General features: G+C 43.3%; 2 protein-coding genes across 4 annotated transcripts in view; both read right to left on the reverse strand.

The window, feature by feature from the left end:
• Nucleotides 1-579, reverse strand: part of ESD (esterase D) — a 13,937-nt gene extending 13,358 nt beyond the window's left edge. The window contains exon 1 of one of the 3 annotated variants that reach the window (XM_074565621.1): nt 323-579. The gene's annotated coding sequence lies outside the window, so the exon portion shown is untranslated. Of the gene's footprint in view, nt 55-169; nt 289-322 lie in introns of those variants that run through there. The other 2 variants (XM_074565637.1, XM_074565629.1) reach the window with 2 other exon arrangements.
• Nucleotides 580-12,104: 11,525 nt separating this feature from the next.
• On the reverse strand, nt 12,105-46,992 carry HTR2A (5-hydroxytryptamine receptor 2A). The gene is made up of 4 exons (XM_074565491.1): nt 46,807-46,992; nt 45,664-46,319; nt 40,235-40,435; nt 12,105-17,142 (listed from the first exon to the last, which is right to left on the reverse strand). The coding sequence occupies exons 2-4, from the start codon at nt 46,076-46,078 to the stop codon at nt 16,343-16,345; spliced, it is 1,416 nt and encodes a 471-aa protein (XP_074421592.1). The 5' UTR covers nt 46,079-46,319; nt 46,807-46,992; the 3' UTR covers nt 12,105-16,342.
• Nucleotides 46,993-72,089: the final 25,097 nt, after the last annotated feature.

Genomic DNA, 72,089 nt, shown 5'->3' on the forward strand with positions numbered 1-72,089 from the left:
GGGCCCGCGGAGCAGCAGGCAGGGCCCGCCGGCCGGCCGCCCACCCCCGGCCCCGGCCCCACCTCGGCTTCGCTCCCATTTCCGTCCCTGCACTAAATTTCCACGCAATCACTCCCGCCCGCCGCACCAAAGCGCTCTCCTGCACCTCCATTCCCGCCCTAGGGCATACCCGCAAGGCGGCCATCCCTCCCCCTCAGCCGCCGGCCGGCTGGGCCCGAGGACCCGCACCGGCCTGCCGCCACCCCGCTCTCCCCGCAGCGAGGCCCCGGCCCGGCCGCGCTCCCCGCCGGCTCGGCGTCACCCCTTCCCCCCGCTGCCTTACCGCGGAGGAGCGCCGGGGCCGAAGCGGCGGACGGCGCGGGCGAGGGGCGGCCCCTCTGCGGGCGCGGCCTCCCCCAGCCCCGCCCGCGGCGGGGCCCTCAGGCGGCGGCTTCCAGCCCGCCATGGCGCCTGCTAGGCCGCGGCTTCCGTCGGGCTCGAATGCATGTCCCCGGGGGTGGGATGGTGGGGATTGTTGTGTCTGTGGGGGCTGCTCTCTTCTTCCTCCACTTCCTCCACTTCCTCCACCTCAGGTGCTTCACCAGCTCTCCCACTCAGGGCCAGAGGGGAGCAGCTGCATGCGGCCTGGGCACCTTCGTGCCCTGGTGCCACAGGGGCCGGCTTCCCTCTTCTGAAGGAGAAAATCTTGAACTGTAAAGTGAAGAAAGACATAAAAGGTTAATTCAGAGAATCTGATAATAGCGAACTATTCAAAGCAGCAAGCATTTCTGTTAATTTTCCCTCCACCACCAAGCCCTCAAGGGGGAAAAAGGCTGAAGCAGCCCGAACTTGGACAGCCGCGTCATTAAATTTTAAATGTTTTACCTCGCCTCTGCATTTCAGCGTTCTTCATAGCAGCTGTCGCCTGATGGACTTCTGATTTTATAGTAAAACCAAATTCTAGTTCAGGTGTTTTTTATCATAACACTTGCGAGATCACAAAGGAAAGAAGATACTTGGCAGGGCTTTCATCTTATTCATAACCCAAGTTCTTCTCACTTCCTGCTGTTAAAGGGTTCTCTTTTTTTTTTTTTTTAATTTGCAATTTAACATGCACATCAGTTGCCAAAAAAGTGTCCTCAGCAAAGCTCTCTCCCTCTTTTTAGTCTCATAGCATGTACTGCATTAGTAGTAACTATTTTTGGCCATAACATTTTGCAGTCTGATCATTTGTTACTTTGCCGGTGTGACAATAATTTGTTTCTGTTTTTAATCCCTAATGCTACAAGGCGCAGTACCAACAACTTTGCCCTCTGGTACTTTCTACCCCTCACCAGCAGATCCATTTGGACTGCAGCTGCTGGACCCTGGACCTGGGCCACCCATCCTGCCTTCCAGAGCTGCTTTCCCTATCCTGTCTCTCTACTTGGATGTAGCTGGTACAAATAGTCTGTCTCTGAACGGTTTAAACTTTCTTCTCTCGGTTTTTCTTTTGGAAGGTTTAATTTGCCATTAAGCAAATGGATAGGCTGAGATTTGGAGTTCCACAGCCCGGAGAAGAGCAGGCTCCAGGGATAATTTACTGCAACCTTCCAGTAGCGAAAGGGGGCCTACAGGAGAGATGGGGAGGGACTCTTTATCAGGGAGTGTAGTGATAGGACAAGGGGTAACAGTTTTAAACTGAATAGAGGGTAGGTTTAGATTAGACATTGGGAAGAAATTCTTTACTGTGAGGGTGGTGAGGCACTGGAACAGGTTGCCCAGGGAAGCTGTGGATGCCCCATCCCTGGAAGTGTTCAAGGCCAGGCTGGATGGGGCTTTGAGCAGCCTGGTCTAGTGGGAGGTGTCCCTGCCCATGGCAGGGGGGTTGGAACTAGGTGATCTTTAAGGTCCCTTCCAAACCAAACCATTCTATGATTCTATGATTCTGTGATTCTGTGAAATTAAAGTGTGTTTCTACACTAGTGTTTTTCAAACACTCTTCAGGTTGTTCCTTCCATCTCTGTGTGCATTTTGTAGCGCTCTTAATGTCCTACCCTCCCTAGAAAGATATTGCCTGGTTAGTTTGTTATTTGATCTAAACTGTATCCAGTCTGTTTTCTTTCTTGTATATATGGTCAGCTGTCATTATGCACATCTCAGTTTTCATGGTATCTGCAATTGTTTTTAGCTATTTCTCTTGTCAGTACACAGGCTGGGCTTCCTTTCCAAGTCTCCTGGATAACCTCTGTCCAATTTGCTCCCATTTCAGAATGACGTATTCAGAAGGATCCAGCTGGCAGCCTGCTGATGAGTTTACCTGTCCTCCTCACATCTCCACGACATCAAGATAGAAGCATTATTTTGTATGTCTTTTCAGTCAAAAATGACTGAAGCAAATGCATAGGTAAATAATGTGGGAGCTGTGTTGCAGCTGTTCTCATGGCACAACACTTTGTGTGTTGTGTTTAAGAACGTGTGAAGAGGAAAACGTGCCAGGACAGTGTTGAGGACAGTGTAAGGTAGAGGGAGCCAAGCTGGTGCAGTCTTTTCTGTGCTGTGGTATAGATATTTTTAGTACCTTTGGTTATGCACATTTGTTTAGCCATACTGCCATTTCTGTATCCTTTGACACAGTGTCCGCAGCTGTCACCAGTGAATTCATTTTGGTATCATTCTCCATATCATTTCAGATTATCTGTAAAAAAACAGATGTGCAATGGGCTTCCTGTCCGTCGTCATTAAGTGGCTTCTCCTTATATGGTGCAGCATGGCAAACAGTAGAAATGAGGATATTAAAAAGAAAAGAATGGTAGGTACTGAATTCGGAAAATCTCAAGGCTTATGTACTGTTGCCTTACCTATTATTTTATCATTGTACTCCAAGTACCATACATACTTCTCCAACATATTTTCTGTACGTTCACCTTACACAGACACTACTTTCAACCACTTTACCACAGATCAAATCCAGTGGTGGGATACAATTTCAGATCATCTATCTAACATTTCTTCTGGCATTTATAAGGATGGCTCTGTATTCTGTCAGAAGGGTTTTTGCCTTTTCAGCACATTTTCAGCAGCCTTTCTCTACTTGGGGAAACATACCGTTAGCTTCAACCCACTGAAACACATTTGCTGTAAAGCTTCCAGCAAGAAACTTTCACGTTGTAGGCAAGCAACCTGTATGTCTTAAGCTTAGAGTACCAAATTCTTCCTTTCCCATTTTCTTTTCAGTAAGTACAGTCCTTCCCTCAGCTGTGTACCTGGGTACATGCTTTTCCAATGTTTTTATGGTGGTAATCTACGTTAAGGATGGTAGTTGCTAACCTCTTTTACCTAATAACTAGTGCTTTTCAGTAATTTTTTCTCAACTTTTTATATGTGATCTCATCTTCACTTTGGTTATTCAGAGCACTGAATTCACACTTCAGTGTCTACTTTGCCAGGAGATTATTTGTATGTCATTCTTTTCTGTAAACAACTTTTCCAGTGTTCTTTACAGTAATTGTTCATGATTTAGTCATTTATGATTCTAATGTCATATTTGTCTAAATTGTCTTAAATTGTCTTATACCATGCTATCGGTCATTTCCAAGCAACATATACGGCTGGTAACATTATTATCCCTCAGTATATTTCATGCTGACTGTATTGGCACAATCTGCTTCAAGTCTTTAGCTTTTCAAGGGCGAAGCTTTACACAGGAAGAAGGAGAATTTTCTGCCACTTCATTGTTATTGATTTATTTTTCTATTTCCCCTTCTTTACCACATCCATCTATCTTACCTTTTGTCTCAGATGGAAGTTAGATCTTCCAAAGTTTCTTTTCTTTCCTTTCCTTCCATACTGTCAAGATTTCACCTGGGTGCAACTTGTCATGTCATTAGCTGCTATCCCTTCAAGGCAGTTCTTTACTTTTTCTGCAACTTGCCCAAGGTGCTTCTTAGCCAACAAAACCAATGGCAGAGGCTGGAGACTACACACTTATTTTATCTGCCTGCATTGAGTTTTTTTCTTCTTTACTCCATTTTTTGCTTTCATTATTTCCTTTTTGTTTGTTAGAGACTTAGGGTGTCATTTGAGTGTGTAGGTCCTTTTGGGAAACAGTGTTGTCCTTTGGTCTTGGTTGCACTGGAATGCGAGTCGCAGTGTTGTCAATGCTAGCTGTCTCCTCTTTTTGTGTTCTTTACAGGTTTTTCTAATTCTATAGGAAAAAATATCCAGTCTGTAATAAGAACCTAATTTGATTAAACAGATTAGCAAATGGAAAAATTTCCCTGAGAAGCTTTGTGAATTTGTCTTTGGTCAAGTTACACAATCTCTTTTGCGCCCAGAGATGATTTCTAGATCACCAGTTGTCTTTCGTCATTCTGATTATCAGTATGGCTCCCCCGGCTTCTCTTTAATTTGGCCATCCATATCTTGTATTGGTGTTTCTGCAGCACTGCACTTATGATCTGGAACGGCCTCAATAGCTCTGAGCTGCTATGAGGTCGGGCACATTCATGAATCCTCTTTGCGGAGAGACTGCGGGAAGTTTATGCACAGAAGATTTGCAGTTGCCGAAATAAGGCATTTATGATAAGAGATTAGAAAAAGGTAGCGTTTTTTGAAAAAAAAATCTTTGTCTCCAGAGTAATTAAAGCACTGAAAACTTTTCCATGGGAAAAAAACAAACATGCTTTTTTATTACAGTATTGTGAATAAGAAATATTAGTAATATTTTCTTATCATTTCAGGAAAATGCAAAATTAAGCATGTGTTACAACTGATACCAAATCCAGTGAGGTACATGTGTCTGATAATTCTGATAGAAAGTAGTTTCCTCTTAATGCTTTACAATTAAATATGCTTTTTTATAGTAAATTGACTGCACTTATTTGTATTATGTATTTTGTTTTCTATTTCTTTCTAGTACAGATTAATTTTGAACTTACAAAGACACTGCTTGTTTGAGAAATTTTTCCACATACAGTTTTAAATTCCTCATGTTGGATTTACCAAGCCTTTGAAGCTGGTATTTTGAATTCAGATATCCAAGTAAAATTCAAGGTATAATTGCAGCCAAGATATTGGCTGACAGTAATGTAATAGTTAAGGTGTGACTTAAAGAACACCAAAGAACAAATTTAAATTCCATTTCAGCCAATAAATAATTTAGTAGAACATCAGGTCTTGCCTTATTTATGGGAGCCCCGAGGAGAGGTGGAGATATAAATGCTATTTGTTTAGGCTTATGGTTTTCTTTCCCTGGGAGCTAGGCTTTTCTGTAGGTCTGAGGGAATAAGTTATGATCAGCAACATCAGCTGGCATTCTTAGGATTTCTCAATCCCTATATGAGCCTTGAAGTAATACAAGTACAGTGGACTTTCCTTCTTGGTCTTGGGGTGCAATTCAGGCCACAGGCTTGAAGTCATTTGTCAAATTTAGGATCAAAATAGTAGAAAGAATCTTTAAGTTGTGTATCATAAACTATTCTTGTAAGGACTGTTTAAATCTGTTGTCTGTAATGATGCAAGATGAAGAGTCATGCAAAATTACAATACATGAGGTTGCCTCTGCTCTGTATTTAAAAGATTAACTTTATTTAAAAGATTAAACAGCGTGGCTTTTAAAAATGCTGAGGAAAAAGCAGTATTTTATTGCTGTCAAAGATTGGGTATGATAACATGCGTGGATGGCTTTTGGAAAAACTGATGAAATCCCCAGCAGGAAGAGCATTTACTTCGATAATATATATGGTTCCTAGAGGAAGTACAAGTAGTGAAAGAGCCAGAAGATTCCAAACATCATTTAAGATGAAAAAGTAAAAGTAGATGCTCACGTTGCCCAAAGAGAAATAGCAAGACACTTGATTGATCGGAATTTTAACAAAAGGTAGTGGTATTCTGAATGTCCTCATTTAATTTGATTCAGGCTGAGTAACTGAAATCACAGAAAAGAATAAACCTTGAAGGGAACACATTTTCACTCAATAATATGTAGGATTATTTACTTATAATTTTGTCTAAAAGTGAGCAAAAGAAATGATGTCGCAACCCTGGGCTTCAGGAGGGGATATTGAAGTTATTGGCAGGATCCAATGGGAGACTGCCCTGGCAGGCAAAGGAGAGCCCAGGAGAGCTGGTGGTTCTTCAAGGATGACCTCCTCAGAGCACAAGAAGAGTCCATTCATTTTGCAGAAAATTGAGCACAGGCCAGCATGGATGACGAAGACTCCTGACTGGGCCAAATGCAAAAAGGAAGCCTACAGAAAGTGGAAGTGGGGATGGGCTACCTCAGAAGAATATAGAAACATCTCTAAAGCATGCAAGGATGGAGGTAGGAAAGCCAAAGCTCAGCTGGGACTAAAACTAGACGTGTTGTGAAGAGCAACACAAAAGCTTTCTTTATGAACGTTGACAGCAAAAGGAAAGCTGATGAGAATGTGAGCCCACTGCGCAATGAGACAGGGCAGCTACTGACAAGGAACATGGAAAAGAACGAGGTACTCAGTGCCTTTATTTTGCCTCAATTTTCACTGATAAAGTTGGCCTGTCAGGTGAGTATTAGCCAGAAGAGAGGACAATGGTTGGGAGCGCTTAACTCATGCGGATATGTACAAGTCTATGGAACCAGATGGGATGCATTAAGTGGTGCTGAGAGAACAGGTCGATGTCATTGCAAGGCCATTTTCTATCATGTTTAGAAGGTCAGGACAAACCAGAAGGTCTTACTGATGTTTGGGAAAAGGTAGATGTGACACCCACATTCAAGAAGGGCATGAAGGAGGATCAAGCAAACTAAAGGCAGGTCAGCCTTACCACTACATCTGGTAATGGAACAAATCCTCCTGGAAGCCATTTCCAGGTACAGAAAGAACAAGAAGGTGATTTGAAATAGCCACCATGGATTTACCAAGAGCACAGCACACCTGGCCAGTCTGATTGCCTTCTGATGAGAAGTCTGCCTCAATGGACGAGACAAGAGCAGTGAAGTTGTATAGCTTGGCTTTAGCAAGGGCTTTGCAACAACTTCTCTCAGTCTCCTTGTCTCCTGTTAGTGAGATTGGTGAAACACGGGCTCGATTAATGGACAATAAGGTGGGTGGAAAATTGGCTGGATTATTGCTGGCCTAGGGGGTATGGATCAGCAGTACAGAGTCCAGCTGGCAGAGTGACACTCCTCAGGGATCGATACGAGGGACAAGACTGTTTAGTGTCTTTATTAATGACCTGGATGATGGGATGGAGTGCTATCCGAGATATATAGTTTAAGGAAAAAACAGATTATTATATTTCCTGCAGAGAGAAAGGATAATAGATCTTTGTGAAAAGAGCTTCAGTTCAGAAACATATTTTGGAGTTTAGAAAAAAATCTAAGTTGCAGTAAAGAAGGGAGATGCTATTCTGCACTATTGATAATATAGGTCGTTGAGAAAAAAGGAAAAAGCTTACTGCCATTGACAGTGACCAGATCCACAATGCAAAGCACTGTACAAAATCCTATTGAAGCAGACCTTCTGACTTGAAGGGTTCACTGTCTACAAGAGAAAAAGGAGAAAAAAAAGTATTTTCTACACTGCACATGTGGAGAATGGAGATACAGATTTCCTGAGTTCAGCCATGATGAGTATTGCTTAAGTGGAAACTTCATCCATGACTTTATGCATAGTTATATGCAGCAATTCAAAATACTTTGGTGGAGTATCTGTTGGACTAGTCTGCTTCTAAATCCTGACGTTTTCTACCTTCATTTGACCCTGAATTTTTCCATCTCTTTCACAAGCCGATTTCTGAAGCAGATATCCTGCCTTGGATTAATTTTCAGGGCCCTGTGTGCTGCTTCCCAGATGACTACCATTTCTTTCTCATGGGAGGTATCAAGAAGAAACTTGGGGATAATCTGCCTTTTTTTGGGTCAATCAGGGTCTGACGACTGCTGTAATTCAGCTCAGAAAGTGCGTTTATAAACTGCTTTTGCTTCCTAGTTTTTTCGTTCCTCAAACTTAAAGTAAGTAGACCTGACGCATTTCAAACATGCAAATCTCAGCTGCATTGCTAGAGATTTTTTCATGTGTCAGTAGGAAGTGCAGATTCCCAAATGTCCACTGGAAATCTCTGTTCCCTCAGTACTGGGAAGTGGAGGCTTAGAGGGATGGGACCCTCACCCACATGGGTTTAAGTTCTGGGTTCCGCTCCTGGCTCACTGAGTGGCTTCTTTTGCTGATTTTATCTCACTGTACTTCAGTTGCCCATCGGCAAATAGGTCCCAGCAGTAATTGCCTTTTTCTCAAAAGAATTGTAAAGATAAATAAATATGAATGTAGCCTGACAATGACTGCAGTGATCTGTTTAACATGTTTCTTTTTCCCCCTTTTTTTCCTTTAGATGTAAGTCTGTAAGGTGAAATGTCACTTCAAATGGCACCTCTTTCATCAGACACCCGCTTCTGGGGCAGATCAGAAGGTCGCACAGTTCAATCTTTTCACCTTCTCCCAGGTGATTTTTGCTTAAAAAACCCATTGAGCGAATAATCTGTGTTCTCCCTCAAGGACCCCAAATGTAACTGTTAATAGTTCTCTTACTGTGGGAAGTTTATCCCCTATACCACATCTCCAGGCTTAGAGTTAGCCCCATCAGCCCCAAGTATTTAGTTTTGAAAAGCAATGTTATGTGGCTACATTATAGCTGCTGTTCCTTGTGAATAAAGCTATTTTATACTCATGGGGTTTGAAGGCTGGGATTTTCTTCAGTAGGCAGTTCCAAAGGGTGATTCTTTCCACTTGCCTTAAATAGTCATTTGAGGCAGCCTCTCTTTCTTCATTGCCTCTAGGAAGTGGGTCAACTGGACCCTTAGACCTGGACACTTAACCAGCAGACCCCTAGCAGTTCCCAGACTAAATGACTCAATGAAAAATGAGTTTTTCAACCCATAGTCCTTTTGTTTTGCTTTTTTTCTGCGAAGAGACAGGGATCATTCAGACATCTTTGCCATTTCAAATTATTCGCTGCAGAGACTTTACAAAACAAGCATGTCATAAATTTGCTTGGAAACTCAGCAACCATCATTTGAACTATTGTTTTCTTCGCTTCCATTTCCTGTGGCAATTGTGTGGTTGCAAGATCATAATTTTTATTACTGGGTTCCTGAGAGCAGTGAAGAAGTGTTTAAGGATTTTCAGACTATCAATCTTTTATATTGCTACAGAACACTTATCCTATAACAGGAAGAATAACAGTGAACTCACAAAATACTAATATTTGTGTTGTCACTGAATTGTGACCTAAGAATTTACAAATTAACTCCTTGAGATTTTTTAGCTTAATTGCAAATGCACTTGCAGAAATATCTATGGAAGAGCAGGAACAGAAAAATGGGGAATTGCTTCATTAAATTCATATACAGATCACTTTTTCATTTGCAATCTAACAGAAGAGCAGCTGTACTTGTGCAGATCAAAGGTCCCAACACCTCATTTGGAAGATGAACTGTAGCAGAAACTGGTAGAAGGAAGAGCACAAGCATTTGGCAGCAGCTCCAGAGAGCACTCGCTAACATCTAGCAGCCCGAGATCCCTTCAGTTCTCTGGCTAGAAATGCCTATTAAGTCTATCTTAAAGAGCTCTCTTTGGCTTCATGAATTTGCCCACTCTTTTGAGAGTCCTAATCTATTTAGATATTTACCTGTATCGAAAACATCCTATAATTTTGATTGTCCTTGTTGCCTTTCTCTGCACAATTACCCTCAAATGCGTTCTTAACTACTGCTGACCATTTTTTTCACAGTACCATAACACAAAGATCTCATTCCCATGTAGTAATGGTCAGTTTAGAACATATTATTCTGTATGTAAAGCTAGGGTTGATTTTTTTCCCTCCAAAATGCATCACCTTACGTTTTCTACTTTGAATTTCATCTACCATTTCCAGAGCCATCACAGAGTATCATGTGGTCTTTGCAATCAGTTCTCCACTATGCACGCTGTCACTTTTGATACCTTTTTTTTTTTTCTTTCTAGAGGCCCCTGTAGGACTTGCTGGTGTCCTGCCTTGAAGGTGAAGACTGATTATTCTGTCTTGCCTGTTTCCTACCTCCAGGGGTTCTTTCACCATGCAAGAACCTTCCGCCTTAACTTGGGGTTAGTTTCTCTTGAGCCTTTGACGAGGGACCGTGGTGATGCACATACATGCTGACGCCCTTCGGAGAATACATCCACAGATTGGTTTATGTCGTTTACAGAAACTCTGTATGATTTTCTCTTTTGTTTCATTATCTTTTTACTGACAATTTGATTTGAGGCAAATCTTCTGACACTTCCTTATGACCATAAGGAAGCCTGCTGACAAAGGACCATCCCCAAGTGTCCTCAGTGTGAACACAGATTTAAAAAAAAAAAAAGTTTTTCGGCTAAATTTTTCCCAAGGAAAGGTCCCAGGTCTGATTCTCTGCACACTCTGTTCACACCCAGGGTGGCAAAGTAGTGATATTTAAAATATATTACCTTGCACATTTTAGCTAAAACCCAGACAAATCCAGCACTTGAAAAATTACAGTGCCTGGCCACAATGAACTCTAATTGTTTTCCAGAACAACCTGAAATTCTTTGTTTGCATTAGGTTTTGATTTTCCATTCTGATAGGAATTTGATAGTTAAAATGTTAACACAACTAGAACCATCACCTATTTTGCATGGCTTTGTAGTGGTTACACAGTGATATAACCCAAAGCAATTGAGATACAGTCACTCGCAACTGATGTTCTGCAAACACTAAGAATATGAGTAACTTTACACATGTAAACTAACACACTGAATTTGAATAAAAATATTAAGTTTGTCAGCCTTTCTTTATCCTACAATGAAGATTTCAATCCGACTGAAAAATGTTAAGCTTTTATATAGTCAAATAACTTTGGAAATAATTAATTACGGTTTGCAGAACCATTGTTAGAACTGTTTTCAGGGCCAGATAACGTGGTATGTCTGCGATTAAATTACATCAAACATAGTAAGATTCAGTCAAGGAATTTGAATTGCTGTGCCTATTTGCGAGGTCTCACATGTCAAAGCTGCAGTTATAGCAAAGAACTGAACTGCATTATATAAAATTTACGAAGACCCTTTTGCCATATTTCAAGGAGTATCCTCAGAAGATTATACTATCGATCTGAAGACCAAATACCTTCTTTTCCAAATATCTTCACTTTTATGGCTTGAAGTGCCAGATGGATAAGCTAAATGTATTCTCTTTCAATGGTCAGTGCAAAGTTATGTCAAAACAGGTTAATCTGGCAAGGAGTTTTCCAAAGAACATAAGAAATTATGATACCCTGGAGCCTATGTACAGTAGTCTAGTACTACTACAGAGGTAAAACTGAATGGATTTTCAATTCAGGGGTCTTACCTGGCACATTTCACCCTATGGTGCCTCACAGGTTTGTAGCTAAAACAAACCATTTCCCTTCGTTTGATAACTTCTGAAAAATATTCCTTTGTACGCTTTTCTCTACACATTATAAAGCCTGATGAAATCTTAAGATTAGAGCAAAGTTTTGAGGGGACTTCTTGTTAACAGCCGTGCTATAATATGCATTGCAATTGTAAACAAGAGCATGTATGCTGTAAGATCAGTTGGAGGAATAAATTTATTTTGATTTTAAGAGGGAGAAAGCAAAAAGGTAACAAAATCCATTTTGGTTTCTTATTCGAACACTCTTTGTGAAAGGAAACACTGCCCATAGATGGCACTGTGGTTCTGTGACTCGAGAGTTATTTATGTCAGTGCAACTGTGCAATGCTATTTATTTATGCTGCTTATTAATTTTAATCTTATAGTGCGACTTCTTAGTGAAATTAATGTAATTGGCTTATTACTATTGCAAGTATGTTGTTCCTGAGACTGAAATGTTTTAAGCTATATGTACTTATCCAAAGAGTTTACCTTTTCAATAGAAGAATGTCTGTCCTTAGAAAAAGAGAATGATTGCAACGGCTCATTTTGGACCAGTTTACTGTGATAGTTGAATTCTGCAATACGCTCTTTCTCTTTGGCCAGCAAGATATTTAAAATTACTTTAGCCTTCAGCAGACGTGGTACTGTGGGTACGTGTGGGAGAAATTAAACCAAACGAAAACAGGTACTTAAGACGAACCTCTGGTTTATAAAACAACGGATGGCATTTAAATATTTTAATCTGCTTTACTAGCAGTGGGATCTGACAAAACAATAAAGCGTTGGAACACCATTTTACATTAACATTTACAAAATACAGCAAACTTTTTTCTCTATGTACTTACATAAGCAGACATATAGGTATTCAAAATAGAATGCATCTCAGCGTTTGGCAATAATTACAGGAGTACAGTGCATGGTTGGCTGGATGGGATAGATACATAGGATTTTTTTTACCCTGAAGTGTATAAAGTATGCACACCAGCTTAGGAGATACATGGTGAGCTTCATGTCTTTGGACATTTCTCAGATGCAGTCTTAACAGTAATAAAACATTGGTCTGCTTGAAAAATTGTTGATTGAAACATTTTTTCAGACAAAGTGGGTTTTTTGGATGCGGATATGACAGACTGACTCAGCATGCTTTTCCTGTAAGGCAGGGGAAGGCCCTAACTTCTGAGCTAGTCTCTGTGAATGTCTTCTCTTTTTTTTTTTTTGCCTGGAAAATTACAAAAGTTTCCATTCCAGCCTGATGCATAATGAAAACACTCACATTTTTTTGCGAGATGAAAACACATTTTTTTGCGAGATGGAAGCTAGTCGTACTGAACTGTAGTGTTCGTCCCAAGCATAGGCCCAATGCTATAAATTCTGGTTTAAAATGGCTGAACTTTGTCATCTGACAGCAGTATAATGACTCTTTTAATTGCTATCTACTGACAAACGACCTCCTGCAGATCTGGCATGGTGGGTAGAACAAATTCAGGCGCTGACTCTGTCATCCTCACTAAGGCAAACCACACAAAAATCTACTGACGTTTTGGTGCAAGGTGGCAGAATCAGGCCCTGCTAAACTGTCAAGGATGTCCATAAAAAGCTGGAGATATTGGTCTTTATCTGCTGTGCATTCTTGGCTTTGAGAGGCTTCTTAGGCAAAAGCTGCTGATCGCTCAAAAAACCACCTATCTGAGTGCTCACAGAATTAAAATGTCAGGCATCAGATATCCCTGGTTCTAAGCAAAAAATAAGTGCTACGTTACCTCCAGCTGTCAATTAAAGAGACGCTGTCAAGTCTCTTAGGTCCAAAACATAGGTTTTATTTTAATAAGCTGGAGAAAAAAAAATCATTGTTCAGTCATCTTCTAATGAAACATCAAGCAAGTAATTGAAACCCTCTCTGTTTGTAGTGAAACATTCCCCGTCAGTATTTGCGACCTGAGCAATTTGACATTGTGAGAGAGGAACAGAAGGTGAAATGAAAGAGAAATGAGGCGGGGGGGGGGCTGATTTGCTCTGCCATGTGGGCGAAAAGCAGACAGTAGGCAGAGAGCACAAGCAGTGAACGTTAAATGCTCAGTACCAGTTTGTCAAGTGGGAGCTAGTGAAGGAGACCAGAAACTCAGGAGTTTTGGGAGGAATTGAGCTTTGGAGAATACGTCGTACATGCATACGTTGTATGGTATGCCCTGCTCCCTGGCACACATGGGCAATAGGACCCGAGCTGTCCACCCCGTCTGCTTCTTTCTCTTGCAAGGCTAGAGACGCTTGCATCAAGATGGGCACAAATTACACAAAACATGTCAATTCCCTCCACTTGTGGAAGCACCTGTGTTCCCTTTCCCCTTACACACAGGGTTAGAGATCTTCGATCCCGTGTCAGTATTCATCATATGAAGGCAATCTGGTTTGGTGGCAGATCCTGAGCCTCAGGCCTCTACTTATGAAAGACTTTTGCTTTTATTACTGCCTATTTCTTCCCTGGGGTGCCTGTTCCCAAGGGTGAATCCTGAAAACCACTCCAGTCATGAAGGGGAGACATCTGAAGACAGGGAGGTACCTGAATACCCTGTTTCATGGGATGCCCTGGACCACTTGTGCTCCATCAGTGCTCCATCCCTTGCCTGGCTGGCCTGTGTGATACAAGTTGGCTGTTGTCCTTAGCTCAAACCCCCTGATTCAGGGTCTATATCAAACACGTCAGGAAACAGTGGGAAGTCACTGCTCCCACCTACTATTATGGTGGTCCTCATGCTCAGCTGCATTTAGCAGGTTCCCCCTGAAATCCCTTCTGTATGGCACTCCTCACACAGTGCAGTGTGGGAGCAGGGTGTGCATAAGGAGGCAGGAGTAACGAGTTCATTTTTCCTTCTGCTGAAGCTGTTCAGTTTGGTTGTGGTGATCAGGTGTACCCAGAGACAGAGAGACCATATAAACCACCTCGGTCAGTACAGCATTTATACCGCTTGATCTATCAGGTGATCCTAAATTCCCAGTTTTGGGGAGAAAACCATTAATGGTCACAAGCCGATGGATGACAGCATGACACTTTGAGCCAAGTGTGGAGGCTGAGGGCTGTGGTGAGTCAATGTCACCATGTGGACGCAGAGCTCCTATGTGACCTGTGCACAGTGGCTCTGACCTACCCCATGTTGGAGGAAACGGCTCATAAAACTGCCAGATTTAGTTATCAGGCTGCCAAGAGAACAATAAAAGCAGTTTCTTGGAAATCAGCCAAATACTCAGCCAAGTTTTAAGTCTTCTTCTACCATAGATCTGTATTTTAAGCTAAAAGTCTTCCCCTTCCAAAAATCCTCAGCTGGTAGGCTTGAATCAGATTCAGGTTCTCTCTGTCTCTCTCCTTCTTTCTTTACCTTAGCCGAAATTTAATTGTTCTGTGAAAATCGAACAACTTCAAGAGAAGGACTGATGAAGACATTGGAGTTTGGCTTCTGGGTAGGCAGTGTTTATTTCAGAGCGGACAGGATCTGAAACTGGAATGCATCCTGCTTCTGATGATTATGGCTGCAAAATTCATGGAACGAGTCAAATGCTTGGATTTAGGTTTTGCAGGTGGATGCAACATTTGTATTTCTGCTCTCCAGCAGACACCCACTGGCTTCAGTGAAATTGTCTGTGGTGCCCGAAAGGAAATAGTTTCATGACGAGGCGTTTCTGTCAAGCAATATATTTGATGTTCTTTATGTAATGTATTCTGCCCTTGGAGCTATGCAGGTGAAATACAGTGCCGCTTATAAGTCCTGCTATTTTTCAAGTGGGCCCCGTTTGCCCATACATATTTCATTAAGGCTGAGTCCCAATAGTGCAAGCTACCTACCGTTCCTGAGCAATCTATCATAACAGCAAAACGGTGAAACCAGGGAAAACGATTATGAACAAGTAATAGTTTTCTAATAATTCTGGCTCTACCAGCCCTAAAACAAAACCAGAAGGACATCTTCATAATGGCCTTTTTAACCAAAGAGAAATGGTGAGAGAGGATCCGCTGCAACCTTTTACTGCAGGCTTTACTCATGCAAAATTTCCACAGTTTTGGCATGGATGTGGAATCGTTCCTGAAATTATTTAGCAATGTTGTGCCTGATTTTCCTCTCTTCTCTCTTCGCATTTCTGTCAACACCAGTGGGAAGGAGCAGGGAATCAAGCCCAATAATTACTTTTGAAAAAATTACTTTCAAGTTTTAAGCTGAACAGATGAAACTTTTTGAATGGAAATAAAGTACAAGACATGAAATAAAGATTATGGTAGAAACAAAGGATCATTCAAGTATAATTTACCTTTGAAGACTGCTAATTTGAACTATAGAACAAATGGCAGAAAAGCCCAGTAACATTTCAGAACGGTCACTCAGAAGAAAAAAATAGCCATAAAAACACTGTTACCAAAATGTCCGTATAATTCATCTATACAGGTTTAAATAGATTTTTCTTTAATACTTCAAAATTTATTTTAAATATATATTAGCAAATTAAGCATCATTTTATTTAAAATTCCATAAAGTGCTCATTCAGTTAATGATAAAATTCCATTGTTGCAAGACAAACTAGCTGGAGCCTATTCTGCGAGGACATCAAAGGACAGCTTAGCTTTCATTTGCAAAGAGAAAAGAAATGCGTAGGTTTCTTCACAGCCCATGTTATAATACCAGAAATTGCATTTTTTTTTCTTTAAGAAATATATCCTTTAGAAGATTAAAAAAATAAGTTTAATAAAGCCTGTGCTTAAAACAGCCAAAGTACTGTATGAAAAAAAATTGCACATTTGATATCATTTCCACCCTGCTTTTCCTCTACAGGATAATATGAGGAGTATGTGATGTTATTGGAGGGTCTCTTGAACAGGGCTGATTTTCCTAAGCTATCAGAGCTTCTCGCCGCCAGGTGAAATTTTCAGTGTGCACACGGTGGTTGTCATGGCAGCTGCCAACTGTCACACACCGCTAACCTTTTCGTTCGCTGGGCTGATACTTCCCTTAGAGGTACCATCCAAATGATGTATTCCTATCGTGACCATCGAATAATCCTTAGCCATCATTTTTGCCTCTTTTTTCAAACTCTTCATTTGTGCTAGCTGGAGCTGGCTGGAGTTATACGCAAGTGCTGGGATAGTGTTCACTAAAATCAGCTGGAAAGGTTTCTTCTCCTCCTTGTAGCGACACTGAATGTAACGAGAGAAAGCTGAGCGGTAGGTTTTGTTGAACAACGTATATACGAGTGGGTTGACAGCCGAAGAAAGGTAGCCAATCCAAACGAATACGTTAAGTAGTCCTCCAATGACTTCTTGATTGCATGACTCCTTGCAAATTACAGCCATCACATTGGTGATGAAAAACGGGCACCACATCACAACAAACAGAAAGAAGACAATGCCAAGAACCTTGGAAGCCTTCTGTTCGTTGCTGATGGATTGCATGGTTCTCCTCCCAGAAGTCCCCACCTCTCTGTTCAAAGAGCGCTGAAAGAGTTTCTCTGAGGACAGGGAACTCTGAGGGAGGAAGCTAAATGAAGCAAATTTGGTTTTTGGGCCAATGTCATTCACGCATAGCATAGCTTCCTTCTGCAGCGACTTGATAGTTAAAAAGTAGGTGACCACCATGATGGTTAGAGGGATGAAGAATGCCACAAAAGAGCCTACTAGGACAAAATTGTCATCCACAAGTAAGCAGCTGTCTTTCTTAAACACTTTGGAGTCATCTTGTAGTCCAAAGACAGGTATAGGCATGGAGATACCTGAAGGTGGATTAGAGAAAAAACAGGTTAAACACAGTAATAAACCCCACCATTTCCAATCTCCAAGAAAAAATAAACAAAATGCTCTTAGCTTTACAGAGATCATTTCTCAAAGAATAAATGGATGCCACTTCCCTGGAAGTGTTTAAGGCCAGGCTGGACGGGGCTTTGAGCAGCCTGGTCTAGTGGGAGGTGTCCCTGCCCATGGCAGGGGGGTTGGAACTGAATGATTTTTAAGGTCCCTTCCAACCCAAACCATTCTAGGACACAAATGAACACTAACAGATAGAGCCACAATTGATAGACATCCCAAAGCAAACTGAATTTACACAGAGGAAGGAAAAATATTGCATCTCATGTTTCAGCAGCAGCATGATGATAGTCCTGTTTTTGTGATATTTTACTGGGGCTACACTAAGAAAAGGTGCTGTGTGAAACATTGGTCTTGCAGATGTTAAATTTCAGGACCTGAGCTGTGGTCTGCCAGGCATTTGTGCTGCCACCACCTTTACAGGATCCCAGCAAAGAAGGGCAGGGGAAGAGCAGCACTGGTGTTACACAGCATTTTGCAGTTGCTCTAATCTGAATTCCCTCTCTCCTTCAAAGAAAACTCAGCCACAGGTAGAACACATTTGCTTCCATCCAACTGTCCCATGACACCCATGACACAAAAACATGACTCCTTACATTCTTGGATCTTGGACCCCCTGTAAAGATGTCCAGACCTGCCCCTTGGTTCCTGACACCTTGGCAAAGGCTTTTATTAATTATGATAAGGATGATACCATGTCTTTCTTTTCTGCGGTGGCTTAAGATTGGTCTCGGGCTAGTTTTCATAAGAGGATTAAAAGTTTAACTTTTAATCTAACTTAGAAACCTGGGTACTGGTTTCTAACTAGGCTGTGAAATACTGATTTGAGGAGGAAAGATAATTTTTTATCGTAGATCTGAGAGTAATCTTTCATTGGGTCTTTTTCTTTTCTTTCTGCAATCTCCATACGGTTGACACAGTCTAAATGCTAAAAAAACTTTCCATGGCAACGACCAGAGGAATGATGGGGACAAATTAAGCACTGAGAGACACCGGTATGAGGCAGACTGAGATGTGGTTCACCCTGAGGGACTGTAAAGGTCCCTTTCATGGTATTGCCAACTGCTACAGGTGCCCTCTCAATACACAGCCTTGAAGGCAATGTCAGACGTGCAATTTTTATCTTCCCCTGGAGCATGTGCTGCATCCTTGCCCTGTCATGAATGGTGAGGCCAGGTGATGAAGTCCTTTCTCCTTGGACTGCTCTGTCTGATTCAAGCCCACTCAGCCATTTCCTCAGGGACTTCTGCAAACGCTGCTAGTGTCTGGGGAAAATCAAACAGCTGCTGTTTCTTTGGTTGTTTGGGTTTTTTTCAGTATTTGTCCCCTCCCCCTAAATGCATGCTGTCTCTCCAAGAGAGGCAATGTGCAGCCAGCGAAAGGGATGATGTGCTGTGAAGACAGCAAAAGTGGTGTTGTGAAGCAGGGAGCGACAATGCAGCCCTGTTTGGATAAAAGCAGCTGGGAGTCTGACTCCTGTGGAAAGTTAACATAATCTGGGAGCTTCAGTCCCCTTTGCATCTTTGAACAGAAATCCCAGATGCTGTATTTGGCTTCTGAGGAAGAAAAGATTAATTACAGAAGAATTTCTTATGATGTGAGGATGATGCTGTGCACTACCTTGTCCCCTGCGTGCCCAAGAATCTCCTTAGTGCTTCACAGATGAGTCTTGAAACTCATCTTCTCAACATCAGCATTTCAATGGTACCTCCCTCTACCTCCCTTCCTTTCCCTTCTTCCCACTCTGGCACTTAGACTGGGAGCCCTCTGAAAGCACCGGCTGTCTCTTCATTTCACGCATTGCCTAGAGGGAGACTCTGGAGTCCAGGCACAGTACAAAACAGTAATGATAACAATAATAATAAAATTAGACCATTATTCTCTTCAAATGTTCCATTCTTTTCATGCTTCTGGAGCTTTTACGAAGCTCTTTATTTTTCTAACATTGTAGCTCATTTTATCTGCACAGCTTTGAACTGAGTCATGGCAATGCCTCAGGCCAATTTACAAAAGTGGTGTTCTTATCTGCCCAAGGCAGAAGCTGGTGGAGAGCCTGTGGTATTGTCCTTTCTGTTTCTGGCGCATGAACCCTAAATGCTTGAACTTGGGCTATGAGAAGTCAGTGGGTGAAGTGCGAACTCATGCAGTGTGTGGCGGCTCCTGGGTCCAGCTGATGGGAACCTCCAGTGACTCCAGGAAAGCTGCTGCCTAAAAAGGTCTGAGTCAGTCCGACTGACAGCGCGGAGGATGAGGATGCCTGCAGGAGCCACATTGCCTAGCCACAGCTGAGCAATCTGGGGTGCCGAACACCTCCAGGCAAATGGGGAATGCTTTGAAGTTCCTTTTCTTTATTTTTTTTTTTTTTGTGGATGAGTTTGGATGATACTGAGGGCACCCAGTACTTCCCAGCATTACACTTCAGCTGCAGGAAGACACAGCACTAGTCAGAGCAATACCACGTTTCCCGTCCGGTTGTGCCCTGTACCGATAACAGCAGGGCTGTTTTTTCGTTTAATTCAAAGACCTAGTGTGAGCTGCAGAGATAAAATAAACAATGCTGTTGACAGAGTAAAAAGATGCCTTTCATTACGACAGACCTTATGGCTCAGCTGCATCAGGAGGCATGGGAGGAGAGGCAGCAGCACTAGAAAGAGGAAAATTTTAGCGTAATTGCAAGCTTTTTCAAGTAAAAGGCCAAAGTCAGTTGCAACTCCTCAGCCGAAATACAAGGGCAGCAAATTCCCCACCTGCTTTGTTTTGTTGTTAGCAGCTTCTGTAGACTGGCAGCTAGATCCAGATTTCTGGCTTTAAAAAATGGAAGTGAGCTTCATAGCTGGAGTTTCCACATTTCCTTGTCATTCTTTTATCTAAGTGCTGTTCACAGCAGAACTGTAGCAGGCACTGCTGGTCGTGTAAGTTTTTCTGAACGACCGTTTAATACATCTTTCCCCTACAGCCGGGGGTAACTGGCCTGTATACAATTTGAAAATACCAGAGGTACCACGGTTTGGTAGTAGAGAATACGGACAGCTGTAACCTGATTTTGTGTACGCCCCAGTTCAGCTGACGCAGGGGATCCCACAAATGATATTGTGGTATTCCTGCATGGAATAAGTTAACTTCCAGGACAGTTCCCTCTTTTCATATCTCTGCAGGGACTAAACTTGTTGCTCCCCTCCCCAAAGGAACAGAGTTTGTCCCTCTTCAACAGGTAGCTTCTGTAGCATGAGGATAGCAAATCCCAGCAAGGGCACAGGGACTAAATTCAAAGGCAGTCATGCTTAAACTGTAAGTAAAGGAGCTTCCATGTGCAACCCACATCTGCTATTTTGATGGGATTTTTAGGAAGCATCACACATGGACAAGAATGTCACCCACAGGTCACTCGGGTTTGGTCAAGATCAAGCTTGTCCTGTAGACACATAACAAAAAGCCCTGGCCTAAGCTGTGTTAGCGTTATCGCAGCTGACTGAATTCACGGAATCACGGAATCTTCAGAGCCGGAAGGGACCTCTAGAGATCATCTAGTCCAACTCCCCTGCTAGAGCAGGATTGCCTAAAGCACATCCCTCAGGGCTGCATTCAGGCGGGTCTTGAAAATCTCCAGAGAAGGGGACTCCACAACCTCCCTGGGCAGCCTGTTCCAGTGCTCTGTCACCCTCACCGTAAAGAAGTTTTTCCGTGTATTTGAACGGAACTTCCTATGTTCTAGCTTGTGCCCGTTGCCCCTTGTCCTGTCGCTGAGAAGCATTGAAAAGAGCCTGGCTCCGTCCTCCTTAAACGCACCCTTTAGATACTTGTAAACATTAATCAGGTCCCCCCTCAACCTTCTCTTCTCCAGGCTAAAGAGTCCCAGCTCTCTCAGCCTTTCCTCATAAGGGAGGTGCTCCAGTCCCTCAGTCATCTTAGTTGCCCTACGCTGGACTCGCTCCCGTAGTTCCCCGTCCCTCTTGAACTGGGGAGCCCAAAACTGGACACAGTACTCCAGTTGTGGCCTCACCAGTGCAGAGTAGAGGGGGAGAATGACCTCCCTCGACCTACTGGCCATAGTCTTCCCTATGCAGCCCAGGATGCCATTGGCCTTCTTGGCGACAAGGGCACACTGCTGGCTCATGGATAATTTGCTGTCTACTAGGACCCCCAGGTCCTTCTCCTCAGAGCTGCTTCCCAGCGTGTCCGCCCCTGACCTATACTGGTGCTTAGCATTCTTCCTTCCCAGGTGCAGGACCTTACACTTGCTTTTGTTGAACCTCATTAGGTTCTTCTCTGCCCAGCTCTCCAGCCTGTCCAGGTCACGCTGGATGGCAGCACGGCCCTCTGGAGCGTTGGCCACCCCTCCCAGCTTGGTATCATCAGCAAGCTTGCTGAGGATACACTCTGTCCCCTCATCCAGGTCATTAATGAATATATTGAACAAAATTGGACCAAGTATTGACCCCTGAGGGACACCACTCGTTACAGGCCTCCAACTGGACTCTGTGCCGCTGATCACAACCCTCTGAGTTCTGTCACTCAGCCAGCTCTCAATCCACCTCACTGTCACCTCGTCTAGCCCATACTTCCTCAGCTTCCTAATGAGGATGTTATGGGAGACAGTGTCAAAAGCCTTGCTAAGGTCAAGGTAGATGACATCTACGGCTCTCCCCTCATCCAGCCAACCCAATTCATTCTTTAAAGATCAAAGCTGACCGATCTATTTCTCCTTGATGATTGAGATGTGTAATTTCTTGCTGATTGTGGTGGGTTGACCCTGGCTGGACACCAGGTGCCCACCAAAGTCACTCTGTCTCTCCCCCTCCTCAGCTGCACAGGGGAGAAAAAATACAACAAAAAGCTCGTGGGTCAACATAAGGACAGGGAGATCGCTCAGCAATTACTGTGGCAGGCAAGACAGACTCAACTCGGGGAAATTAATTTAATTTATTACCAATTAAATCAGAGTAGGATAATGAGAAAATAAAACCAAATTTTAAAAACTTCTTCCCCCCACCCCTCCCTTCTTCCCAGGCTTAACTTCAGTCCCGATTTCTCTACCTCCTCCCCGTGAGCGGCGCAGGGGGACGGGGAATGGGGGTTGTGGTCAGTTCATCACACGTTGTCTCTGCTGCTCCTTCCTCCTCAGGGGGAGGACTCCTCACGCTCTTCCTCTGCTCCAGCCTGGGGTCCCTCCCACAGGAGACAGTCCTCCACAACCTTCTCTAATGTGAGTCCTTCCCATAGGCTGCAGTTCAAAAACTGCTCCAGCATAGGCCCCTTCCACAGGGTGCAGTCCTTCAGGAACAGACTGCTCCAACATGGGTCCCCCACAGGGTCACAAGTCCTGCCAGCAAACCTGCTCCAGCGTGGGCTTCCCACAGGGTCACAGCCTCCTTCAGGCATCCACCTGCTACAGCAGGGCTGCAGGTGGATATCTGCTCCACTGTTAACCTCCATTATTTGCAGGGGGACATCCTGCCTCACCATGATCTTCACCATGGGCTGTAGGGGAATCTGCTTGGGTGCCTGGAGCACCTCCCCCTCCTCCCCCTCCTCCCCTTCCTTATTCACTGACCTTGGTGAGTTGTTACTCTCACATATTTTCAATCCTCTCTCTGGCTGCGGTTGCCCTTGTATGGTTTTTTTCACCCCTTCTTAAATATGTTATCCCAGAAGCGCAACCACTGTCGCTGATGGGCTTGGCCTTGGCCAGTTGTAAGTTCATCTTGAAGTCAGTTGGCATTGGCTCTATTGGACATAGGGGAAGTTTCTGGCAGCTTCTTATGAAGCCACCCCTGTAGCCACCCTGCTACCAAAACCTTTCCACGCAAACCAAATACACTGATTTTATTTTCCTTGCTTTCCAGCTCCCTGCTTTTGGTGGCTGTGGGTGTTTAGAGAAGACACAGGCTGTGCCTGTGTATTCAAACATCAAGAGAAGAAAATCCGCTTCCCAAGAAAATCAGCTTCACATGCAGAGGTACCAGTAAGGACAAGAAGGTATTTGGGAAATGGACCATGTGCAAACAGTGGATCTGGAGGAAACAACCTGGCCAGGGCTGTAACAGAAGAGCTCTTCCACACCCTCCCCGTTCCACATCCCTGGCTCCCACTAGCTCAGGCTCAGTCTGGAAAAAGTCTTGATATCCCCTGAGTGCTTTTTTATCTTAATCTGATTCCAAGTCAAACTAAGCTGAGACATGAGGAAGCGCTCAGCACAGAATGGGAGCATCCATTCAAACACTGGAGGTACATCAGCCACTGTGTTTCCAGTTGACATTCACACTTATATCAGAACATTTTCCCTTGTGGACAAACCCTAGATACTATGTTCCTCTGGTAGAAGGTGGTTTATTTGTATAGCTTGATTTATACACAGGTGACTGTTTCAAACTCAATGGACTTTAATAAACCACAAAACAGAATCCGAACAATAAAGAGGAGTAATAAATCCTGCATTAGATCTCAAGCATTTGGGCACAACTTCAGAATGACAGAAGGCTCTTGAAAACACCAAAGGTTAGGAAGTAAAGCAATAGTATCCTCCTTGTTATTCTCTCAAAAAGCCTGGTAAAACTGACAAAGGTTGATTTAGTGGTACACATTGCTGGCTCGCAAATCTTCAGAGGTATACAGCAACCATAAAACCACTTTAACTGGGCAGGTAAACTGGGTTTGCAGCTGCCTTGAGCTGCTGAGACTATCAATGAATCAAAGCCAGAATTTACAATATGCCTTGCAGAGTGGCACACTTGGGCTGCTTAGGGTGAAGAGAAGGAGGGGGGAGTGAATTGGTAAAGTCAAGGCTCCGTCTGTGAAGTCTCCTTCAAGCAGAAACTTTCAGTCACATGCTTTCACCTCACATATATCCACTTCAATCCATTTGAATACAAATGAGTATTACTATGTGCCTTCATAAATGTCCAAGGGATATGAAATACCTTTTAGAAATGTCAATACAGTTTCTCAACAAAATTCGGCACCTTTGTTCTCCTTCACACGAAAAAGGAAAAAAACCTCTCCTGCTCAAGTTTTCGCAGTCACATTGATTCAGACATACTCGAGTTATGGGCCAGATCACGGGCCACTGCACAGAGATGCGCTGTGATGCTGGGGACCTCTGAAAAGATTGCTGCTTGGAGAAGGCCAGTCTTTCCTTCCAGCAGCTCAACGTGGCGATATTGTCTGATTTCTTTAGAAAAGCCCATGCCTGCTATCTGGTGCCTTTCTGTACTCAGAGAATGTCCTCCTTTGGTACATCTACACGTTCAAACAACAAACAGCCATCCATGTATGCTCACATGCATGCTACATCCCAAGGCATACGATGCATAGCCTCAGTTTCATGTTGTATAAAAATTGCCTTGGTGCAACATGGCCATCACATTATTTTCAATATCTTGGTCTGAAATAACCACCCAAAATAGTATTTAATCCTTTGGGCTACAATGGTGCCCTGTGTGGATGTTTGCTTGCCCTAGGAACACAAGCCACAGTGAGCCACTTGTGGGGAGGTTGTGGACCATGTCCTCTGGGTGTCAAGGGTGCAAATGTGTCTGCACCCTGTATCAGGAAGGGGAATTTAGCGACAACTACTTATGCACTTTCACTTAAACAGTCGCAGAAGAGCCGTTCAGTCTGGCTCCATGTCTCTGCTTGGCATGTGGCACTCACCACAGTTAGAGGAGTCATTGTTTCCCCAGACCTGCAAACACTTAGCTGATTTCTGCGTCCACCTGAAAATGTTATTTCCCAACTGACTCATTTCCAGTCATGACAAACCTTTCAATGTTATAATTTTGTTGCTGATCAAATAGTGCCAGCCACATTGCCAATAGCAAGGCTGTATGGTTTGCTGATGGTTGGCAATGCAGAAGCAGAAATATCCATCTGGGGAGAGGGGATGTTGAAAAGCTCTGGGTGGACTGGGAATCACCATCTGAGGCTGTATCTAGTTAACATGAATTATAGAATCATAAAATCATTTAGATTGGAAAAGACCTTTAAGAGCATCGAGTCCAACTGTTAACCTAGCACTGTCAAGTCCACCACTAAACCATGTCCCTAAGTGCCACGTCTGCACGTCTTTTAAGTACCTCCAGGGATGGTGACTCAACCACTTCCCTGGGCAGCCTGTTCCAATGCTTGATAACCCTTTCAGGGAAGAAATTTTTCCTAATATCCAATCTAAACCTCCCCTGGTGCAACTTGAGGCCATTTCCTCTTGTCCTATCACTTGTTACATGGGAGAAGAGATGAACACCAGCCTTGCTCCAACCTCCTTTCAGGTAGTTGTAAAGAGTGATAAGGTCTCCCCTCAGCCTCCTTTTCTTCAGGCTGAACAACCCCAGTTCCCTCAGCTGCTCCTCATAAGACTTGTGCTCTAGACCCCCCACCAGCTTCATTGCCCTTCTCTGAACATGCTCTAGTACCTCAATGTCCTTCCTGTAGTGAGGAGCCCAAAACTGGACACAGTACTCAAGGTGAGGCCTCACCAGTGGTGTCAAGTACATGGGGAGGATCACTTCCCTAGTCCTGCTGGCCACACTATTCCTGACACAGGCCAGGATGCTGTTGGCCTTCTTGGCCACCTTGGCACACTGCTGGCTTATATTCAGCCATCAGTTGACTGATACCCCCATGTCCTTTTCCGCCGGGCAGTTCTCCAGCCACTCTTCCTCAAGCCTGTAGTGCTGCATGGGGTTGTTGTGACCCAAGTGCAGGACCCGGCACTTGGCCTTGTTGAACCTCATACAGCTGGCCCCAGCCCATCGATCCAGCCTGTCCAGATTCCTCTGTAAAGCCATCCTACCTTCAAGCAGGTCAACACTTCCACCCAACTTGGTGTTACCTGCAAACTTACTGAGGGTGCACTCAATCCTCTCGTCCAGATCATTGATAAAGATATTAAACACAACCAGCCCTGGGGAACACCACTTGTGACGGGCAACCAAATGGATTTAACTCCATTCACCAAAACTCTTTGGACCTGGCCTTCCAGCCAGTTTTTTACCCAGTGAAGAGTACACCTGTCCAAGTTATAAGCAGCCAGTTTCTCCAGGAGAATGCTGTGGGAAACAGTATTAATGTTAAAAAGAATGTTAAAAAACTTCTGCCTTTCCTAGACAGTGTGACAGTGTCCACAAAGTCCTGGGCTAGAATTTCTCCTCGCATGTGAGACAAGCATGAACCTCTTCCCTAGTGGCAGGTACATGGGTTGGTGGGGGCAGGAGTGGGTGAGGAGCTTTCTCTCACAAATCCCCACATAATATTTGCTTTCAGATGGATTTCCTCAAGAGATAAGTGAGTCACAGTGCTGGTGGAGCATCGTCTCCTTTCTGCATCCCAAGAGGCCATGCTCAGCGGACTGAAGTCAGAGCAGGTCCAGGAATTTTCCTTGTAGCTGTCTATAGGCAAAACTAGATTTTTATTCAAGGGCACACACACAGCTGGTTTTCTGTAGCTTTCCCATGGAACACTGTATTTGGTCACACATATTTTATTTAATACAACTGAAAGGAAAACTACTTTATATTTAACTTCACATAGGGGGTGCCAGGTAATACTTGGATTATTCTATAAATTTTGAAATGGCTTTGTTCTTGGAAGCTCAGAAAATCTCTAAGGAAACATATTTTTTAGCCTAGTAGGAGACACATTCAGTTCTTTTTATGTGAGAAAATTATTGTAGATGGTCATTTATAATAATATAATACCATAAATCATCTATTTCATTTTAGAAAAACAAAATCAGGAAAGTCTCAGTGTCTTCCTGATATGTTTCTCATTTGTGTCCTCAGTCCTGAAGCCTATTTTTCACAAGAACAGAGATGCATGTCTCCAAATTAATTTGCAGGACTGTGATAATAAATTAAATAGAAACAGAGGAGCATTGCAGGGAGGACAGAGCAAGAAATGAAGGACGGGTGCCCCTTTTTTGACGCAATTGATTAGAAACCCAGGGCTCCAGAGCGGGCTGAGTTATGAGAAAGGAAACTGCTGAGGGAGTCACTTGCTGCTTTGGTATAATCCTGTTCACTTACAAAATGTGCATGCAGCCCTATTTCCTAAAGGCAGCGAGAATCCATCAGCAGGAAGCAATTCCTTTGCTCTCGGCTTCAAGTGCTATTCCTGCCTATAGTTTAGTGATGGGTTTTTGTCAGTGTTAGGTTGATGGTTGGACTCAGTAGTCTGAAAGGTCCCTTCCATCCTAGGCAATTCCATGATTCTATGATTCTACGCACACCTCAAATCCCTTTTCTTAGCTGTGCTGCAGGACACTTGCTTGCAGGAGTTCTGTGTCCTTCTTGTCTGGTCCTTCTTATTTCCTGGTTGGATTTTCCAATCCTTCTGAGTATTTGAGGAAGACACCACCTTTTGTATAGCAATTTCCAGTGGAGCCTCTTCACCAACAGTCTTTGCATTTCAGCTAATGACGCTATCTTTGGTTTGGGCGGAGGCTTGGGCCAAGGTGCTTATTGGCTTCTCACGGCTCTCTCAAATCAAGAGAAGTTGCTATCCCTCTGTGTAATATGATTACCCAGTCACTAAAGGGACTAGCAGAGGCATATAGAAGTCTACGCTTATCAAATAGCTAGAAATAAAAAAAAGAAAGGTTTATAAATGTCCTGGAGAAATTTATTTTGAAAAAGGATTTGGGGACTGGGGATTTCAGATTATGCCATTCACGTATGCAGCAAAGAGCGACGGTGAACAGACCCCAGTGGTTTCAACTGAAGAAAATGAAATAGAGAGTGTTGCTATTGCAACCAAACCCTCTTAGTTTAGTGCCAGCACAGGTTTGCTTTCACCCTCCGCTGACTGCAGTGGGCAGAGGGGAGGCCCTCATGGGGTAAGAAATTGCTGGGCAAAGCGATGCTGCCTGGTCTGGTCTTTCATAAGCAGGGAGGCAGTTACACTTCACAAAGCTAGCCTTGCTACCTCAATTTGAATATTGAATTTTTTTTTTTAGTTATTTCCTAATGTGCTTGTAGTTATTCCCCGGTAATGACCTCCTTGGCCCTTGACTGCACGTTGCCTCATTTTAAGTAAGTGAAGCTCTGCAGTGCTTCTGTCTTTGTAGATTAAAAGCCTTTCTGCTTGCAGTTAGCACACTGGTGACTTGCCGTACAGGACACCCGCAGGTAAAACCTTCACCTCTAGGGCCAGCAAATAGAAAGAGTATGTTCTTGATCAGTGGAAACCTCATAAAATTGAAAGGCTTTATGAATTTATACTGAAATTTTATTTTAGATGACACATGCTTGCATTCCTTTTGTTCGTTTACTATAGCATTTTGTCCACTGAGGCACAGAACCTTTCCTAAATAAGTAAGAAACACCAAACTGCCCAGTAAATAAATTTTGGCACAATATGGCTAAAGAGCAAAATAATGTGTACCATATCCCAGATTCTTGCACATGGATTTGATGAATCTCCCTTTTACTGTGCTTGGTTAGACCTCATTGTCTGATTCTGAATATTTTAGTGATGTTAAGTGTGGAGAAAGATGTCAAAAGACTCCAGCCCTAGACTTGGTAAGTGTGTCAACTTTCAGACAAAAAGTAAATCTCTGCGCAAATACAAGTCATTATAAATGCATCTACAAGGAAGAAGAGGGAGGCAAGAAGGTATCTGGGCTTGCTTTTGCAGCAGAAGGCTGGACAGAGCTGTTTAGCTCCAGGATGTCCAGGATGTTAAAAAACAATAATAGAGAGAGCCTAAAAATCCTTTTCCTCTTTACTGATCCAGAAGAACCCACTCAACCTGATCTCCGCTAAGGAGCGTGCCGTCATGCCATGTAGACCAAATTTTCCACCTGAGAAAGCACCATCCCTGTGAAAACTTAGCCCATCCTTGGAGATGGGACAAATAAAGGTTTATGGAAGTGATTCAGCAGTGTATTGGCACCACATTGCCGTGTCCCATCTGAGATGAAATTGCTCCTCTTTTGCCCTGCTTGGTCCTGTGGTTCCCAGATGATGCTGAGAGCACATGGACAACTCATGTCAGAGTAGCAGTGCTGAAGGAGCACTGAGAGAAGGGCAAACCCCACTCTGTCCCAGCCGTCTGTATGGATGTCGTCACTTTCTTCTGCTGGGAGCTGGGCTAGGTTAGATTTGCATCTGGCCAGAGGCTTCTCTTTCTCATATCTCTCCCTCAGGTGGCCAGCTATTCCTGCCACATTCTCATGGGGAAGTGCCCAAAGAAAGGAAGGTCAGGGAGACCTGCCCACAACCTCAGGTGCATTTTAAAATCTGAGAGTATGAAATACGACAAGGAGTGGAAAGGCATGGGCACTCTCTATCCTACTCGGTTCAGAGGCATGTGGATACCACAACGTGTCATGTTAAAAGAAGCAGGGCTGAAAATAAGCACTAATTTCACACGGACACACACCCATCTGCAGATGACCACATACCTGCTCAACTAAGATTGCTGACTTTTCTAAATAACTGAGTTACAAGCTGTCTTTTCATGATCTGAAGTCATCACTGCTTACATCAGCCTTGTTTTGATAACAATGTGTGAAGGTCGTTGCAAACATGGGCAATCCCCTGAAGACCAGCAAGGCCAGTGCTGTGAAACCCTTAGCCTGCAGTTTGGCAACACATCGGTGCTGCTGTATCTGTTAGCTCAAAGGACATGTCCTGCCAGCCCTCAAGTGCGTAAGGTAGAAAGGATATAGGGTAGCAGTGAAGATTTCTGCCAGTTTTGTAGCCCTGGAGTTTGTCAATAGCATTTATATTTTCATATGGGGCTGGTGAAGTCTGCTGGAAGGATTCCTTTGCCTGCACATCACCCTGGTCCCAGCACAGCATCCCAGCACTCCCAGCTGGGATGGTGGCGTTGTATCTCAAGTGAGGTTGACAGGGAACATGACCCCATGTGCCAGCCCTTCTACATGGACTCCAGCTTGCTCTGCATGTCTGCCTGCATTTCGGTCCCTGCCTCCCACCAGGGAAGGCCTGCCAGGAGGGAGAGAGGATGATGTCTTGCATGTGCAGTGCCTGAAGGAAATCAAAGAGCAGCTGCAAAAATCTAGGGGTGGGGGCAGGTTTCTAACATAATAATAAAAGGCTTTTAAGACCTCCTACCTTGTAATTTAATTCATAGAATCATAGAATTGCCTGGGTTGGAAGGGACCTTTCAGATAAGCAATTAGCAATAAGATAGAAATTATGGAAAGATCTTAGATATTTCACTATCATAAGCAACTAATGTGATGGCTCCTGGAGCAGCCTAAGTGACTATCCCAGTTTTTTACTTGTGGGCTTTTAATTATTACGTGGTATGATTTGTTGAATGCTGATAATTTACTTAACTCTGCCTTAATCCTCCACAGAACTGAATAGAGATTTCTGTTGGTATCTCTCTGAGATTTCTCTGGCATTGCTCTTTGACCTCGTTGTGCAGTTTAAAGGGAGACTGAATGTAACTGTCAGGTAAGTTGTTTATTATTATTTTTTAGCAACAATTTTGTACTGAGTCTGGAAGGGCACAGACAACCAAAACTGTAATTATTCTGTATTTTCCAGACCTCAGACCAGGTCCCACTTTAATCCAGATCTTTGTCTTGTCTCTCCCTGCCTCCTTTTTCTGGCTGCTTGCAGAGGCTGCTGATGAAGCAAATGGTCAGCTTCTTACTAGTTATACAAAGAGACACTACCAATGGCTGGGCAGGTTATGGGGCGGATGTCCTGATGTGGTGGAAAATTTGGAAGGAAAAACAGGATGAGAAGCCAGTTTAGAGACCCACACCAGTCTGAACATCATAATTCAGGATCCTGTGGTTTATGCTTCACTGCCCACCCAGGAGATAATGCCCCTCACCCTGGTGGAACTGCTCTTCTGTTGAATCAGTCAGCGCCCTGGTTACATGTAGAAGATGGCAGGGTTGAAGAAGAGATGAAAAAGTGATAGATCATATCTACCCATATTTCCCATCTGTTGGTGTCTATGTAGGTGCTATAGCATAATCCCTAGGCTTATCTTTCTGCTAAATGTCACAAACCACCTTGAAAATGAAAAATAAATGCATGAACTGCCCTCGCAACAAGAAATGTCTATTCTGAATGCTGGACTGGTATGCAAGGACATTCCTCATGTCCTGGACTGGTATGCAAGGCAGGGCTGGTTTTACCCTGGGAACATTCAACCTAAAACTTTTGGACACTTTTATGCTTATAAGGAGAAAGTGACGACGCTCACTCAGTGCACCTGAGACCTAAAACCACACAGTGTTTATCTCGGGATGTCTATGATCCTAGCAATAGCGGTCAATTTGACATTTCAAAACTCAGATCGAATACAAAATCATAATGAGGGTTATGTTCTGCCAAAAAGAAAAAAGTCTTCCCAGTGGGTGTGATTTACTTGCAACATAAATGCGGGGTTGAATACTGTGAAACACACAGCTCCAATTTTGATCAGCCACAAAAGAGAGCCTTTATGGCCATGCCTGAGCCTGCCTTCAGGACATCATAGGAGTTCGACAGGCTGTTTTCCAGCAATGACTCTGGAGGACATCATAGGAAAAATCAGCTGACAGGTATTTCTAAATTTGTTGTAGGTAATTAGGAATATTGTTGTCTCAGCTCTGACAAACCCCCTGACTTTTATTAGCTGGGCTTCGCTTGGAAATGATGCCAATGGCATGGGCCAGGAAATGCATAGGGAAAGTTAATTGCAGCCTGGGTGTGCGACAGTTTGCAATGTTCCTGCTAATTGGGGTAAATGTAAGCCTTTCATTTTAAAGCAGAATTCTGGGATAAGTTTGTCTTTCTTAACATTACAAAATGCAAAATCTGGCTTAAACAAAATTTAATTCTTTAAGATACGTAAAAGAAGCTGTGAAATTGCTCTGTATAATTTTAAAATGAATGAAAATTTCTTTGTTCTTGAGATTTTCTTTTATGCAATACATTTCCACTTTAAAAACACTATTTTTAATATAGAAGGTGATTAAATGCAATTACAGTGTACAGATGACAGAGTTTATAAATCCCAACATGATTCCTTGTGCACTCCTTTTCTGCTCGTTTACACTGCATGGGGCTTCTGCTATGCAGAAATCCCAGTTCCTCTGATTGGAGATGGTCAAGTAATTTCTTGGTCAATATAGGATCCCCTTTTGAGTGCGTGCTGTTATAGAGACCTACAGCAAAAAGACTGGAGCAAGTCTGTGAACACGTCCTTTCTGCATTTTGCAACACCTCACATAGCACTTTCTGCAGAAAAGGGTATCCTGCGGTAGGACCCAGGCTCATCCTGCCCCCTCTGGATGAGGAATCCATTCTGGATTCTTGTCTGTATTCCACACTGTGCTGGGTACAAGACTGGCTGAAAAATATAGCCTTTCAGAGAAGGAGGAATAACTTATAATAGGCACTGAACTGCCTTTTTTCTTAAAACATTCCATTTACTCTGACATATCCTACAAAGAGAGACTGGCTGATTATAGGTCATATTGCCAACCACGAACAGTTACTTACTCCTTCAAAGAAACCTGATAATAGGACCAGCCTGGTCCAATTGAACTCAATGCTTTTTTTTCTGGTAGCTTCAAGGGAGAAGAACATGGTCCTTATGGTCTTCAAAGCAGAGACAAGTTTAAAAAAAAAAAAAAGACAATGAACAAGTTCTGTCATCAGTACCTTGACTAACCAGGTTCTTTCCACACAAATCTGCTATTAAAAATACAGCTCTGTCATTTAAAACTTGCCCTTAAAAATAAAACCAAAGCAGAAAGAAAAGCCACACATTAATGTTGTGATCTATCCTCATTCTTTTTTCACTTGCAAAGCAGAGTGTTTCTTGCAAAAGAGGTGCTCACAAAATGGGTGTGTGCCTTTTTCATAGGCAAAAACCTTCACGTCCTCCTGTTGATCAGGTAATTACACAAAGAAAATTGTCAATGTATACATAATAATTACTCTTTATTTTACAGTACATATGTGCTGGTATAGTGTGTTCTTCCCTGCCCAGACGTATGCCAGGTTGCTCAATGTCTCTGGTTTGAAAATGTGGCCCTATGGATTTTTATGTTGTTTCTTTATCTCTGTATTTCCAAAATTGGAGAATTTAGAAAGCAGTTCAATCATTACCATTCCTTTGAGCACTTTTTTTCATAAAGAAAAGTACAAGGTTAGTAACACCTCCCTGGCAGATAATGAAAAAAAACATATACATGTTCAAAATGCAAGCTTTTTTAACCTTCACAGTTATGAGAGGGAGATATGTGTGGTAAGCTGTTGGTCTGGTGGATGAGATGTGTTCGCTCTTCTGGGAAGAACAAATCAAGCAAAGGATTCTGTTACGTGGGGAATACGGGAACAATTTCCATCAAAGAGGAAAGTAAATATGATATTTCTGTCTCTTTCTCAGAATCATCTTAAGTAATGTCTCATAACCAGAATACATGTGCTAGCCAACTCAGAAACATGCATCACAGCATTGAATGTTAACTTCCCTTGGAAAACCTGGGCATGGAGTGCTCCTTTACTCATTAGTTGTCACTGCTGGTGGAGTCATTAGTATGGCAATGAACTTTCTACTGGCATAATTGCTACTACCTACTAAGCCTCATACATTGTGTCTCTAAAAAATAATAAGATGAAGATCCTCATTCTGTGAGATGGTTATAGAGCTCTAAAGCCTCATTTATGAAATTTTGTGCCATGGTCCTTCATTACAGTTAATGCAAATTTCTCTACATGTTGTGTCACAATTTTTAACATCTTTATGGCATTGTGTTTTTACGGTGGCATCTACATCCACAAATGGAAAATGCTGCAGGGTATTGGCCAAACACAAAACCTACAATGTTTGCCTTTGAGATCCTCGAGCTGGAAGACCAAACAGTATGTTCACTCTCTGGGAGATGATTTCATGAGTATGATTAAAAAAAGACGTTAACTAAGGAAATGATTATAAATACTGCTAAGAATGCAAAGCCAAGTTTTGAAAAGAAGAAATGGAAGCGAAGTGAATGACTACACAGTAAAGAGAGTAGTGGAACAAGTTTAGCTCCAGCACTTCCAAATTTAGGTGCTCAACTTTAACTCTACATTGTTGGAGTACAGTGCTGTGTGCAATTACTTTCAATTTTATGTATTTTGGCAGTATATTCCATGTTATAACAAGTGGTCTTTTCCTATGCCAAGCCATCCCCAAATTAGACTTGAATGAACTGGCAAATTATAAATCTGTCATCTGGAAGAAATGGAGGATGCAGTGGATCCAGAACAGGGATTCCCAACCTGCAGCGCCTTGGCTATTTGTGCCTTTTGAAAACAGTAAAGGCACTTTCAAAGGAAAGCTGTCCTTGGCAGAAGGAGGAGTGAGCTGGAGCAGGCCAAAGCTGTCAGCAAACCACAATCCAGAGACACTGGTAGTTGTACTCTCCCAATCCCAGCTGCTTCCCTGGCCCTTCGTACTCTGCAGGACAGCAAGAAGTTATGCAGAGAAATTGCAGGCTGCCCAGGAAGGAGGTGTAAGCCTTTACTTCAGCATAAAGCTTCACATTGCCCAATTATAAGAGGGCTCAGTTACACTGGGCTTGCACTTGTTTCATCCACCTGGAGATAACTTTTTGCACCCTACACTTTGGAGAATGTTGCTTCACATGCTACAGTATTTCTGTATTTTTGAAGCCTCGAAAGCAATGGCAAAATTTTAAGAGACTTAGGCGATGGGAGATATTTCACCAGCTTCATTCAGCTCCACTTTGGGCTTTTTTTTTCTGCATGAAAAGTACTGAATAAATCTAAGTTGTTAGTGACTGGAGAGAGCAGAAACTGCCTGAAGGCAGTGAGCAGATGTGTAGGCTGAGTGAGAAATGATAAGAGAAGAGAGAGAAGAGAAAACTCAGCTAAGAGGATTTGGGCTTCATCAAACTTCACATTACTTAGACCATTAACAGAGGAATAGAGAGAAATAAGGACTGAAGAATGACATATATAAGGGCTTAACATTCATAACTAATTCTTTTATGTGGCCCTTTCAAGGATTTTTAAAGGAGATAATGATGGCTTCTTGCAGAGCAATATGTTTCTTAGGCCCACGTAGGATTCAAAGGTGCTTTACCTGTATTTTTCAGCACAGCCTCTATTTACAATTCTATAGATTCCACTTAAATGCTATTCAAAATTCAAGTCTAATTTTTCTAGGAAGGGGAAGTGCTTGGGCCTTTTACACCTGTTCTCAGTAATGACCTCTGTGCTTTAAAACAAATGGAATAATTTTCAGGCTTTAATGGGCTTTTGCCTTCAACAGCTAAAAATAATCTAATTATCTAGCCACTCTGGGTACTGGATGATTTAAGAATTAAAGACACGATTAGAATCTGTTACAGTAATTAGAATCCATTTTAAACCAATTGCCTGTGGCATTACATGGTCTAGTGAAAGAAAGGCTGCTGGCTAAATGCTCTTCTTCCACTAAATGCAAAAACAAATGTTAGTACAATTTTTTCTTTTTTCTCTAAGAAAGTCAAGATTTCAGAAACCAAGTAAATAAAATTATCTGTCCCTTTTTATGCTGTTTTTTAAATAATTCTGATATTGCTGAAGCCAACAGAGGGAAGAGCACTGATTGACTGGTCTTTGGATCAAATTTACTGAATAAATTTGTGACTTTAGTGAATAAAATGAAAATTATGAATTTACTGAATGAAAGTGTTGTTACTTAGGTAAATTAGAAGTCATAATGAAGGAGATGTGGGTAGATCGGAAAGCACTAGGAGAACTTCTGCACAAATCATCTAGAAGTATTTGCAGAAGTCAGAGAGCATGTGGATAAGGGTGATCCAGCTGATATAATGTTCCTGGATTTCCAGCTCTGACAATACTGTTTTGTCAAAGGCTGTTAAAGAAATTAAACTCTAATGGCAGAAGAAAGGTCCTCTTATAGAAAAAAGATGGGTTAAAAGAAAACAAGGCATAGGATTAAGTGGTTTGTTTCCACTGTAAGGATGGTAGAAGGTGTCCAACAGCCCTCTGTGTTCATCAGTGCTGTTCAGCCCAACCATGACCTGTCTGCATGGACACTGGAACTGTGTAAATGTGCTGGCGACGCGCAGCTCTTGGCTGTAGAGAATTGCAGAAAGTCCTCATAAATCTCAGCTAATGGACACCAAAGTAGCAGACAGAATTCAGTGCTAAGAAACAAAGACTTGTACATTAGTTGACGGAGAGGCAGGGGGAACCCTATATAAATATGCAAAACTATTTGTCATTACTCAGGAAAGAGAGGAGTGTCATGAAAATGGTCAGAGCACTGGAGCACCTCTCCTATGAAGAAAGGTTGAGAGAGGTGGAGTTGTTCAGCCTGGAGAAGAGAAGGCTCCACAGAAGACCTTATTTTGCCATTTCAATGTATGAAGGAGGCTTATAAGAAAGATGGAGAGAAACTTTTTATCAAGTCCTGTAATGATAGGACAAGGGCCAATAGAATCTACTCTCTTTTCAATGGAGAGACTAGATTTAGGTTGGACATAAGGAGGAGGTTTTTTTACAATGAGGGTGGCTGGAACAGGTTGCCCAGAGAAGTTGTGGATGCCCCATCATTGGTAGTGTTCAAGGTCAGGTTGGATGGGGCTTTGAGCAACCTGGTCTACTGGAATACATCCCTGCCCGTGGCAGGGGGGTTGGACTAGATGATCTTTAAAGGTCCCTTCCAACCCAAACTATTCTCTGATTCCGTGATTTTTGAGTCACTGAGCTCCGTGTGCAGGGGTGGTCCTAAAGACTAACAGAAAGGCTGGACTTATTAAAGCAGGAACTGAGAACAAGGCAGAAAACATTACTACACCACATGAATTCATAGTCTGTCCACATCTTGAATATTTACGTCTGGCCACCTATTCCTCAAAGAGGATGTAGGAGCACTAGAAAAGATTCAGAGAAAGGTACAGAGATGACCTGGGCATGGGATACTGCCACACAAACAGAGCCTAGAGAGATTGGGACTTAGCCTGTTAAAACAACTGTTGAAGGAGGATATGCAAGAGGATGGACTAAGGATTTTGACAGTAGGGAAGTTACTGAGGGTCTCTGATCAGCAGGTTCTCCCCTCTTCCTCAGGTAAAACAAGCCTTTCTGCAGGGGAACATGACATCTTTCATTTCTTTCTCTTGCTTTTTACCCTCCATCTCACACATCATGAAAATTCACAGGGCACCGGCTCAGCTTCAAACTGCAGGAGCAAGGGGAAGCCAAAGGAAGCTGGGGGACACAACCTTAAGAAACTCTTCCCTCTGAATTTGTCAGCCGAGCTGCAGAGACCGTGTTGTGCCCGACACTGGTTCTGCCTCTGCCAGCTGTAGATACGTGAAAATACAAAGAGCTAAATAATTTATAGCTCTGCCACTCTAAGTAGCACTGAGAGCCTGAAGACTGGTAAATGACACATAGAGCCCCTCTTTGTTCAGAAACCATTTCCTATTAGTAAATGATACAGAAAACACCTCGCTCTTCAGAAACCATTTCCATTCTGAGTTGGATCGTGGCAGATCAGGAGGACAGGGTCAACGACCAACTGACAGCAAGTTGCATCGGTGATGTGGGATCCATCAAGGTTCCTTATAATACTGGCATTTTTCTGTATAGTATAGCATTATGCCATGGTGCAATCTCAGTCCAGCCTGGCAGTGACTAACTGAGCAGCTTCTTTGCAGCTTGCCGTGTCTTTGCTTCCCCTGCCTGTCCTCTGAAGCACATGACATTTGCTGGAGTTCATTCATGAAACCGCTGCCAGGCTGGGAACTGACCCGTCTTCCTTTAACTTGTCTCCCCATGCCCCTTGCTTCCACAGGACTAGCAAACTAGCTCAGCGGCTCTTCATTCCTGCACACCTCAGCGTGCGTGCCTGCATTCATTTATATCTATTTAAGCCACTCACTGTTTTGATGGCAGGTGGTGTGTGAATGAGATGGAGTGTACCCTATCAGCCCAACTATTTTCCCGACGTCCCCTGTTCCCTTATGTGTGTCCTTATCCAGCTGCAGCAAAGCAGGACTCTGTCCCCTTCACTCATGCCACACTTGAGTGCTTTCCAATAAAATAAGTTGTATTTTTGAGAGTTATATAAATAGGGACCACGTTGCTACCACTTGCCATAGTAATAACACATAACATCCATGGCTCGTCTGATCACTGCTAGAAGAAAATTCTCTAGAGAGCAGAAAAGGTGTTTTTTACAGTGGGTAAAAGTTGTTATCAGTTATTACAGCAAAGAACAGTCCTAACTTTTGAAATTAAATATCAAGATATCAAAGAACTAAGCCCTCCCGCTGCAGGACATAAAGCATGTCCTAACTAATAGGGCTTAAATAATTTTTTCTGGATTCATTTTAATAGTGAGATAATTCAGATACTCCGGCGGTGAGCCCCTATCTGAGGAAAGATGCTGAGCAGCGTGGACCACTGGTTTTGCCCCTGGAATGGGCATTCTGATCATTCTGTGAATTAATTTGTGTTAGAAAAGGGTGGTAATTTCACACACACGAGGCATAGGCACCACACACAAATGCAGTGTGGTTACACAGAACGTATAAATTTAAGGAATGCCCGTATTTTTTAAGCTATATGGAGAATGCACTGAAAATGCTTGCACTTAGCAGTCTCCAAGGTTGGAAAATCTAGGGAGTAATGTTTTCTACTGGATTAATAAAAAAAGTGACTGTAGAGATATATGATATAATTCATCTAATCTAAATTAAGACTTCTACATCTGCTCTAGGCTTCCTTTATAGTTGAGAGCTAGGTGTTTTTAGGGTGGAGTTCACCTGGCCTGTGCTAGACATCTACATCTGACCAGCTGAATGCACCCCGGCACCGCACGTCATGCTGTTGAACCCCACCACATCTTGGAGGATGCAGAACTGTCCTCCTGTTGAGAGAGGGCTCCCACTATTTCTTACTGTGCAGCAGAAGATACAACTATTTTAAGCCATAAATATCCTAGACTGCTTTTTCTCAGACTCCGAGCCAGGATCAAGAGGGACCCAGGAGACGATTCAGAGCGGCGGGCAGGCAGCAGTGTTAGGCATCATCTCCTTTCCTCCCCCTCGGAAGAACGGTAACAAATTACAGTTACCACTTGCAATATAATTTGTATTAGCCAGGGAAGCAGCTAATTACCTTTGATTGCTGGCAACACCCATCTCTTCCAGGGCAAGAGAGTGAATTTCTCCTGCTTCAGACTAAGTGAGCTGCCAATGGGAGGGTCTACAAAACCAGATGAGCTGAAAGGGATCTGCGCTTTCAACACGTTTGAGAACCACCGCCCCAGGTGTGTGAGGAAATTCCTGGTGGCATCAGACACCAAACTCTACCCAACTCCCACCCTGCGAGGCTGCTCTGGACCAAGGGTGCTGCCACTACAAGAATGGAAGAGCAACACTCCCATGCCTAGTTTCGAGCCTCTGGGTTTTGCCAGTGCAAAGAGAGATTCATCTAGGGAGTCATTCGGGGCACCTATTTTAGGCTGCAACTCTCAACTGTCCTGTGGAGAAACTTCTCTCACTTACAGTGTACACAGAGTACCTAATGCCTCCTATATAGGATGCATGAATACTCTACCCTGTGCACCACTAAAGGCAGAAAAGATCTGCCTGTAAGAAACATCTGTAAGCAAATTACACTGATAAGGAGTTGGGAACAACTGACTTACATAAAACAAAGAGATCTTTTTTTCAGTTGAGATATTTTTTTTTTTCTTTTTAAATGTTAAGGTAATGATGGATCATCAATACAGGAAATAAACACACCTTTGAAACAAACTTGAACCCGGTAGTCCTATCACTGACTTATATTCTTCCAGTGACAGTGGTGCTCAGTTCTCCTCCATTTCCCGTTGTCATTGTTGATTTCCATTGCATAATTACTACATTACAGCACTTCTTAGACTGTGGCAAGCAAAATATTGCAGGCAGAGAACACAGTTTTAGACTGCCCTATATATCTCAAATCCTCTCAAAGGCTAGGAATCTGCAATTACATGCTGAAATGTTGTCTCACTCACCAACTGATATGGTCCAAACAGCAATTATTTTTGCAAAAGCCTTAGTTCTTGAGTTAAACCGGCTGTGATGGATGGGGTTTCGGATGGCAATGTAGCGATCCAGTGAGATGGCACAGAGGTGCATGATGGAGGCAGTGGAGAAAAGCACGTCCAGGTAGATCCAAATAGCACAGAGCTTCGTAGGTAGAGGCCACGTGTAACCTGCACAAGACAAAGTTGACATCAGCTGAGAATGTGACATACTCACATCTTTTGTTGTGATACATAAATCTCAGTGCATATATCCTTCTATCCCACTGCTAGCTGGTAGTGAGTGATGCCTTCCACAGAAGCTGCCTGACACTGTTTTAAGAAACCTTTTTCTTTTGTTTGCAACCTTCTAACTGTAGCTTTTGGGATTAATTCTGCTTCTTTCCCAGGCTACAAGTAGCATTTTTTTTTCTTTTTAATTCTATTTGCATAATGCTAATGCTTGTTGTTATAATTAACCATTTCTGTCAGCAGATCTATGGAAAGAGAAGCGATTTTGCCATTGTAAACCTGCAAGTTCGCAATTTTGTTTTAGGACTTTTATCCACATAATTACTGCATTATTAACACCTGCTGATATGCAAAGCTGCCCAAATTATGAAACTAAAACTTTAGATTTAGTGGGAGCTGAAGGAAGAAAAATATTTTGTTGCACACCTGTGATATTCGTCTCACCCGTCTTCAGGCACCTACCACTAACTTGAATAAGGATATTCCCTGTATATTGATAGGCTCCTCCAGAGAGAGCAATGCAAAGCAAATGCATTAGTGTTTACCAATATCCAACCTACATCTTATTTGCTGCAAATTGAACCTTCCCTTTTTCCTTGTTCTTTCCACCCTCCATGAAGAATAATTGATTGCTGTTCTTTCTGGAAGCTATTGGAAGATGGCTATCGTGTCTTGCCTATTTTTGTCTTTTTCTCTTCCAGGCTAAGCAACGCCAATTCCTTTATCTTTTGCTTACAGATAATGGTTTTAAAACTTTTGTGCTTCTTGTTTCTCTGCCCTGGAATCTATTTAATTTATCCACATCTTGCTTATCATTCAGTGACCAAAACAGGGCTCAGTACTCTTGCAAAGGCCTCCCGACTGCTAAGTGAAATACAAGATTGCTTCACGGGTCTCGCAGGGAATGTCCTTACACAATCTGGAATGATGAGTGCCTTTTGTATAAAAATATCATACCAGTGACACATGCTTAGTTTATGATCCATTTTGACAGACAGAACTTGTTCAGCATTCATAGAATCATAGAATGGTTAGAATTGGAAGGGACCTTAAAGATCATCTACTTCCAACCCCCCTGCCATGGGCAGGGACACCTCCCACTAGACCAGGCTGCTCAAAGCCCCATCCAGCCTGGCCTTGAACACTTCCAGGGATGGGGCATCCACGGCTTCTCTGGGCAACCAGTTCCAGCGTCTCACCACTCTCACAGTCAAGAATTTCTTCCTGATATCCAATCTGAATCTCCCGTCTTTCAGTTTAAAACTGTTACCCCTCCTCCTATTGCTCCACTCCCTGATAAAGAGTCCCTCCCCATCTTTCCTGTAGGCCCCATTTCGGTACTGGACAGCTGCTATAAGGTCTCCCCGGAGCCTTCTCTTCTCCAGGCTCTTCTCCATTCCTTAAGCCTGGACAAATTTCCCCAGCAGTAGTTGGTTTCCTATCTTTTTCCTAAGTGGCTATCTTTGCATTTATCCTCAGTGAATGTTAGTTGTTCATTTCAGACTTCCTCTCCAGGGGTCCAGATGATTGTTGATGATTCTGATCCTGTCCCTCTGAGTGCTTGTAACCTCTCCCAGCTTGGTGCTTTTGGAAAGCTGTGTAAGCTCACACTCCATACACCGTCCAGGTCGTTAGGAGCAGCACTGAGCAGACCCAGGTTAAGCAGAGCCCTGCAGGAGCCCCATTCAAAGGCCCTTCTAGTCCGGCAGGGAACCACTAATCGCTCTCCGTGGAGCAAGTTTTGCAGTTATCCATGTCCTTATCTTGTGGTGATTTAATTTACAGCATATTACCTGAGCTGCCCATGACAGTGCAGTATGGGGCAATGCCAAAGCCGGCATTGTGATAAAAAGGTAGTGTTTTGGGGGCTGCCCGTCTCCTTTGTAGGTACAGAACAACAGGATTTGCAACAGCAGGAACAGAGGGAGGGACAGAGGAGCTGCGCCTGTGCCTAATTAAACTTAGTAAGTCTCAGTAAGCACTGGGGAGACCTATTTCTTGATGCTCTTGGACTGCTGTAATATGGGCTGACCCTGACAAGTCATAGAGCATTTATGGATATGTTTTATCTTGTTTTCTGGTCTTCCAGTGGGGAATCCAGTCTCTGGAGTGCGTTACGTGTGGGCTGGCTTTCAGGAGCATGTCTTCCCAGCAGCATCTCTCTGTCAGGACAGGGCAGTTTACACAGGGAAAAGCGATAAAGTATTTTTACACTTGACAACATGAATTTGTTCTCTTGCATTAGTGGCCTTTGGGAACACATTTGTCATATCCTTCTGACCTCTTGTCCTTGCTTTAAACCCGGATGGGACAGGGATAAAACAACATGCATCAGATAAGCTACTTTGGAGACTACAGGGCCAAGAAAAGGGAAAGTGCACGAGAGGAATCAGCTGTGGATGCAATAGGAGTTAGGAAGCATGTAGATAGCACCCTCCAGGCACGCCTTGGGACATTTTATGGCAGCTTTGCCTTGTGCTGTGCTTTGGTCACTGTCCAATTCACCCCTCCACATATCCAAAGGAAAATAAACCGAACCAAAAAACAAACCATGGCTGCAATTTAAAGATTGTGTGGGCAGGGCAAATTTTACAAGGTTCAGGATTTCACGTGGTCCATGAGAGCTCATGAGGTGCAGGAACTGACATCAGGGAGTCCCATCCAAGGGACAGGCAAGTGATGCTTGTGCATCTGTGCATTTGAGGTTGAGAGGCTGAGAGGGAGGGCAGGTAGGTGAGATAGGATTTTCTTCCTGAGGTTGCCAGATAGTAGTATCCAGGAGATGAGAAATGCTTTCTCACAAGGTCTTTGAGGTGAGGAGGCAAACAAGGGAAGCTGGCCAGGATGGGTGGGCTGCTGCTTGTTGGTAACAGGAGATACAGGGAAAGGCTAAGGAAATGCTGTAAGGAGGGGAGAGGACAGGAGAGGAGAGGAGAATCTATAGGCATGGGCAGTTACTGAGGAGGCCCTGTGTGCCACCCTGCCTTGACAGAAGCACATCAGCTGAGGCCATGTCTAAGGTCAGCACTCGACTGGTCAGGAGCCCTCTGAAATGCCTGGTTCTTCCACTGCAGCAGGGAGTTACGCAGCATCTGCCAATAATCCCAACAGCTTCTCCATGCTGGCATGGGGGAAGTCACTGCAGCAGGAGCAACAGGCATCAGGGACCTGATGCATGTTTGGGTGGGATCCAGTGCTGTTGTTGAACTCTTTGAATTTTCTGCTCTGTGGGCACATCCACCTTGGTGGGTGTCTTTTTGCAGCAGAGGTTTCTGCTGTTGGGTGGATGGAGAAGCCTGCCTGGCCCAAAGGGTGCAAGCTGGGCAGACAGGTTGCCAGCACACTTGAACAGAATTTGTCCACAGTAGCTGTAAAGCTCTTGAGAAGGAATTCATCTCTCCTTTGAGCAAAACAGTCACAACTCCCCTTCAAGGGGCTGCGGAGCGGGTGGTGGAGCACCCTTGTTCAACAGCCTTGGAGGGACGCCGGCAGAGCAAGGTGGATGCAAAGGCCCCTGCTTTGGGCTCAGGACTGTCAACATAGGTGATGTGGCTGATGCTGGCTGCATCCCGACCTTCCTCTGGGCGGCTGAGGCCGAGAAAATGCTCCTGCATAAGGGGAGGTTTCTCTCTGCTCCGTCACTGGTCGTCCTGGAGGGTGACAGTGCACCATGCCAAGATGGCTCTTCTGGTACCTGTGTGCACCACCAGATGATTTTTCACCCCAAGTTACTCTCCTTCTTGACATTGAAAGGGAAAAAGCAGGGAGAGAGGAGACAGAGCCTGCGCACTCCCTCTCCAGTGGCTTTTGGTGCCCTGATGCTGCTCCAAGCCAGCGATTGCAAAGGAGGGTGACGCAGCCTTTTCCCGGCGACGAGGGTTTCGGCTTCGCTGCATGCAGGAAATCCCACGTCCCGACCTCCAAATCACTTCCGAGCAGCGGATTTTGGGCGCCTCTTTCCTCAGCAGCGGAGCCTGGCCAGCAGGAGTCCCTGTTGCATGTCTCAGGGAATCACGCAGGATTTAAAAGGGTTTTGCTAATCTCACGCATCGGACGATTTCTGCTCCCGTGGCTCCGTTTTGCGCTGTGTCTTCACCAAAGGTAATTGCACCACTAATACAATAAATCACAACGTTACACCACCACTGATGCCACATACAGTTTGCAAATTCTACTGAGGGCAATCTGCGTAGACATACTGAAACTGGGAAATAAATTTCCAGTTTTCTGGATGAAATCTCTCTTAAGTCACAGGCTTATGCTTGGACAGTAAATAGTGAAGCAATAGAAATCTTTGCAAACAATCTCACTTTCATCCTGACGTTGCCTGGCTTCTCCTTGAACTGTAGCAATTCAGTTGTGGCACTGGAAAACTCATTTCTCGAAGTTTAGGGGTTATAACAGCCTGACAATATTGGTACTGAACACATAGGCTGCTGCTTTTTTCTATGTGAGCTGTGCTGGAAGTGATTTTGGTGAAAATGAGGAGAAAGATCTGCTATTAATCACCTACAAGGGTATGAACTGTGAGTCATTATTCACTTAATTCTTAAATAACTTCTTTTAAGAAATCATAGCTTTGCATTTGTAAATGTTACTAAAAATTAGGCAGAATTAATTCCCATCCATTTTTTAACTCTCACAATATTTATGCCAGCATTTGTTGGGAAGTAGATGTCTAAGCAGGGTGTTGGTATTAAGAAAATTATTTACCTTTGTATTACTTCATCTAAAAAAAAATGAAGGGATTGCCTACTTTGAATCTAAAGGTAGTCATTAGGGCATATTTGCCGAGCAAAGTAACTGTCAGGACGCTACATTCTCATTAGGATTATTGAAAATTATGAGCCAGGGAAAAAAAAATGAAAGAATAGAGAGAACAAAGCATCTACATATATACTTTGAGACAATTCATCCAGCAACTCAGTAATAAACTAATGTTCTGGACCGTGTTTAAAATGCCTGTAACTAGAAATATAAAGTAGGAAAAGATTCAAGTACTTCACCTATTCTTACATCCATTATCCAACTACATATATTTCAACTCATATGGAGTGATTATAATTTTTTTTTTGTGGTAAGAGAATGAAATAATGACAACAACAACATGTGCATGCAATGTTTAAAGCCTCTCGATACATGCAGTAGGTTACACAGCTAATACTCACCGTACAGTATGGTTAACATTGAGACAGGCATGACAAGGAAACCCAGCAGCATATCAGCTATTGCAAGTGACATTAGAAAATAGTTAGTGGCATTCTGTAGTTTTTTCTCCAGTGACACAGCCATGATGACAAGAATATTTCCAGCAATGGTTAAAACAATCACTATCACTGTCAGCAAAGCTGGCCAGTTTTTCTGTGAAAGCTGAAACAGGGAAGAGTAGCACGGTGGACTCATGTTACTTTCACACGAAAGGTTGGTTAGGTTTTCAGAGTCCATGGTCAGGTTAAAGAGATGTGATATATTAATCTCTCCAGCTCCATAAACATTTCTGTAGAGTCTTCTCTCGTGATTTATTTGTATTAAGGAGTTTGCAGTTGGGTTCGCAGAGCTCTCCTCATCACAAAGAATATCCATTGCTGAGTCCAAAAACGGTGAGATAAATAGTGAAAAATAAGAAATTACCACCCTTCGTCACCATCAGGCTTTATATTCCTCAGCTGTCCATGCCAGAAGTTGGGGGAGCACAATCTTTTGTCGACTGTATTTTTCCCACTAGCGTGATGTAGAAAAACATGCCAGAATTACTCCGAAAGCTGAAATGTTTTGTTTTCAGTTCCATAGGAAGTCCAGCGTTGGCATACATTTGAAAATCCAGCTGAAAAGCAAAACCAAGCTGTAGGATAGAGAGTGTGGACTTGAGGCTTCAGAGAGCAAAAATGTTGGAGAAATAAAAGAGAAAAAACTTTTGCAACCACTAGGACTCCCCTCTGGAGCTACATCTTATTGCTATTGGTAACTGTGATCACACAATTTTAAACACAGCAGTATTAAAATAGCTTGCCATACAAAACAGCAGAGCTCTCGCTTCCCTATTAAGAAAGTTGATTAAAGATTCCATCCAGCATCTTTCTCTTGAAATAATTAGATATGGTCTTATTTATAGTTCATCTTCCATAATATGGCTGATAGTCTCTGACTTCTGTTGTATTTCAGCATCATTTTCAGCCTCATATCAGAGATTACACATTCTGTTCCATGCTTATTTTTATAGTTAATTGCACCTTTTGGCCCAGCCTGGCTTCAGAATGGAAATTAAACAACTAGATACTATGATAGAAAAATACAATTTAAGGAAGACTTACATTGTACTTCAGAGCCCACTCTCAAACTTCCATTAGGTGCACTTTGTACCGTGATTTACCATGTTCTTCACTGTGTTTAGCCAGTTTTGTGTCCTTTTTCTTCGGCCTCCTCCAAAATGGTGGTATTTGAAACAGTTTTTGTTGACTTCTAAACTGCACACTTGAGTGAAGCCAGTTCCTGTGCTGCGAGGCTTGCTCTTTCCTTCTGAGAGATAGGCTGCTCGCCGGCTCTTTCCTCGTGCATTTCCCCGCCCCAGGGCAAGCTATATTTAAAATAATAATAATATCAGAGCCGTCCTCGAAGTGACACAAAAGAAAGAGCGCACACGCACACACACACGTGCGCACGCACACACACAGAGAAAAGCAGCCTGCACGGAGGAATTACTGGTTTCAACAGGAACGGAATTTCTTGCTCACTGCCTTGTTCGGTTTGTCAGACCTCCCACTATCTGGATGTCATAAACTGCAAGGCAGCAGCAGCAGAGGAGGGCAGGGGAGGGCAGACCAAAGAAGGTCTTTTGGGTAAACCGGCAGCTTTTGCAGCGTGTATTTCGCAGGTCCTCTGCTTGGGTGCTTTGTCAGCGCAGGCTTTCCATTTTCAGAGGATGGCTTGCAAGCACAGCTGCGCACAATTACAGTGGTTTACAGGACGCAGGCTTAAAAGAGACAAAATCTAAGGCTCCTGCGGGCAGATACCAGTGAAAAATGTAAGTGCGAAGCTTTTTCCGTGTAGAGGGGAAATTATGCAAGCCTTAAAAGGAAGGAGTAATATTCAGTCCCCTTCAGTTTTAACTCCAGGTCTGGGCTGACATGTGAATCAAATTGGCAATAGATATTTATAAAAAATTGGAGTCACTCTGGTGTCACGCTCGTTTGTCAGGAGGTGGATGTAATGATTAACCCCAGCAGCCTGTCCCAAGGAAGTGTCCCAAATAAGGCAGTTGAGTAAAACCTTATCAAAGTGAGTGTCAGAGCACCCACCGAAGTCCATCTGAACCCACGAGTCACCGTTACAGAAAGTCTTTCCCAATAAAGTTCCTTCGGGGCTGGTTTTGCTCCCAGCTGAGCCCAGACCAACAGCCATCACAGCAGGACGGAGCAGCCAGGCAGTAGCTCCTAGTGATGCCCACTGGGGAGTCAGAAATGGCTCCCCAGCACTTAAGCTGGGGACTTAAATCCCAGCACTTAAATTTCCCAATCCCATAGGTGAGGCCAGAAGACTATCAGGCAACACAAGCTGGTTAAAAAAGGCTGATAATGCTGAGTTTAGCAAGAAATGTTTCAGCAGTCCTGTCCAGGAGCCAGAAGAGGCCCTTTCCCTCTCTCCTTTAACACAATAACCGAATGGGTTACTATGTTCACCAAGTGAATTTGGCCTCTGTGCTCCAGAGTGTTTGGTAGCCGTCCCCATGAAGGTGCCCTCAACATCAGAGTGCAGAATTGCTGCAGAGCTTGATCTCCACTTCTGTTGAACATGGCTACTGTTCAAAATAGGGCAAAAAAAAAGACCCCTTGGCCAGGGTTAGATATGATCCTTTGTGAGGAAACCAGGTGTCCTGTTTCTCAAATGTCTCCCTCTGGGCTCTAATGACTCTTTAATGTAACAGTCATGGGTGGGAGGTGCTGTTTTGCAGGTGAATACCCAAACTGTGAGTCACCGGCTGGCGTTGTCAGCAAAGCCCAGTTTCATGAGGTAGAGCTGTGCACCTTTCTCCCACTGGAAGCATGGGATGGAGGTTTAGGGCCTGGTCTTCTGCTTTCCTGGAAGAATACACTCTGTGTAAAAGCCTTGGAAATCCTGATTTCACATCTGCAGCTCCAGGTAGACCTGAAGTAGATGCCTAAAAGACCTTCCTGTTCCTTACAGAGTAGCTTCATCTCCCCATCACTACGGTGGTGTGACTTTCATTCAGATACTTCACCTTTCCTCTGCTCCAGTGACTCATTTAAGGCTGCAGCTCTACTCTGGATGTCAGCAACATAAAAGGTGAGTAAGTGCAAACAGGCTGAATGTTGCCTTGTCTAAGACCTTTGCAGGTACAGTCGTAAGGTCTTCAGATAGACACTGCACTGTTTCCTTTGGTCTAGCTGTAGACACATCACCGCAAGGTCTGAGTGCCTTCTGGGCACTACTTTGTTCCTCCAAAAAACTATTTGATATATGTGAAACTGAGGCACAGGTAGATGGAACGTCTTTTTTAGGTTTGCACATGGAACATGGGTGAATCAGAAACTGCGTAGCCCAGTATGTCAGCAACAAATCTGTGATCTTACAATGTCTTCTAGCACAGTATGTTGGATGTGCTACTGAGCACGAGTATATTGTATTATTTATGGCAGGATTTTTTTTGACTGCAATAACCACCCCACCCGTCTCCCCCCAGGAACCTGAAAATTACTCCCCTTCCGTATAGTATCATTACAGGGGTCAAGCAACAAAAAAGTATCCAACCTTCCTGTGCTGCCCGGAGAGAAAGGAGGGTACCAGGGCTTTCACGGATGCTCTCGTCTCCGTGCAGAACTGAGCATGCGCTTTGCCTGGAAAAAACACTGACGTACAACTCCTAGATGTTTTGTCATATCTCAAGCCAGCCTTGAACGTTGCTTTTCCTAAAGGTGAGTAGCTCTGGAAAAATCTAGGTCCCATTTTTAAACAAAGAAGCTTGCGCTCCCAGAGCAGCAGAGCGTCACACGCTGCGATCTGCGCTCCCAGGCAGCGCGTCTGCACTAAAACCAGACACAGCTGCAATCTGTCCCAGTCTATGTAAATTAAGTGAAATCTTAGCTTAAAATGGTGATAATGTGGTCTGCATCAGACATAAAGCATTCTTTAGAAACACAGCTAGCACTGGAACAGTCTGCATATTGCTTTTTGATTTTTGGAAGGCACCAATGTATCAGATTCATGAGAGTCCCTCCTCTGTTCCCTAGCTCTGCTTGCGAATGTTGTAGGACATTAATCTGTCCTCTCGGGCAGCGTTTTGACGCTTGGCATGGTGTACGTAACTGCTTCCTAGAAATGCTGCTTTTCAACAATTTCCTCTGAAAGAGAAGTAGAAAACCTGGTTTGCATAACTCAAACTTAGTGTTCTCAGGATTATTTCAGGTATAAAAATCCCTGATTCCTGAGTTAGCCGTTGCCCTCCTTGAGGTTTTGAGTGGACTGTGTAATCAGTAAATGTATAAACTGCAGAGGTTAATCGTTCACTCTGACATCTGAAAGTGAGGCAAGTGGAACGTGAATAATTTGTGTTGTGGTCGGGACTACTACTATTGGGTATCTCTGTTTACATTTGTCAGGGGCTATTGGAGCAATTAATACTGTGGTGCCTGTCGTGAATCAAAGCCTAGTTATCACAAACCAGAGCAAATAGCTAAACATCTTTACGACACACACTCCCCAGTCAAGATCAATCTGGATCTCTCGACCCTCTCGACCCACGCCGTTGTGGTGGGGTGAGAAGAGGTTGCCATGGCCTTTCTGAAATCCACAGAGGAGCAGCGTCTCTCACCCTTGCTGTCCACAGGGGATGATGCCAAGTAAGCTGAGTGCTGTGGCACCAGCACCCCGTGTCCTTCTTAGGACCGTGAGTCCTGATGACTGAAAACGTGTGGTGAGTAACCGGTGTGCTGTTGCGGGGTCTCTGCCGTGAAACTGGCTGTCAGTATTGATTTGGTCTGGACTGCTTTTGAATGAGAACTGAATATTAGGAGTTGAGGCTGAAGGGGAAGCGGGAATAACTCAGTTTAACTATAATTTCTAGGTCTAATATATACTAAGCAATCTGTAATAAGCAAAAATATATATATATTTCATATATATATATATATATAAAAAAATAACTGAAACTCTCTAAACTTGCATGTCTATCCCACATGCAAATGCTAGTTTCGGTCACTGTTCAATCCCAGCTGAAGCTGTGGCTTATCTCTTACTTTTAAAAGCTTAATTGTGTCATTCATCTAGGAGTTTTGGAAAGATGTACAGCATTCCTGGTGATTTGTAGGGTGACCTCCTTTCTAACCGTGTGTTATTCTTTCAGGATTCGCAAGCTCCTTCACACACTTAGAGTCCCCACAAGGAGGTAACTGTGAGAAAGAACCTGGAGCACCTTAAGGCGCATCTTTTATCTGATCAGTATCATTGCACCTGCAACCACTTTTATGGTTGATGGGGTTCCAGGGATTCCAGCGTGATTCCAGTGGTGCTGAATGGAATTGCCGTGGCATAAAACCAATGTAATGATTAGTTGGCTGCAAATTAAATTTGGAATTATTTTTTCTCTCATGTGCAATTTTGACTATTTAAACATTTCTTTTCCCATATCAGAATTTTTCCGTGGGAGCAAAATTTCTGACGAACTTCAGTTTGGAAGTATCCAAGCATTTTGCTTCAGTCTTGTTGATCTAAATGTAAATTTTAATATTGCTGAATTAAAAATGTTTTCTTGTGAGCCAGCTAACTGGCTGAGATGCAAATTGTCTTACTCCCTTATTCTCCTGGGCAATTTAAATCCACCATAACAGCAAGCCCAGAGGCAGTTTAAAGTTGAACTGAGTTGAAATAAAATATTCTTGCTCAGTTAAAAAATAAACTGAAACATTTGATTTGGGTCAAGCCAATGTAGTAAAGGAAATATTTTGTTTTGATTTTCCCAAAGGAAATCTGAATGCTTTGGGCAAAATTAAGTTTTTCTTGCATAAAAAGTTGATTCTGTGGAAAATTAATTTCCCACTAGAGGCCAGATTGCTGAGAAGTGTCCGTTAAGCTTTTGTGCTGAAGCAATGAATCGCCTGTGATGCTTTAAGGAGGAACTCTGCAGTCTTATTTAAGGAAACATCTCTAAAAATCTGTGCTTTATTTTAGAGAAACCTGAAGGGACACGTTCTTCTTCATGTCTTTCTCTCAGCCGTAAATTAACTATTTATATATCTGACAATGGCTTTTATATTCAGACATTTGATTTACTGAAACACATTTGGCTTTAGGTATTTTCATTTCTGCTCAGCTAGGAAGAAGCTGGCAGGATGGCTTGTTCTGAGACAATATTATGCTGTATTCAGATAATGACCATGACCATATGACCTGCCTTTCTGTGGCCATGTGACCCACCTTCTGAATGCGGGGAAGGCTGTGGACGTTGTCTGTCGGGACTTTGGTAAGGCCTTTGACACCGTCCCCCACAGCATTCTCCTGGAGAAGCTGGCAAATCATGGCATAGACAAGTGCACTCTTCACTGGGTTAAAAACTGGCTGGATGGCCGTGCCCAGAGAGTTGTGATTAATGGGGTGAAATCCTCTTGGCGTCCGGTCACCAGCGGTGTCCCTCAGGGCTCAGTTTTGGGGCCAGTTTTGTTTAATATCTTTATCAATGATCTGGATGAGGGGATTGAGCGCACCCTCACTAAGTTCGCAGATGACACCAAACTAGAAGGGAGTGTTGATCTGCTTGAGGGTAGGAAGGCTCTACAGAGGGACCTGGACAGGCTGGATCGATGGGCCAAGGCCAACTCTATGAGGTTTAATAAAGCCAAGTGCCGGGTCCTGCATTTCAGTCACAACAACCCCAAGCAACGCTTCAGGCTTGGGGAAGAGTGGCTGGAAAGCTGCCCAGCAGAAAAGGACCTGGGGGTGCTGGTGGCCGGCCAGCTTAACATGAGCCAGCAGTGTGCCCAGGTGGCCAAGAAGGCCAACAGCATTCTGGCTTGTATCAGGAATAGTGTGGCCAGCAGGAGCAGGGAAGTGATGATGCCTCTGTACTCGGCACTGGGGAGGCCTCACCTCGAGTCCTGTGTTCAGTTCTGGGCCCCTCTGTACAAGAGGGACATTGAGGTGCTGGCGCGTGTCCAGAGGAGAGCTACCAGGCTGGTGAGGGGTCTGGAGACCAGGTCATATGAGGAGAGGCTGAGGGAGCTGGGCATGTTTAGCTTGGAGAAGAGGAGGCTGAGGGGAGACCTCATTGCCCTCTACAACTACCTGAAAGGAGGTTGGAGAGAGGTGGGTGTTGGCCTCTTCTCCCAGGTGAATAATGACAGGACCAGAGGAAATGGTCTGAAGTTGTGGCAGGGGAGGTTTAGATTAGATATTAGGAAGAATTACTTTACTGAAAGAGTGGTCAGGCACTGGAACAGCCTGCCCAGGGCGGTGGTTAGTCACCATCCCTAGAGGTGTTTAAGAAACGTCTAGATGTGGCACTTCAGGGCATGCTCTAGTGGCAGAGATTGTAGGGGGGTTTTTTTGTGTGTGCATGGTTGGACTCGATGATCTCAAAGGTCCCTTCCAACCATGAAGATTCTATGATTCTATGATCATCTGAGTTACAAATTGGCCAGTTCCTCTGTAGGTAAAATTTTATTTCATCCAGACATACATCAATGCAAGTCCCATGGCATAAAACTCTATATTCCAGCATTAGTACCAGAATCTCTTCCACTATTTTTTTCCTCAGTTTAAACTGCCAAGTGGTAGTGAGCATTTTCCACTTGATTTGCTTCAGTCTACTGCCTAAAGATGCACTGCCTCCTCTTGCTGCCCACAATTAACACTGGTCATCATCCAAAACCTGTATCACCTCAGCTGTTATCCGGTGACATACCGTCTTTTTAATGGGGTGATCAAAACCATACACCATATTGCAGAGGTGGCATTGTGGGAACTTTCTACCAAGCCAATATCATCTGTGGGGAGTCTTACAGGCCTGTTAAAAGCTGTTTTATCCTTTCATCAGGCGCTAGACACTGCAGAAGGCTGTGGGTGCACTTCATCCTTCCTTCCTTTTCCCCCCTCCAATAACTTCCATTGCTTTGTGAAAGATGACAAAGTTTTTATTTTTTTTTTCCTGTATTCACAACTGATGCTTACTTGTAATTTTCGATTCTGCAGTATTCAAATTAGACTGTTTTCCCTCTCAAGGTCAGGACAATACTACAAAAGGAAAACAAAAGCTGTTTCAATTTCTTGTGTTCCAGGCACTGATTTGTTAGTATTTCTCTGGGCTTTTTTTTTCTTGTTTCTCTCGTAGCACGTAAGAAGAAAAGCAAAAGTAAGCTGAATCCATGAGGACCTTGCTACATTACTACTTGGACATTGATGGATGGAGAAGCATTTAAAACTAAAAAAAAATCAATATTGAATCTGAAGAGGTGGGTCACCTCTGTTGGTTTAAGCAGCATTACGTGGTGGCAGGGAGTAACCCAAACACATTTGTACTTTCCATCTCCCCAGAAGCTCATGGGTTCACCAGCTTATGGCAGACAGTACCAGAGACCTGTGAAATTGGTGGGGACCTGCCAGACCAGTAGGAGTTAAGACTGCAAATATTTTTTAACTCTGCATACCTTTCTTGCTCTTCAAATATGGCAGAACAAAACAGCTGCAGCCCTGAAGTGATGGTCTTAAAAAAATAAATATAGCTGCCATTTGTTACAGCTCTCTGTTAAAACTGGCAGGTGACTGCTGTTATGTTTTCCCTCTCTTATTCCTGGGATAGCACATTTTCCAACTTGTTAAGTTACAGTATGTAATTTATAACCATCAAAGTGGAAAATATTATGCAGCACATGAATTAGCATATGAATGTCTGTTATTGAATGTGTGCTGTATTTCTAGAAATAAGCAGTTATTCCTTCCTGGCAAGCCTAAGATTTTTGCTATCAGGTTTTGTTTAATTATATTTGACTGATTAGAACCGCTTCAATGGATGCATGCAAGAGTTCTGTAAAGGACAGTCCCCAGCAGGACTAATTTTGTGGGAAATTAGGCAAAGTTGTTGTCTTTTTACAAACATAGCCCAACACTAAATCAAAGTTGTTTGGGCAAGGTGGACTGGCAAGAAGTTGCAAACTTGTAACAGAGACACACTGGCTGATTGAGTCCTTAAATATTAGTCGTGATATTGTGACTGTGGCTTGTCAACAGTGTTAGCGTTATAAGCTAGGATCCTGTTTAAGACAGATATCTACCTAAATTGTACATGCTTAGAAAGACAGTTGCCGTAATGGAAAGGCAATTGAGTCTCTTCCATTGAGAGTCAATGGAAAAGTTTCCATTGATTCTGTATCAGTAAATCTACGAGCGCTCATTCACTGGGCTCCTGTGCTGGATCCCACCCTTTCATCATTTCACGTGAGATGGTGATTCACATATCAAGCTAGAAAATGTATCTTCATAATATCTGGTTCTTAAAACAGTGAAAGCCGAGACAGATCTGCAAAATATATTAAAAGAACTGTGTTAATACCAGATATGTAAATAGCTTTGTAAATCTAGACGCGGCGCTGTCTGAACTAGTTAACTCAGCTCCACTGACTGTGCTGAGACTTTGCTGCTTACTTCCAGTGTTTTGAATGATGCATTTCTTGAAGAATAATTTTCCTATATTTTAAGGTGTTCCAGAGGAAATGTGGCATCCTTTTGGCTTCCTGGTGCAACTAGTTCCTACCTTCTTTTTTAGACTCAGTTTGTGAACAGGCGCTCTTTACAGAACCTGCAAAGTTCTGCTGTGAGTGTCCTGGGGAGATCATAAAAACTTATAACTCAATTTGTAAAAGAAGCTGTTATTATTTACCTAGCTTAATAGACACCGCTTTGTCTGTGCTCTAGTTCCTGAATATCATTGGAATCCAAATGTTTTTCTTTAGAACACTTAAGGCAATCAAAACTATTTATTTAAAGCACAAAATCACTTAAGGAAACAAGTGGAATACTACTGAAAGCTAAAGTATTTTCCAGCGGGGCTTGATATCTCTGTAAACATTTTGGCATTGATTTTCTTCCTGCTCATTTTTGAGTCCACCAAGAATACAGATATCAAGTTTTCTATCAGTTTCCACAGGGGTGAAAGTACTGTAAGTCTGAGTATAAGTGGAAAACCTGATCACTTTATTTAGTGTAATTTATACCCTCCCGCACTCTGACATATTGCTGAACACCGCTATACTGTGGAGCCCAATAAAAGACTGACTTCTTATGTTACAGTCTTCTAGGAAAATCCAAGCTCACTGGGCATCTCCATGCTTTACACATCAGAATCTTTCAAACATGGGCCGCAGCTGAGCATCAGGGCTGTGCGGGGCAGGCACAGGAATCCCTGAGCACACCTTTGATCTCAATGTTAAATTAGCTTTATTGAAAAGTTTCTTTTAAATGAACTGAGCCTGATGTCTCTTTTGTACTGGAATATGCTTTCTTAATGATGTTTCCTTGAAAGCTGTTGATGAGAGGCAGGGATGAGGGAACAGTCATTACCATTAAGAGTATTAAATTGTTGAATGGTAAAAGTTATTGCCTTTCTTCCAGCCACAAGTTTTTGTAAAGTCTATTAGTACGATACAGGGCGCTGCAGCTTTCTGTGGCACACGCGGAGTCACTGAACTAATTCATAGATTACCCCCTTGCACACAAATCAATCCCAGTCAGCTGCTGGTCTGCTCTTGTCATCCCTGAGGAAGTCCTAAGAGACATGTTGGCATGACCCACTGCAAGGAAGATGTACGTGTCTAGGCATAGGACTAGAAGTAGGGCAGATCAGAGTACTTCCCACAGCGTACATGCCCATCATGAGGATGGCTGCTAACATATTATATAGCCTTGGTAGCTATCCCATACGTGTCCTTGTGAGATACCAGCGAGGAAAGACTTCCTGAAGATGGCCAGTGCTACTGCAGCAAGGGCAGGGAGGACGCATCAGCACCCTTGGGCTGCCCACAGGATGGACGGGTGGCATCCAGAAGAGCCCTCTGGGCTGACAGCATTCCCTGGGATGTGCTGGCAGATACAGGGTGGCGATAGCCCCAGTGGTCCAGTGACTAATTGGGCCCTGCACCACAGCTCTCAGGTGGTGAGCAGAGGCATGGGCTAAAAGGAAGGCACTTTTAATGCAGATGTGAAAGCAGTTGTTCGGGGTGATAAGGAGGAGAGACACCAGGAGCAGGTGCTGCTGCAAAGTGGCAGGACTTGCAGAACAGAAAGTGGGGGCTGTATAGGAGGATGGAGAAGGATTTGGTGTTTGATAGGTAAAGGGGAGAAAGGGGAGGGAAGGAAGATCTATCGGTTAGGATCACTTCACAAGAGTCAAGTATCAGGTATGCAAAATCAGATGAGTCTTTGACAAAAACTCCCTTCCATCTCCTGTGGCCAGCTAGATTCCTTCGTAAGCCCAGGAATGGCACTTTCCCACATCCATGGTTTGAAGTTTGTTACTTCAAATGCAAAAAACTCACAAAGTAAAAAAACCCAAGATTATGTCTCTGTCCAAAAGAGTCTTTAGGGTCCTTGGAGGGCTCTCTTTAAACTTTTAATCCTTTCTTGGCTTTCATACACTGTCAGGTCCTTATTTTAATGCTCTTTTTGTCCTTCAGTATTTCTTAGACTACTTTATCTCCACGTGTTTGTCAGGCCTGCTGTAGAAAGAAAAACTTCTCCAAGTAACTGAGACCCATGTCCCTGTTTGGACTAAGAAAAGGAGAGCTTGGCAGGGCATTACAGTATCTTTCAAACTGCTGGTAAATCAATGTAAATGGAAAATCTGTCTTCACTCCAGTGTTTCCAGGTGTGGGAGGGAAACAGCTTATCTGAGCGAGGTTCTGCAGTGGGTCAGAATCTCGTCCATAGGGATCTACTAACTGCCATTTCCCAAGGTGCCGTGCCAGTACGCTTTCCTGTCTGAGACGACTGACTTTTAATACCTCTGACACTGGAAATCCAGTGACAGCCTGAGAGAAAAGAGCAGAGAACCTGCCTTTGTAAAGGAAGGCTTGGAACAGACATGTAAGCTTTCAGTCGAAACTATGTGTCGGCAAGAAGACATAATTGGTCGTGCGAGTTATAACAGGCAGCAAATTCAGAATAGGGGTTCGTGATCTTCTGTTTGCAGGGGCAGGTTCCTGGTGCTACTGGAAGTCTCACCGTGGGCTGCTTCGCAGAGTTTAGAGGCTGCGTGTTTTATATGTGTCTGGTTTTATTTATAGGGCGCTTTTGGATTGCACAATCCACAGGAGAAAAGGCAGTAGGAAAAGTGCGTTGCCTTTCCTGGTTGCCTTGTGGGAAGATTTATTGTGAACACAACTCATTTATCAGCAGTGTATTGTTTATCACAGTCAGGAGTTGTGCGTAGTTTGGAAGTGAAAAGGACAGAAGAGCCTACAGCATGATGACTTTGGAGAGACACTTCTGCTACAAGGAGGTCATTTCTGCCTGTTGTGCCTTATACCAGGGAACACACCGGGAGGGGAACAGAAATCAAACTGTTCTGTGGAGCTGGAAAATCTCAAGGCTACGAGACATACCTGGCACACGCTGTATGGAATCAAAATATCACACGGGAGAGCTGCAAGCATTGTCCCGAATTGCTGCTTTGATGTTCCGTGTGTGGTGTTTAGTGTAACGCGTGGCATTAAAATGCAAGATTCAAGCCAGAAGTTTGCCTCTAAAAGTAAATTGGGCATCCACCCAAATGCCTGACAGGAGATGAGCCTCGTATTGTTTTCTAATGTCTGAAAACCCTGGGCCCTGCCAGCCTGGCAGAATCTGAGTCCCAAGTCAAGGGCTGCGCAGTGAATGCCCTTTTTCTGTAAATACGTGCTTAAATATCAGGCCACTGTAATGGTGCGTCCGGCTTGAATTATTCTGTGCTGGTGATAGGTGAACAAAGAAAAGAGCATGATCCAAGACAAATAAAGCAATACTTCGTAAAGCCAAGAAGTTCTTTTTCCTAACAGCGAATTCTCTGAAACCAATAGTGTTCCCACCAATGTAAACTGAATGGAGAGTCAGGCTCCCACAAAATGTAAGCTGGAGAATATGGGGCTGAATTTCCTGCATCATGATGGATGAACTATCTCCGTGACTACTAAAAAGAAGTGATCCAGGCCTATTTTATGGGCTGCACTCTGCAAAGTGCTTTCTGGCATGGGGACACAATACTTACCGGGACTTCTAGGTGGTTCTCCAAAAGAAACAAATCAGTGCTACCCACCTCACTGTCCAGACTATGGAAAATTAAATATTATAGAGAGTCATAGAAACTAGAAATCAGCCTAGTGCTTTAGAAAGGCCATCCCAGGAGGCCCTGAGCTCCAGGAACGGCAAACATGAAACTGGAGAACGGTGCAGCCCTCCTGCCTGCAGCTGTCTGGGATGGGACTCCCCATTTCCCCATCCTGCTGCTGCCGTTTAGATGTTTAGACACTTTGTTCCAAGTTCCCATAACGTCCCTGGCATCCGTGTGTGCTGGCAAGCGAGAGCAGTTGGTTCTGTAATGTCCAAATCAACCAGCAAATTACCGCCTGAAGTCTGCTTTCTGCGTCCCCCCCCACAGCTTCTGGGATGAGCTGCTGCTCTGGGTTCACATACACCGCGTAGCTGCTGACTTTTACGAGATAAATTGCTCAGTGCTTGCACCCCATGTCTCTGTCTTGCGCATGCTCCCTGGCGAAGAGCAGGAATGAGCCATTAGATTGAAAATTTGAAAATCAAAAATGCTCCGGGGTGTATCATCAGCCCGAGAAAAATCCCATCATTACGCTGCTCCTACAGCATCCACCTTATTTGTGCCTCCAACTCAAATGTATTAAACTTAATTACACAGTAATACAACTCCAAGACAGATTTACCATATTGGGATAGGAAAAGCTTTTGAAAAAGCACTCCTTCATTAATAATTGAAGCGGCACTTGTGCTGGCAGCAGAGGAAAGCAAAGTGATGCCAGCCTGTGGGACACAGTACAAAGAAGCAATGTTAAGCTCTTTTAATAAACACTTACAAACCTTGAGTTTGTGGTCATTTAATCCAGAACGTGGAGTCAACAGATGGAAAAACCCATTAGGTCATCTGTTGCGTGTTTCTGGCAGCACAGGACAGCTGCAATCAGTGTGCTTGTGTTGAATCAGTCTAGTTCTCCACACCCCAAGCAATGGGAAACCCACTTGCTAGAGTACCTTCCTATGTAAAGACTTCTTGGTCTTTCCCCTCTACAATGGGAAGTTTAAATTCACCTTGTGATTTGATCCACCGTGCCTAATTGCATCCCTTCTGCTGAAGAAGGTAACTCCTTTTGGTGTTCAGACCCTTCAAATAGTGATAAGAAAATTGCTGTGTCCCTTTTCTTTTGCAGATGTGTTTAAGCCAAGCTGTATGCATATTTAGCCTTTCAATTCTTTCTTCCTGCAGCCCCCGCATCCTTTTCGATGCTCTGCTTTTACGATTTCTCACTGTGCATACCTCTTAACATTTCAGCTTTGATGGTAATACAGCAGTCAGGACAAGTTTGCCAAACCCATGCATCCAAATGGAAGATAATTAATCCTATTGTTCTGCCATTTTACCATTGGGGATAGACAATGTGCTTTTGCTTGGACTCTCTTCCCACCACCTTCTGGGCTGGAACAGATTGTCCCCTCCAGTGCAATTTCAGCCACAGTCAGTCCTTGAAATTGTGTTTGCAGCTTTCCCCCTTAAAAACGGGGGAGGGAGGGAAGGAAAAAAAAGGAGGAAGTGAATTAGGAGCTTTTGCTGTTTCATTCCATCATTAACCCTGTCAGTGCTAAAAGGGTTTGGGAAAAGTCAGGCATGGGGGGAGACAGGCAAAGGGGATAAAGCAAGGCAAATGCTTTGGAGGAGGGGTGAGCTTCAGCAGGAAAAAGGCACTTTTGAGGAGGATGGCTGCGGACGGTATAGTGAGGATTACGCTGGGAGGCTGAACTGGGGAGGCCAAGTAGGCAGGAGGCGGCAGGAGGAAGAGATATGGCAGTGGCGGCTGATGGGAGAGAGGGAAGTGGTGTAGTACTGCTGTCAGCTAAATTTATCGCCTGCTGGATGTGTGGCGTGAGAAAAGCAGACTTCATGGTGCAGCAGAGAATATGGGAAAGCTGGATTTGTAACCTCGAAAAAGAGCTAATGCTCTGGGAAAACCTTCTGAAGTAGGTCTCGATATAGGATGGTGTGGCACTGTAAGATGGAACAGAGTGAATAGGCATTAAAGCAGAAAAGTCTTCCACCAACATATGCTTGACATAGCAGGGCACTGTAACAAAGAAGATTGGCGGAGAGCTTTAATGACAAAACTCCTCTCAGGGAAGCAAGAGGATCACAAACTCCAAGAGGAATCTCTATTCGAGGATTCCTCTTTTAGTTTATAGCAGTAGAAGGGGAATATTCTGCTATTACAGAAACATCCCTCCAGAGGAGAAGCCCAGGGGTGTGCACCTAATGTGGTAGGATCTACAATATTTGGATAAAGTTGTGAAAACAACCTCATCTTCATAGATCCTGCCTGTTCCTCCGGGATGACAGGTATTCTGAAAAATATTCACAGTTGCAATTAGCATAAGGAAGCCTTGTATATCACTTGGTTGGGGTTGTAGCTCCATGATGCTTAATGGTCACAGGAATTTTCCAGGGGGTGACAGCCGGAGAAGCATCAAGCAGCCTACTGGGGTTTGCAAGCAACCTACTGCAACAGATTAGCATGTAAAAATAATGAGTGGTTTGGTTTGGTTTGCTTTGTTTCCGAGCAATTTTTACATGTTTCTTCACCTGCCTTCTTATTGATAGGATTTTAGCCACATTTCTGCTTTTTTCTTCTTTAAATATGCAATCCACATTTTCCTGCTGGAAATAGTGTCCAGCAAACAAGTATTTAAGTGTTAAGCGAGCTTGACCCTTCCTATTTTAAGTCTTTGGCACTGCCAGACCCATAAGCATCCAGCGCAAAAAGTGGATGTAATTTCCCAAGACGTAATGATAGAATTTCCCAAACAGTAAGCGAGTCTGACGTAGGAAGTTCCCTTTTTGATTATTGAATGGCCTGCATTCGTTAGTCACCATCCCTTGTTCCAGCTGCATGTGCTTGGGCAGGGTTTTGGACAGTGCGAGCAATCTCATTTCACAAGGTGCTTTGTGTTCACAGTCCAGCTGGAGGTTCCATGGTATATGGATGGGCATTTTCGTATGTGTTAACTGCATGTCTGCTTGAGCGCAGGAGCAAGGGGCTGGGCAGTTCCTCCATGTGAAGCAATTCAGCAGTCAAATTTGAAGGTCTGAGAATGATTGCTGTGAACCAGCAAATATCCCCTTTCCTGTTCCAGGCAGGAAAATATTTGTAGGTGCTTACCCTGTCCTATACGTGCAAATAAATGAGCAAAACAAAGCAGGACTGCCGCTGAATGTAATTCTGACAGCTTGCTTATACCCAAGAACCTCAAGAAATGTTGAATTGTTCTTGCCTTGCGGGAAGAAGAATGAACCTGTGCTTGGGCAGACTTACAGGGCAGTTTTTGCCCAAGGGCTGCCTGGCCAGTGGCATGTTCTTACTTATATTTGACGCACCTGCCAATCTCAGCCCTATCAGTATGTTTTATAAGTTATTGAATGTGTTTTTCTTGCAAAAGTCTGTGGCCACCCTAACTTTGACTTCATTCATTCACGCGCCATGCTGGGTTTCTGACTGCATGTACTCCCTGCCATGGAAGGGTCTTCAGAAATTGCTTCTGAAAACTGATCTGAAATTGCAAGGAGTCCCAAGTCTCTGCTTCCAGGATTTCTTTACAAAATATTATATTTGATCTAGTAAAATATAGTTTACAAACCACACCGGAACAGCTTAATAGTTTAAGCTTTGTCTTAAATACAATTTAAGAAATCCTCTTTTGGTTTGAAAAAAAATCTCTTTTCTCACTTAAGATGAGGAGTAAATCTTCTGTCTGCAGTGGCAACTGTTCAAGCTACAGGGCTCTGATTGTAACAGAGAATATTATTCTGCCTAAAGTTTTATTTGGGCGGTAATCACTTTAACTGGTGTCTGCTTAAGCATTTAAAAATCCCAGTATCTTTATTCTAGCATAGCCTGATCTGAAGGATGGCAGATCAGCAGACGGAAGCCAGGCTAGGAAGAGGAAAGACCTTTAGCTGTGACGTGTTTTGGCTGCAGCATTGTTGGAAGGAGACATACCACCTCCTTCTCTCCCCATAGTGGTATTAGCCAAGCAGTGGCCCACCCTGGAAGCCATGTAGGGATGGCAGTGCTGCTGTTGAAGAAGCATGGAGGAAGACACAAGGCATTAAGAGACAGCGGTGATAAAGCACCAAACATGGCCTGAGAGGAGACAGGTTGGGCGGATGCAATCTGAGGAGGACTCACTGTGAGAGGAGAGGTGTTGACTAGTTTATCCTTGCTGGATATTTGATGCAAAAGCACGGTGAGGCATTTTTCACTAAGCAAATCCAGCATTAAAGTGGTTGGGAATGAAGGGCCTTGACAGGACTGATTTAATTTTCATCTGTGTAAAAGACTGGTCCTCCAAAGCTTCATCTTCCTGAAAGTGAGAGCAGGGTGGGAATCATATATAGATTTGAGGGCTGGTAGAGTTTTTTCACCCTGGTTTGGTTGAAATAGCTGGGGGTTCCGTGTCTGGCTTCCATTCCTACCTGGTGAAGCGGTGTAGAGTGAAGATGGGGTATCCCTGTGCAGACATATACTACTTTGGTGTTACTGTACAACGAAAACACAAGATATCAGGACTCCAAAAAAGCAACAAGTGTAGGGGCTTAACAGGAAAGACTGAATTTAGTTGATTATTAGCGGAGGTATACAAGCAGGGACGATAGAGGCAGGAAGTATTGCAGAACTCTACACAGAAGAAATGGAAGTACCAAAGTCTAAGCAAGGAAAAGGGTAGAACAGAAACAGGTTGAAGCCAAAAGACAATTTTTCTCTCACTGTCTTATCTCCTTGCCTTTCTGGAGAAATCCACTACAGTGAACCTTGTGACTGAGGATTTTAGAAAATACACAGACGTCAGCAAATTTTTTGCATTAAATTAGACTAAATATCTGGAGAGGTTTTTTTCCTCATTTCTAGCATCCAGCTCTAACTGTGACAGTCTAGAAGGTGGCAACAAAACCCTAGATCCTGCTGCAATTTTTACTTGTACAGTCACAGTGAAACTTGTTCAGAACAATATTGGTCTGAGGACACACAGGGAATACCAATTTCTGACATTTCTTCTTCCATCAAAATCAGATGAAATGCTGAATTCAAAATAAATGTACCAATTACAGTATTAAGGTATGATTTATAAAAACCACAGTACAGTCAGTGTAATTTCATACTGGTTTGGTAATGTACATGCCTAAATCAGATGTGTTTTGTACAACTCCTTATCCTTATTTTCAGATTAAGTTCTTCACAGTTTGTAGCATTTCCAGCTGAAATATCAACGTCTGGTTTAGAAGATTAAACTAATCAACTCATGGCAACAGCTCTGGTTGGCATCCCAACACTGCTGTTGACAAATGACTTTGTGATGTCATACGTTCATATTACGCTAAATTAGCAGTAGGAGTTACGCACTGACGTTACAGCACATATCATCATCACAGAGTGGGAAATTGTTTGATTGAAACAATTTCCTATTTAGCCACAGTGGGCAGCTCATAAGCTGTTCAGGGCTTTGCACGTGGGAAACATGCAAAGGAATTTAGGACTGAAAAAGGAATACACTGATGACCATGCCCTCATCCAGCATATAATGGCATTGTCACTGGGGCTGATCTGAATCTGCTCTGATCTGAATGGGGAAGGAGATGTATAAGACTCTATGCATTAATCATAGCAGGTTCGCTTACAGGCTGCCCAGAGAGGTGGTGGAGTCTCCATCTCTGGAGACATTCCAAACCCGCCTGGACGCGTTCCTGTGCAACCTGCTGTTCAACCTGTTCAACCTGCAGGTTCCTGTGCAACCTGTTCCTGTGACCCTGCTCTGGCAGGGGGGGTGGACAAGATGATCTCCAGAGGTCCCTTCCAACCCCTACCACTCTGTGATTCTGTGTGATTCTGTGGTAGAGAGGGAATGGTGTGGTGCAGTGGTACAGACTTCACAGTGTCTTGGAAAATTCGCTGCCTGGCCATAACTCTTCGGACTTTAGCAGAACCAACCTGAATTACACAAGGACATATCTTGACCTTAAATGATAATCAATTACATAATTAGTCATTGACATAAGATAGCTACTACAGCTCTTTGGAAAAGAAAACATTATTTAGAAAAATATTGATACTTTGTTGGAAAAAAAAAGGAATATGTAATTGATCAAGAAAAAGAAAGGATTTTTCCTCAGAATCTGAAAGTGTTTGAAAGAGAGCAAAGCTTTCTGCAGAAAGATTTTGTTTAATAAATGCCCTAATTTTCCCATTACTGCAAAATGTGAATGGAAAACACTATATGAGTCCCAGAGCTTGGGAGTGGATGATCTTATCAGACTTCCATGCAAGCAGAAACCATGAGCTCCCTTCCCTCCATGGTCTTTCCTCAGGAACAGGCAATGAGAAGATCACAGCTGAGGACTTTAGACGCAACAGCACACACATATTTCCACCCACCCACGAACACATAAATGCGCTTTTGTGCATGTGGCTTAAAACAGCATTTACCTCTTCTTCCTTTTTCCTTTTTCCCCACCTCTGAAGCCATTTTGTTTGCGCACATTCACATCTAGACTGCTTTTTGTTTTAGAGGAGAGGCTTTATAATTGTAATCCACAGGGGCTCAAGACCTCACAAGAGGTATTAAAAACATTTTTTTGACCTGTTTACTGTTATACCAAATGCTGCTAAGCAATTAAGGCAATAAATCTGTGTAAACTGAATGTATAATTCCTCTTAGGAATATAAATGTGAGAAAATTAAATGTCAACATCTACCTTAGTGTTTACAAGTGCAGCCATAGAATGTGATTTCATTACCTTACCTGGATTCCAATTTTGTATATATTGCTGTTAGAGGGACTTTTTTTTTTTTAGTGAGTTCAGATACATATTCTCTTTGGTAGCACTGAGCGTCCCACTTGTGAGGGACTTTCTCTGACCCTGTTTACTGCTGATCCTGTAGCAGCAGGTGCAAAACCAACTTGCATGGTTTTAAGGGAAGCACAGTGTCAAAGACAGGGTGAGATGTGTCAGGCACGTGAGAGTTGATGGCAGTTGCCAGCTCTGGCTGTCGGTAGCCTGGACCACATCATTTCAACTCTTTGTGTTCTGCTTCTTTTTCCAGTATTTCTTGTCTCATTGGATTTAGAAAACTCTGGAGGCAAGAACTGTATCCTGCTCTGGTTTTATGCCATCCCTGGTGCCAACAGGGGACCACATGCTCAGCGCCAAACTCAGCTGAGGCTTATACATGGTGCATAAACACAACCACTAATAATACACGCTGCCCACTCCTGTCTGCCCGTGCATTGGGAAGAAAAGGGGAGAGGAAGCAGGACCATTTTTTGCATTAAGGCACCATCTAGAAACTCTTACTGTTTGGAGCTGAGATCATGGTAGCTATGTGCTTACTAATGACCCAACAATTCACTGCAACTAAAAAAGATAAAGGAAAATCCTTCCCTTGATGTATCTTGTTGATAGAGTGCTGATTCCATCTCAAGACACAGTGGTTTTGGCTTAAAAGGTTGTTATTGAGAGTTTTATAATTTATTATGTCTCCTCAACTAGCTAGTCCTGCCAGAATACAGGAGGAGCCTCCTGTTATTTTAGTGTAGACTAGTCTAGTTGTTCTTCACTGTTTTACTGAATTTCCTTCACTTAGCACAGCAAAGGGAACTGACAGCACTTTTGTGGAGATCACTTCTGTCTCATCTACCAGCCTGTGGAACAGTTGCACAGTGAGGCTGAGAACGGTTCCTCACCAAAATGTGAATCTTTTCCCCTTTCATTGATTTTTTGTTCTTGACAGTTGATGATCAAGTTGGTGTAAGCCTAATTTCCATTTCCATCATTTAAAAATGTGTGAAGAAGGGGAGAGTTTGATTTTAACATGCCCTTTTCTTGCATTTTTATGTTACTAAAATAATAAAAATGCAGTGGATGCCACTGTCTCAGACTGACATCCTCAGAGAGAAATAACCTTGCTTCTGGTGCCTGCTGAAATGGAAGCAGGAATAGCATCTGTGAAGCCAAGCCAATAACCCCTCTTTCTTGAGTTTCAGAAGTTGATTCACTCAAATCCAATTAAAAGAATAACTCTGTGAATTAATTAAATTGCCCTTCCACTAAAGTTGAAGCTGAAATAGTTTGCTGCATTTAACAGAAAAGCAAAATAACTTTTATTGGATAAAGGGTGAACTGAAACAGAGTTTCTGCGTCTGAGGTAAGCTGTGAATTGCGTGCTCAGCTCAGATTAAACAGTAAACTTGACTATTTCCATGTAGTTCCTTGATGGGTTCATCTGTACTTGCAAGTAATTGCATGATTGCCTTTGTCATCACCTACAGGGATGAACTGCTTCTGAGCACATTGATAATGACCTTGCACACTTTTGAGAGGAGACAGTCTCTTTCCAGCAGAATTTCTGTTGGCCACATGTCAGGTTCCCCAAGTCCAGCAGTGCAATGCTGTGGTGGGTTGACCTTGGCTAAGGGCCAAACACCCACCCAGCTTCTCGCTCGCTCCACCTCCTGAACAGGACAGGGAGAGAAACTTGTGTGAAAAAGCTCATGGGTCAGGATAATATTGCTTACTAATTACTGTCATGGGCAAAAAAAGACATGACTTGGGGAAAATCCATTTAATTTATTGCCAATTAAAAATGGAATGGGATGGTAAAAAACAAAGACAAAGACTATAACACCTTCCCCGCACCCTCTCCTTCTTCCCAGGCTCAACTTCACTCTTTCATTCCCAACTCCTCTACCTCCTGCTCCTTCAAGTGGCACAGGGAAAATGAGGAAGGCAGGGGGTTATGGTCAGTCCATAACATCTGCTCTCTACTGCTCCTTCCTCCTCACGCTTATCCCCTGCTCCACCTTGAGTTCTTCCCACAGGCTGCGGTCCTTTAGGACAAACCAGCATGGGCTTTCCATGGATAGCAACTTCCTTTAGGGCACATCTACCTGCTGTGGTGTGGCATCCTCCATGGGCTGCAGATTGGATATCTCCTCTGGCATGGGGTCCTCCACGGGCTGCAGTGTGGATATCTGCTCCAGTGTGGATATTTGGTTATTTGGATATTTGCTCCAGCACCTGGAGTACCTCCTCCCTTCTTTCTTCTGACCTTGGTGTTCACACAACAGTTTCTCGCTTTTTTTTTTCCTCTCCTCCTCTCTCTGCCTAGCATTTTTTGCCCTTTCTTAAATACTTTTTCCCAGAGGTGCCACCATCTTGGCTGCAGGGCTCAACTGTGCCCTGCAGTGGGTTGGTTGTGTCCAGCTTGGAGCAACTCCAGCCTCTCCTCACAGAAGCCACCATGCATCTTCCCTGTCAAAGCCAGAGTATGGACACTCTGTACAAAAGCTCAATGAAAACCTGCAATTCCAGCAATTTTTCTAGCAATATTCCTGACTTCACATTGGACAGAGTTCACTAGATGCCTTCCCATGTTGATGTTGATGTGGGCATCAGGTTAGGTTGGTATCACATTTTCCTCACTCACAGAACATACCCCCTTCCCCATGCACAGTCCCATGAAACTGGGGACACCCCAGTCTTGGATCTCTCTCCATTGAGGTATATTGTTTCTCTTCAGAGAAGATGAAGAGTTCTGAGTTTACTGATGGCAGTCCCTCCTCCCAGGCATAAGGTGCCCTGTGAAGGCTACCAACAGGGAGAAACGATAAGGATTTCACACTGGGATAAAAGAGATACTCTCTTAGAGTTTTAATATTCTTCTACTAGAAACTAGCAAACATTTTATAAGCAGACTTTTTAAACCTCTGTCAAGAGTTGATAATTTATAGAGGCACTCCTGTGCACTGATATGTTGTTCCCTGTTCAAAGAACTATACTATAAACAGCTGCACTCAACACAATTTAGAGCTTCAAGTGTTGGTGAAAACAAAAATAATTCTTACCTACTTTATGCTGATTCACTCTTTGCATAATGCCGGGCAATTGCAATGACCCTTAAAGTTAAGAGTACACTTACTCTGTATCTAATCTTTCCATACTTTCTGCAATATTTACTTCTAACAGTTGTTTACGCACCAATTGGGCTGTAATGGATACTCTCTGAATCATACTCAGAGCCATAGCAAAGGTCATAATCAAGGTATGGTGTTTTATTAGCGAAATCAAAGAATATCAGGGAAGTTGGGTTGACTTGGGTTTGGTTTTTCTCTTCCCCCTCACTCCCAAAACACTCCTTGAGAATAAGTTTTACAAAATAACCTGCATAGGTATATAGAACATGACTGAGAATAGTATCTGAGAGCAGGCAGTTTTGGTAAAGCTGGGAAATTGCAGCGGCAACAAAAGAAATGCTTCCTTATCTAATCACTATGTACATTTTGCTTAAAGAAAAAAAAAGAAGATAAATGAAGTCTAACAAAAAGGCTGGACTAGAATTTAATTCATAAGTAAGTCAAATCTCTTCAAACATTGAATTTAATTTGACATTTCCTAACTGCATATCAAATTAGTACCCTATTTATATTATTACTACATCCTATGTATAGTACTATATATCTATTTGTGCATGCTTCATATATATATGCAAAATATTTCTCAGTGGTTAACTTTGGAATTAGTGGCTCTAGGGAGTTTTCCTTTGTAAAGGATTTCTTCATTTTTCTGTGGAATTGCGGTAGTCTTCTCTCTTAAGAGATAATACCCTAAAAATATAAGACTCTAATATACATTCTGTGAGAAAGTTAATTTAGGAATTCGTGCAGACAAAAAAGAACTACTAAAGATGCACTATGCAGACACTGGTCAATGCCAGGGCACTTAGGATGATGCCATGAAATCTCCATTTCTACGATTGAAGTCTTTATTTTAGAGCTCAGCTGAAAGATGACCATACCAGCTTCTGTACCTGCTTCTGTAAGGCGGTTGATCAGTTCTGACTCACAAAGAAAAGCCACCCACTGGATCACCAGGTCACGGGTCCAGGTGAGAATCAAAGCTGTGCTAGAGGCAGTTTGGAAGAGCTGTCTGTTAATTGCAGCCAGTTCTCAGACTGACTGGCACCAGGCTCCAAGAGGACCTCAGTACTCCCTGCTGCTGCTGCTGCTTCACTCCCAAGAAATGCAACGCTAGTGTCCAGCTCAGTGGGTGGATGTTCCCATCTGACCTGCTCAACCTTAGACCCCAAATCCCTCATCCTGGCTGTAATCTTGTATCCTAGCATCTGTAACCAGACAACATTTACTGGGCAGAAGATACTCCTGTTGGCAGTGGTCTGAGGTAGGTTGTTGGAAAAATGTTTAAGAAATGAATAGAGTTGAAAATAAAAGTGAATCAAAAGCTGACCCTGCAGACATGCAGTCCCACCAGCTCTTGGAAACCACAGACAATTTGACTGGCGCATAGAAGCTTTGGGACCAAATTGCTTCTTATTAACTCATCGCAACAAGTGCTAACAGCAGCTCATGGGAGGTGTAGGTGTTTGCTCTTTTCTTTCCCTGCCAGCAAAGATTTCTGAATATAGGAAGGAATATATTTCTGCATATGTCTCTAGTACCAGGAGATAGATAGCTGAAATCTTGTTGTATCTAGGACAGAAAAAGTTCTTGGAGTGCTGTTGTCTTCTCCTGGGAGGAATTACTGTTCTTTATTACATGGTAAGCAGAAACAGTTACCTTATATTTTCACTGTAAAATTTTTAGTTTGAGAAGGTTTGGTGCAATGTTACGAAAAAGGAAAACCTCTCAGCTTCCAAATTTTCTCAGTTCTGTTAGCTGTCACAGCTAAAGAAATAACATTAGTTTTCTATCTTTTTTCCCCGGAGTAAGAAGACAAATAGAAACTAAGATCTAATTCTTCACAGGGGCCGAACCCATGCATGACACTTTTTAGGTTTAGCACTGTAGTCATTTACTGTGACAGTGTCTTCTGCTTGTGTAAGGAGAAATGTAGCCATCATCACGCAGTTTGCTGACACTGGCTAACAGAACATATGCCTGTGTTTTGGCAGGGAGATGGCAGATGTCATCCTGCGGGAAGCCCAGGGGAAAAGTGAAGACGTGACCTCAAACTGCCTTCAGCCTGGCAGCGCCAACCTCCCTCTGTCATCCACCGCACTACGTGTTGTGCCCAACACCTGCATCACCGAACACTAAAGATGCTGCAGTCAATGGGGAACATAAAATAGCCAGAGCTCATTTTGGGTTTGTTCATTTCATTTTATTCATTTTGGGCTTTTGTTCTCCCAGTCTTCATTGTACGCTTGTCTGGTATTGTGAGCAACGGGCAGAGATGCAGGGAAAAGGGCATCAGGGACTGTGTGTGGCTGTGTCGACAGGCCATTCCCTGCTTTGTGATGTGGCCACAAGCAGGTGGCTGCGTTAGCCACCCATCCTGAGGTCACTGGGGTTAAATTTCTGCCTTGCTCTTCTGCAGATGGACTCTTTGTTGACCCTCACTCTTCCATGGCTTCGGAAGCTTTCATAGTGCAACCACTGAATGCACAGCAAATCCAGTCTCACACACAGATGTGAGCATCTTCTGATTCAGCAGAGCAGGTGCAATTTCTGTGCATGCAGGGAAGCCAAATATCCCTCTGAAATATGGAGGCGAACTCCTCGGGGAGATGTGTCGTGCTGCAAAGAGCTGAGGGCAAATTGAATTTGAGAAGAGAGACAGGCAGAGGGTAAAAACTGCACGAATATGTAAGGCAGGGGGATTTCTGCAGAAGACATTACTGCAAACTCAGCAGTAATTAAACTGCCCACAGCTGCCGTTTCTCTGTCACCTTTGGACGTGGAAGATGCTTTAACCAGCAGCAAAGTCAAAGGAAAACTTTGGGTATAACTTAAGATCTCAAGTTGCTCACTGAGACCTAAGAGAAAATAATTTTGTTTTATCTTGTCACCTTGCAGACATCCATGATCAGAAATCGATGAACTGCTTTACTTTGGGAAGGCTTTTGAATAGATTGCCTTGAAAACATGGAAGACCCCTTAATTTCATATATGCATCTTGGTGGTTTATTCCCCTTCCCAGTGGGGAGAGGAAAGATTAAAAAGAAAAGGAAATGTTTCAGGAGATTTCAGAGTTTCTTTTACTTTCTTGCTTTCTATTTAAAAAGTGTGCTTGTGAAAGAGAGAGGAAGGGAGAGGAATAAAACAGAAAATGAGACTCTTTAGAAGGAGGAAAATTTGAGGAATTCTCCCATTCTTCCTATTCACTCTTTTCGCTACTTCTTTCCAGTAGGAGGAAAGAGAGAAGGAGGGAAGGAAAACAACTGAGTGAGGAAGGTGATGGCAAGGAATTCAAATATTACAGGTTTTGCTTTTAACAAGGCAACTATATTTGCTCTTAAATTTTTGGTCAACATTTCCTATA

The sequence above is a fragment of the Larus michahellis genome, chromosome 1, assembly GCF_964199755.1.
Source record: "Larus michahellis chromosome 1, bLarMic1.1, whole genome shotgun sequence".
In the NCBI taxonomy this organism is placed as follows: domain Eukaryota; kingdom Metazoa; phylum Chordata; class Aves; order Charadriiformes; family Laridae; genus Larus; species Larus michahellis.

Bases quoted from the DNA above. Each gene is read 5' to 3' on its own strand.
- HTR2A (XM_074565491.1), bottom strand. From the start codon at position 46,078: ATGGATATTCTTTGTGATGAGGAGAGCTCTGCGAACCCAACTGCAAAC. The intron at 40,436-45,663 runs GTGAGTATTAGC...TGTCTTGTGCAG, and splicing joins AATGTTAACCATACTGTACG to GTTACACGTGGCCTCTACCT. The intron at 17,143-40,234 runs GTGAGTGAGACA...ATCCACCTTCAG, and splicing joins TGTTTGGACCATATCAGTTG to GTATCTCCATGCCTATACCT.